Below are 72,089 nucleotides of genomic sequence, written 5' to 3' on the forward strand. Positions count from 1 at the left end.
GAAAATTTTTTATGATCTTTTTATATAGTATATTTTTAGTATTTTTAGTACTCTTTTTTAGTATGCTATAATGTTTTACTATTATTATTATTATTATTTATAGTTAATTTTTTTTAATTTATTTTACCTAATAGAATCAATAAATCATATTATAAAAAAATAATAACAAACATAATACACAAAAATCACAATTATAAAAGTGTATAATATCAAACAAATAGTTGAAAAAATAAAAAAATAAATAATAAAAAAATAAAGCTCATATAAATTGAAATAATAAGAATTTTATAAATAATATAATAACATATATGAAGGATAAAGTTGGTAAAAGATAAATAAATGGTTAATATCCATGGCTAAAAGCTCGTTAGGAAAACGCAGAAGCTAAAAATAGTTGCTTCTTGTAAACGTTGGTTTTGGTAGCAAAATCACTTATGCGTTCATGAAAAAAAAAATTTGCCAAACCAAAAATTGAAGCTTTCAAGAAGTCTAAACGTACTTCTTCCCTTCCAACGAGTTTTCCAAACACACCCTAAATCACATCAATTTCATTTTCCTACTTCTCAAACTGTATATGATCATCCTCTACAATTAGTCGTTTCAGATGTATTGGGACCAGCACCCATCATCTCTAATAATGGCTTTAGATACTACGTTTACTTTATAGATGTCTATTCTAGACATACAAGCATATATTTTTTGACCAATAAATCACATATTCTAACATGTTTTAAACAATACAAAGCCTCTATGGAATTGCAAATAGGTTATCCTTTAAAATGCTTACATACAGATAATGTTCGTGAATATGTCTCATGCCTTTTCTGAATTTCTATCCACTGATGGTATCTTTTATTGTTAGGCTGTCCTTGCACACCTTAGCAAAATGGGTTGGTTGAGCACAAAAATAGGCATCTAGTAGAAATAGGACTAGCATTACTTGCAATAGCCTTTATGCCTCCTGTCCTTTATAATCAATCACCCCATGAGATTCTATTTCATCAATTCCCTCACTACTCTTTTCTTAGAATCTTTGGTTGCCTATGCTACCCTTATCTTCGACCTTATAATGAACACAAATTACAATTAAGGTCTGAACCATGCATTTTTATTGGATATTCTATGAATAAAAAAGGATACAAATGCTTGTGTAAAGATGGTAAAGTCATTATATCTCGAAATATAGTTTTTGATGAAAATACTTTTCCTTATATGAATTTATTTCCTCTTTCTAATTATGTAACTCAAAGAATACTCACAATAATGCTTCAGATTTTCTTTCTTAGATCTCAACCATCCCTCCATCCATCATAGAACCTAACACTACTATCTCCTCCTCAACTCTATCTGAACTTACTCCCAAATCTTCTTCTACAACTACTGAAAGTTTAGAAGAAATTACTCTTCCATCCAATTCTGTTGATCTAAATAATTCCCCACACATTCCTACACTTACACCCTCACCAATTTCCTCTCACAACACACATCCAATGCTTACTCGCACCAAAACTGGATCTATCAAACTCAAAACCTTCCAATCAAAAGTTATAACTCCCATTAAAAATTTAATTTTGCCTAAAACCATCTCTGCTGCTTTGCAATCTAATTAGTGGAAAAATGCAATGCTTGTAAAGTATCGTGCTCTAGTTCATCATAAGACTTGGTCTCTAGTTGAAGCTCCACATAATGAGAAAATTTTTGGTTGCAAATCACTACATGCTAGATTTATTGTCAGATTTAGCAGCGGAATAAATCTGACGGTATAAACCTCGCCTGTAACTGTTTATCGATAGATTTTTTCGTCCATCGCTAATTACCGGCAGATATAAATTTTTAATTAGCGAAATTTTAGAACTTGTTTACCGACGGATTTAACCGACAGTTAATCCAACGGTAAAATTAAATTTTATTTTTTTAAAAAAAATATTCGAAAATTTAATATATAATTTTAAATATTTAAATTTAATAATTTCTGAACTAACAAGTTTTATAATTTTTTTTATAATAATTTATTTATAATTTTTAGTTAAAAGTTAACAAACAAATTCAAATATCAAAGTTTATTATTAAAACTAAAAAATTAAAAAAATTTAATTAATTAGAAAATTAAATTTAAAATGCTTCTAAAACAGGGAGAGGAGTACAAGAAAAGAAAAAAAATCTCTTAAAAACTGTATCACTAAGATGTTTTTTTAAGTTAAAAGAACTATAATAACTAATCACTAAAGATTATCATAGTGAATAGATATAAATTTAAGGGTTAAATACGATTTTGGTCCCTAACGTAGAGGCTGAAAATTTATTTTGTCCCCAGCCTTTTTTTCGCTACAAAATGATCCCAAAGGTTTCAGTTTATTTAAAAATCATCCTTCCAATGAAAATACCCTTCCTCCATCTTCCCCAAAATGTAAAAACAGAAGCAGAATGCAGAAGCCAGCATGCAGAAGTAGTGAAACAACAATGAAACAACAACTAGAAAAACAACAACAACAATAACAATGGATAATGAAATCAAAGCAACAACAAAAGCAAAATCAGAAACAGAAGCAAAAATAGAAAAGTTAAAGAAAAAAAGTGAAAAGTGTTGTGGTGGTGGTGAGGGAGGAGGGGCTGTGGCGGTGAACTGCAAATCGCAAGAGGAAGAGAGATGCGGTGGTGGTGGCGGATCGCATGGAAAGGGCTGCGGCAGTGGTGGCGACACCGCGAATTGCAACGAGAACGGCGAAGAAGCAGCGGCGACGACAGCGGCGTGGATATTCCACACTCTCCATCACAGGCGGCGGCGCGGTGGCGCTACCTTCCCCTCCCCAACCCCCAACTCGATCTCTTTCTCCCCCCATCCCTTGATTCTCTTTCTCTCCCCTCGTCGTTTCCTTTTTTTTTTTTTTTTCATTTTTATTTTATTTTATAATTTTTTAGTTAGGGATAATTTGGTAATAAAAATAAAAAATTTGATAAAAATGGCGATTTTAAAACAAATTGAAACTTTCTGGATCATTTTATAGCGAAAAAAGGCCGAATACAAAATAAATTTTCGACCTCTACGTTAAGGACTAAAATCGTACTTAACCCTAAATTTAACTATGCATGACAAAAGTTTGATTAAAGTTTCAAAAGCACTCACACCATATAAAGAAGCCATAACCTTAAAAGTGTCTTTAAAAGCAAGAGCAACTAAAGTGATATACCCACCAGTAGAACCTCCGATCATACAAAGACACTCCCTATCAACCTTTTCACTTACCACCTGAGGAGATTATACAATTATTCTTTTATAGATTCATCAGTACACGTATAAGGAAAAGGTATTATAAATAAATAAATAATAATTACTAAATATTTAGCACAACTACAAAATTCATTGACATCATATATTCTCCGTTGTCCCAAAAGACATTTTCTGTACTTTCTGTTATAACCTTTCCAGAAATATTAATCAGTTTACTTTCCTCCTTTCAACAACTGAAACTGACTATAACAGACTATAATGAACACGAATTCCAATAAAAAATTATTTACAATGAATATTTCATTGGGTGGCAAGAAAATAAATAAATAAATTATCACCGTAAAATGAGAAGCATAGCAATACTCCCACCACAATTAACATCAGTAAATGCCCAACCTCTACTAGTCTAGTACTGAATGCTCACAATTAAAAGTCTACAGTAGTTGCTCCTGAAATATTCAAATATAACAATACAAATATAAAGGAGCCAATTGTCCTCCATAAGTATTGAGAGTAAAAGTACTCACGTGACAGTTTTTTAAATATTAATCATGTTGAATTAATTAAAAAACAAGGTAATCCATCTTTTCTCAATTATCACTGTTCTAATTAAGAAGTATAAAAGGTAAAGTAATCAATTCTTTCAATGACCCGTACTTACTATCAATTTATCTTTGACAATCATTCTATTGCACAAAAGTACTACAAAAAAGAAAAAATCTAAATATGATAATATAGAGCCACATAGTAGTTCAACATACAGAATTTTTATAATCAAAACAAAGGAAATATTAAACATAATAAAGGTAAAAATATATTAAAAATTAAAACTGATTTTTGAAGTTATATCAAGATCAAATATAAATTTTTCCAGCTCTTAATATTATTAATAGTAGCATATGGATACTACAAAATCTTAATTTGGTAAAAATTAATATTGTACTCATCATCTTCAATATAAATAAAAAAGTACAAAAATTTTTGGAACTCTATTTGTTGAAACAACAAAACTCAAAACAGAAAGACATTAAATTGGCTATGGAAAAATACTATGTCAACTATGAAACTTTCTTGTCAGAAATATTTTTGAAGCTGTTAATGTAATAAACACGGTGGCAGAGAAGTGTAGGATTAGAGTTTAGCAAATGCCAACAATGTTAAAAATAATTAAAAGAAGAAAAGGAAGTAGATATATTTGGACAAAAGAGGAAGACTAGCATTGCAGCTAACTGAGGCAAGCGGTGGCGCAGTGAACAATGGAGGCAGCAAATCGCAGGGAAGAAACAAGCTCTAGGTGGACGCTCCTCGACGGCGACGATGGCTGGAGTCGTGGGAAGCTACAGATGATGGCGAAACGGCAGTGAATGATAGCGATGGGGCTGACGGCAAGAGAGAAAGAGAAAGGAGAGAGAAGTGAGGTTAATGATTGTTAGAAATAAGAGACTAAACTGGAGAAAGGATTTGTGTATTACTGAGTGTATTCAAGTTGTTTATTCAAGTTGTCTGATACAATATAAAAGGGTATTTATACGTACTAAGAAAATCGTAATGATAAAAACGTAATCTCCTATAATAAATATTCAGATATACTAAATAATGCTCATTGAAGGAAGTGCAGAGGGAACTGTCGAAAAGAAATACAGACGAAACTGCCACAAGGAAACACAGACGAACGCAGACGGAATTACTACGAGAAAACGCAGACGAACGAAACTGTCACGAGAGAAAGCAGATGGAACTGCCACGATAGAACGCAGACAGAACTGATGGAACTCTCGAAAGAGAGCGAAAACTATATGATTTCTTCATGAGAATAGGTAAGCAGCGGATGACAACGGTGTTTGATCATTCAACTCAAAATAGGCTAGTCGGTGAGGTGAAAAAGCATCGAAGGAGTGACAAAAGAAGAAGAAGAATGACATAAAAAAAATACAAAATCTACGGTGATTTCACCACAAGGAAAACAACCTATCCTCTTCAAGGAGGATACCATGGCTCTGATACCATGTTAGAAACAAGAGACCAAACTAAAGAAAGTGTTTTGTGTATATTTCGGTCTAATCAAACGTATAATATACAAGGAGTATTTATAGGTGCTAAAAGAATTAAAGTAATAAAAGCATAGAATCCTACAATTAATATATAGATATGCTATATAAATATAAACTATACTAATTGATCCTAATTATATTCTAACAATGATGTTGTAGCAATGGAGGGGAAGAGTTCACAAATTCAAATTTAGGGTCAATTTTATCGGCGGATTTACTGTTGAAAAAATTTGTCATAATGCACATCCTGTGACCAAAACGGCGCGTTTCATTTAATTACCTTTCTGTTGGATTTTTTTGTTCCTAAATTCGACGGTAATGATCTCGCCAATTTTTTTTTCCTCTAATTATTATCGACAAATTTACCATCAGAAAACACAAACCCGCCACTAACCTTCGACGCGAAATCCGATGATAAATTCAATGATATTCAATGTTTTTATTGTAGTGAATGAATTTTTGTACTCAAGAAAAACTCAAAGGTGAGATTGTTAGGCATAAAACCAGACTTATAGCAAAATGCTACACTCAATCTGCTGGTATTAATTATAATCAGGTGTTTTTTTTTGTCATCAAATCAGTAACCATACAGATAGTGTTAACTTTAGTTCTCTATAAAGGCTGAAAGATTTGGCAATATAATTTTTATAATGCTTTTTTTAATGGTCTGCTTACTGAAACCATTTATATGGCCTAACCACCAGGTTTTACTCTAATCCTCATCTTATATGCAAATTAAATAAAGCTATTTACGGGTTGAAGTAGGTACCTAGAGCATGGTATTTTACTCTTACTGTTAGAAAATATGGCTTTCAATCTGCCAAATTTGATCCTTTCCCATTCACCAAGGTCACAGCAATATCAAATCATCAATCACATATATTTTAATATATGTGGATAATATGCTTATAACAGGTAGTGGTGAGGAAAAAATTCTAAACATTGTTAAGCAATTAAATTCAACTTTTTTGTTTAAAATTTAAACTACTTTTTAAGGATAAAAGCTGTATACAACAGTGACAATATTATTTCCCTAAATCAATGTAAATATATTACTGAACTACTTGCAAAGGCAAAAATGCAACATTTTAAATCTGTGACTACATCTATGATTACTTTTGTAAAACTAACATCCACATGTGGTCCATCATATGAAGATTCAACACTTTATAGGTCATTGATTAGAGGATTACATTGTTACAGTGACACGACCTAATATCACATCATATGAAACAACGCTCCTCCAACTCCGAATGATTGTTGCTACCTATTTTATTGCAAAAAATTTTATAATACATGTCCCATCACTCTCTTTAAAAATTTAATTTTTAAGTATTTTTATCAAATGAAATCATCTTTAGTGGTACTATATTAATTTTGTTTTTTAATAAATAATTTTGTTAGTAATCTAAATATTTATGGAAAAAAATAGTAATTTTTTTTATTGTCTTTCTAAGATTCATATCAAATAAAGTTATATCTGAACAATTACATTTTCTATTTTTTTTGGATAATTATTACGTTCAATTATTCGTCTCTATAGTGTTATTAAATTTATACTTAGGTCCTTATATTTTTTTTAAATAGATTCTTACACTGCTTTTAATTTTATAACTAGATTTTTGTCAGCGTAAAAAATATTAAAATTTACATAAATAATTTATTATTTCTTCTCATTGTCTTTCTAATTGGTCGTAAAATGTTTTCTATATTTTTTTTATATTTCTCTTCAAATTTTTGTGTTTACTTTTTATGTTTTTTAGTGTATTTACATTTAAAATATTTATGTATTTACTATAACAAAATTTATGTATTTTTTGGAAAAAAAAAAAAACTTGTGTACACCAACAAGGAGAGAAATATAGAGGAGAGGGAGAGGTGCCCCTATTAAAGTGTTTTTTTTTTATATTTACACCATTTTCATAGGCTAACTGTAATTAGCTTCCTCTTATTAATTGGTATTTCATAAAAATGTTTAAATTAAGTATTTTTTTTTTTGTCAAATGGATTGGACAACTCCCCAATTTTAAGTATCACTTATGAAGCATATTAAAAAGTATATAGTTAAACCAGTTGAGCTAGGCCTTAGCAGCAAATTAAGCATTTATTCATAGCAACTATGTCTAACTTGCGTACATTGACTGCTAAATAAGTTTAGAATTTTTTTTTTATCTCGCTAATTATGGCTTATAAACAAGCATATCTTTTACTGAAAGGTGCAATAATATGAATCCCCATAGTCATAGCTAAGAAGGGAGCAAAGTGATGACACACATCCAAGCACAATGCTATCTGAAATCACTAAATACAACACAGGATTACTCAAAATGCACATGACAATACCACGAAGAAATGCATAATAAACTTGCATCTCGGATTATTAGAAAAGTAACAAGCTGCAAAGGAACACGCAGGCACTGATTTTAGATAGAGATACTGTTTGGAATGCCTCTGAAAGTAAGGCCTTCATCACTGGTAGGAAGGAGCAGAGTGCATGGCATATGAACTGGTCCAATTCTGTTTCTAAGGCTTGGCTCTTTGTTCCTCTGCTCGATTTTCGCCTCCATATCCGCCAACTTGTTTCCAAACTTCTTGAAGGCTTGTATCGCCCTCGAATCCGATGTCCAGTTCGGATTGTCTCTCTGCCCAAGATACACCTCATCAGAAGCATGCCTTGACAATATCTCAAATTCTCAATCACAGAAAGGTCCACCAGGGCCTCCAATTTCCCTGTAATTGTTCTCAAGTAAGCTTTCTGAGGGTTTGTAACCAACTCTTGATACTCCTCGCTTTCGAGTTTCGGTAAGAATCTTCTGCTAATTGTTGGCCGGTTCAGGATGAAGCCGCCATAAGGATATTGTCCAAAATTAACAGCTGCATGAAGGGCCGAACCGATCCATATAATAATGCTGCATGACTGAACCAAGTCTTCAAGAGTTTGCAGTTTTGGCCACCATGGCTTGTCTTTCAGGTCTTCATGACCCCTCTCTACAGCTTCCTTCCACCATTTTTGGAGTTCAGTGTCTTTTGTGACTTCATTATCTGAAGCGTAGTACAAGGAGACATAGTCTTGGACCCATGTCTTGATAGCATCCCATATCTCCAGTCCATCCACTGCATAAGGGTAGTCCTCGATCACGAGGTGAACGCCATGGGTGGCCGATGGATCCTCAACTGCCAATCCCCTGAATCAAGATAAAAAATTGTGTTATGCTAAACAGTTTAGTCAAATACGTCAAACAATCTAGTAGTTCTTAGTTATTATCTTCACATGAAGATATTATCTTTCACTAGCTGTGTAATAACATAATTCCAAAGTATATAAAGATTATGATTACCAGCAGGCAAAGCTTGATCAGGGAAAACCCAATTCTTGTAAACTTTAGAAGACATCTCCACAGAAAATGCTCCAGGAAAGAATGATTGCTCAATCATACCACCTGCATTAATCAAGGACTATCTTGCAAGTCCATTGATATTCATGGTGTCGCGGTAGTGAGGTTCTAGAAGCTTGTGAATTGGATGGAGCACACTAAGATGCCTGTATGTTGCAATGATAAATGGCTCCATTGCAGCATGAGTATTCAACCTTTAATTCGTAACATGAAAAGAAAAAGAAATTAGGAATGATTACTCAAATAAGAATATAAATTAGTGAAATTTGAAAAAAGAAAAAGAGAGTTATACCAGTGGCTCATGAGTTGATGATAACATGAGTCATTGACGACGACATAAGCCTTGGCAAGAAGCCAAATAGTACCTTCAGCACCTTCTTTAGCAGGCAAGACAACTCTGCTAACAGCACCAAATGTGTCCCCGCCAGGGTGTGGCACACTTAATTCAATGGCCAATGGTGTCAATGTTCCATCATTTTTCAAGAACAGGATTGTCCTTGTTGCATAAGCCTTTGAAGTCTTAAGCCCGTTTATCTTCCTCAAGTATGGCATGAATGCATCATGGTAATCTAATATGAATAATTTGTTCCCTTCAAGCGCCTGTTACATTACATTACATGTATCAATATTTTGTTTTCTTAATTGAGTAAGAAAAAGAAGCTATTTATATATGGATTTGTTATGAAATATATGTCATTAATTAATTAATGAAAAAGTATAAGTAATCAACAAGATTTTTGAATAATGTGTGAATAATGTGAATTAATAGGGTTAAAAGAGTAAATTAGATGAATAAATTATTTTTATAATTAAGTTTAATTAATTTTTTTAATGTTTTTTTAACTAAAATTTATGATTATTCATCTTTAAATTATTAAATTATTCGATTAACTTGATTAAATTTTAATTATCAAAATAATTTATTTATGTAGCAGTACTATCTGCAGTGCATAAAACCAAAAAAACAGCAGCAGCATGTGATATTCAAAATTCAATATAAAATCCAAGTTAAATCCAATGACTTTGAAAATTAATGTAGTTAAACTTTACTCATCCAGGTTTCTTTCTCAATTGGTTCTGAGTCAATACCATTTTTAATGAAAAAGTTACATTACCTGAAAGTTAAGTAAAAATGAGACAAAATCTGTTTTAAAAACCAACAAGCTTAGTAATATATATTATTTTTTATTAATTTTACCACGAAAGCAATTTTTTAAACAGAAGCCGTTAATAAAATAGAAAATTATAAAAAAAATTTATTCAATTTTAATGTTAAAATTATTTTATATGTATTTTTAATCATGTAAATTATGTCATCAAAAATAATTTTTTATATTAATTATATTAATAATCATCTAAAAAATACAGATGTGATGATATTTTATAATGTTAATATATATCAAAATTAAATTTAAAATTCAATTATGAATAAAAATATTTTAAAAAAATTAAAAAGATAAAATGTCCTCAAAAAATTAAAAGCGTGAAAAAATCAAATATTATATATGTATTTTCAAGAAATTTAGATAATAATAATAATAATAAAAAATAAACATTGCTAACCTTTTTTTGTCTTTGTTCTTCCAGTTCTACCCCCTGCGAGGGTAAGGATATTCGGAAGATCCTCCAAGAATGGGGCGAGCAAGGCCAAATCATTGTAGACATCATAATCATAGATTCTATCTGCTTCTTTGCGTTCTCCTGTTCCATCTCCTCTTAAATTTTCCAGTTCTTCGTTTCTGTATTTTACTAGTGCACTTGGAGTTGCACTTGGCAGATAAACCTGAAATGTAGTATATTCAATTTTATTATTTTTTTCATACGGTGAGAATTCAAATGTTAAATGATTTAATAGATTTGACTAAATTGTCATTAAATAACTTTAAGCTATCAGCCTCATATTAAATTTATTACACCTGAATTTTCAGGTATAGATTTAATAACTTCAATCAAACAGCGTGACCTAAAAAAATCGTTTAAAATAGATAATTATTTTTTGCCATTGATATGCCACGAATACTACGGGCCATATAAAGATTTTTTATTTAAATAAAAAATTATTATTTATGTTTTTTTTTAATATGACATTTATTTTTTATTTTTTATTATTACTGTATTTTGTTTCTAAGTTAACTAGATTAATTTACTTATATTTTGTTGGCGACCAAATTTTTTTTTTTTACGGTAACCTCAAACCTGATAGATCAAAGACTAATCCGTCGTGAATCTGAGTTTTATTTAACGGTTTGTTGCTAACCAAAATGGATTGCTGGCCAAATTTTTAAAACATGTACAATTCACATAAAGAATCAATGATTACACAAGTCGGATTTTTTTTTTTGTTAAATGAAAAAGCCCGATATAAAACATTCATTTGTGGTGAAGTATTAGAATTGAATAAGTCTATTAACTCCTGACGGAAAAAAAAAGAAAGAAAGAAAGAATAAGTCTATTAACTCAACTCAATCCTATTAGCTAATAGTTAGTTCCAAAGGTAAGAGTTTATTAAAAGCTAATTCTAGAGAGCCAGAGAGATAACAATTGTCTCAATAATAATAAACACCGCAAAATTATATCCTTAATGGATGTAAGATTTTTAATATTTTGTTATTTTGTTAAATCTATAAAGTAATGTAAAGAAAAACTGATTTGTTGTTTACAAATTTTTAAAAATTCTTAGAAATTTACATTGTATAACCAATATTGTAGCCAATATTTAATATAAGAAAAAAATTCAAAACTCAATTAGAAAAAACATTCAAAATTAAAACTCAAAAAAAAAATAATGGACTTTATACTATATTTTTTTGACAATCTTCTATTATAATATTAACTGAAATTGATGTTATAATGTTAGTTCTTTAGCATTATTAAAAAAAAAAAATAAAGATAGACAACAGTTTTAACCCTTGTAGAAAGGCTACTTACTTCATTAGCAAAGAAGATCGATGCGGTCCTTTTTGTAATTTTTGAAGTTGTAGACCCATGAGTTGCAAACAAAGTAAATGCTTCCATGGTTTGGGATGTCTTCATGAGTCACACTAACGAGGAAGAACTCAGTTTGCATGTAGTTTTTGAGATAAAATGCTGCTGGAATTCCAAACTCAGCATCATATTCAAAATAAATATCGTATGCTTCTTGCCTTGCTCCCAATGTGGGCAAGGTTCGAAGATTATTCTCTACATAAGTTTCCTTTCCAATTTTTCCATTTCCGTTTTCTGAAAAAAAAAAACGGAGAAAATAATAAATAAATTTTTATTTTTGTAAATGGAAATAAAACATATAAAGTCCTCTGGAAATAGTTTAAGTATTTGTTTGGGTCACATTAAATTGTTAATGAAAAAAAATATTTTTTATCGTGTTTGATAAATTTTTAATAGTAAAAATAAAAACACTACAAACAACAACAATAACAAGCATTGTCCCACTAGGTGGAGTCGACTACATGAATTAAATAACATCATTGAACTCTGTCATGCATCATGTCTACAGAGAGACTATTTACATGTAGAAAAAAAAAGAAAAAACACTAAAAATAAAAATACTAAAAAATAAAAAATATTGAGAATCTATAATTTACACATTTTTTTAAAAAAAATTCTTAAAAAATATTTTTTATATAATAAATAAATATTTTTATATTATTATATTCGAACATAATTAATAAATAAAAAAAATTTTATATGAAATATTTAAACATAAAATTACTTTTACCAAATCTTTTTAATAAAAAAAATAACTCAAAAAAAATATTAAAAATTCAATCAAAAAACTCCTAAATCTAGGATTGAATAACTTATGTGGCTTCTGTTTATTGACATCAGAGACTTATTTATAGTGTTCTCAAAAAATTATAATAAACTAAGAATTTGCAATGATATTGAACTTTGTTTGTTTGCGCTCCTAACGTGAAAAACAAAAAAACAAAAAATAATGTTTTCAAAAGAATTATTTATTTTTTTAGATTATTTATTTCATCAAAGAAATGATGAGAAAGACATTAACACACCATCAGTCTTGGTAGCACTGATCAACTTAAGAGAAATTTGGTGGCTCGTGGCTGAAGACGGAAGTGACATTATCGACTGTGTTACCAATAATGTCAGTGGCAGCGCCAAAGAAGCCGCCGACGGCTTCAGAAACGCCGGCGTCGGGGATGGACGATATGGTGTTGAAGTCCAAGACCACAGTCCCCTTGATCTTTTGACCCTTGTTGAAGAGAAATGACATCTTTCCAAATTGTTCTTTCTTCAATTTAGACAAAACTCTTATATTGGAAGAAGCTGGTTGCTTGTGACGATGCAAAGGAATGTTTTGTGCTATTTATAGACCAAGTGACAAGTATAAATCAACGACCGAAAGTGTTCTTGTAGCATCCTATAGAGTTCCAATGGTTTATTTTTTGAAAAAAATCCATATGCTAAACGTGATATCTTAAACTTTAAACGAAAGAGTTTAATTTAATAAGAGTTATGTTAAGTGTACACTAAATTCAACTATCAATGTTACGTAACCAAAATATTATAGATAATAAATAAAGGTATATGACTAATAGTATTTGCGTTGATAAGAGAGTGTGAATCACTCTCCTAATTTAATTGACGCAATTAATTTCTTTCTATTATTAATTATCTTTCCTTATTTAATTATACAAAAAGTTAATTCCAAATTTAATGTGAATCAGATTGCAAAAATTTCTCCTTCATTATTATTACATGTATTTATAATTGTATAATTTTTTTCTTCCAAATAAAAATTTCAAATTTTTATATTTTTAATTAAAAAAAAACTCAAATCACCTCGATACATTTTATAAAAAATAAAATATTTTAAATTTGATCAATTTTTATTTATTAAAAATAAAAAATATCTAAAATTGTTGGTTCATGATCTGGAAAATAAAATAATAAATAATAATAAATTAACACCAATTTATTGATTATGGATATTATATATATATAATTATAAATATTATACGTATAAAAATATGGATGTTAAATTAGAGAATTTAACAACTTCTGATATACAACTCATATTTTACATATAGGCTATTATAAAATAAAAAAAATTAAAATTAAAAAATAAATTTTAAAAAATAAGTATTAACTCGTCGTATTAAAATCAATAAATAAGTATACATATGAATAGTAAAAAAATATTAAAATTATGACCCTTTGGTGTACATGTAAGATAATTTGAAATATATAACAAGACACAGTTTAAAATTTGGTAATATTAATTGTAAAAATTTGTTAATTATAAATATTATATGTATGAAATTATGAATGTTATGAGTATGAAATTATGGATGTTATTAATATAAAATTTTGGATGTTATGTGTATCTTATTTAATTATGGATGTTATGTGTATGAACTTGTGGATGTTATGAATAAATTTGTCAATTGAATAAATTAATTTACGTATTTGATATTTTTTTTTAAATCTAATTATAGTAAAATTTAGAAATATATGTGAATTAAAATAAATCATTTTCACTTTGAAAAACATGAAATAAATTTTTAAATTATCAAAGACAGTGATTTAAAAAATTATACGTTGATTTAAATGTATAATGTCTTCAAAAATAAAATATTAAAATATTTTGAATCATGATTTATTAGTATATATGTAAAATAATTTGAACTACATAATAAAATATAGTTTAAAATTGAATAATATTAATTGTAAAAATATATTAATCATTGAGTGGGTCCGTCTGTTGTACAAATTTTTCAGCACCTTCTGCCATAGGTACTGTATTAAAGTCGAAATCAATTGTCATACAAATTACAATGATAAAAACAATTTCTTGTAAAATTTCTTGGCTTATACACTATTGTGCTTGCAATGGTGTTATTCTTGTGATTTTTGAATGAATATGATTGAATTAACATAAAGTATATATTAGGATAGGTTTCATGTTTCATATCTCCAATAATTGATGATAAATACCATAACGGACAAAGAATTAATTGCAATTATTTAATGTAATTGATATTATAATTACCGTTCTTAAATATAATTATTATTAATCTTTATTGTATTTTTATATATACAAATTAAATTATAAAAAGAAATATTAAGTATTGATTACAATAGTGCCTAATAAAAAGAGATATGATTTTCTAATTAATGTCATTAATTAGCAGATTTGATAAGAACGGTGATAAGTAGAATGAACGGTGATAAGTAGAATGATAAGAGAGTGAAGTAAAAAATAAAACTGTTATTAAGTGATATAAATGAAGTAAAATATGGAAAGTTTTAGCTGATTATGGCTGAAAAATTTTGGTTACCAAATTTTTTAATGCTAGGGGGACAATGACTTTATTGAATAATATGAACAACTACCAATCAAATAAAAACATATTACACCTTCAAATTAACCCTCTAAATTTTAATATTAAAATAACTATCCGTACACTAGTAAAATGAACATCCGATATATCTATTGTTTACATTGTTTAATATTTTCATTGTTTACCTATACTTTTCCGTATAAAATACATGTTAGAATATAAATAGACATTGAAAATAAATTAAATCACACATGTATTTATACACAATACAAATATATTGATGATTAATTTTAATAGCAGATTTTGGTATATAAATAGTATTTTTATTTTTATAAAAATGAAGTTTTATCATCATATGTATCGCCTGTTAAATTTCGAGTTAAACACCAAAGTGGTCCCTGAGATTCACGAAATGCACCGATTTAGTCCCCAACTTCCCGATTGCACTAATTTAGTCCTCCAGATTGAAAAAAATGCATCAGCGAGGTCCCCCGCATATTTTCCGGTCAGATTCCTTACCGCCGGGACTGACGTGGCGAATGAGTGCCACGCTGGAGTGTCCAACGGTTGGATGATGTGGCAAATGAAACTTGATGCACCAATTTTGTCCCTGATTCCTTTTTTAAACCCTAAATCAGAAATGGCGCAGCACGTCTTCGTCTTCTTCTCTTCTTCGTCTTCTTCTTCTTCGTCTTCTTATTCTTCTTCTTCTTCTTCTTCTTCTTCTTCTTCTTCTTCTTCTTCCCTGTTCATTCTCGTACCCATTGCTTTGCTGGTTGGAGGATGGTTGGACGTGCAGATGAAGGAGAGGGAAGTTCTCTGCGATCAAGCACAAGGAGGCCAAGTCAGAGTAGAGGCACGCGAGTACCAGAGCGGTGTGGGTGTGGGAAACGTCCTGTGCTCCGATGGTCTGGAACGGAAACCCACCCAAATAAGCCCTTCTTTGGATGCCCGAATTACAACGTGAGTGTTTCATGAAGATTTGTTGCTGACTAATTTGATGGTAACAGTTAAATTTCATGTTCACAGAGTAGTGGAAGAAAATGGTGTGGCTTCTTTCGATGGGCAGACATTGGAGAAGATGATAAAGGAAATTTGGAAGACACTGCTGCATACAACAATGAAGAAGTGAGCGTCAGTCTTGCTTTGAGGATTGGCAATTTGGAAGCTGAGTTAAGGACCCAGAAATATATGATACAAATGTTAGGATTGCTGTTTTTTTCTATCTTAGTTGTTGTTTTAGTTGTGATGTTAAAAATGTAAGAACTTGTTTTACCTGTGATGAGAAAAGTGTAAGAACTGTGTTTGAAAGCATCTGTTAATGAATGTATGGGAACTGTTTAACTTATTGGAGTGTTATTTGTTGATAGATTTTACAAAAATAGAAACCAGACTGAATGAACATAAGATGTAAATTGATAATAGTAGTTGTAGATTATAAACAAGACATTGTCAATGTTACATAGTTGCAGTTGTCCACATAAGGATAAACAGACTGAAACAGCTACCAAAAAGCACAATCTCTGTTAAATTATCTACTACCAGAAAATCAAAATAAACCATACAGTCTACATAAGAGCCATTCCCTTAGAGAAAAAACAAAAAATCCAAAATATCAACCAATGCCTAAATTCCATATATATTGTTAAAGCAGCTGCTACAACATCCCAATCAAGGGTTTTTCTTCCTTGGTGCCTTGAACTGTGGTGTTGGAACCATCTTCATGAACCTTGCCAACCTTGAAGATGTGGCTGCACTTGCTCCTAGCATGGGATCGACAGAAGTACTTACTGGTTGTGGTGTGGTCTTCCGTTTAGTTGGTAACTTAGGTGGCCTTGTTGCTGGTGGTGGTGGTGCCTGCTTGAAGTGTAATAAGTTATATGAGTTACTGTGAAAATGGGAGTTAAACATAGGATTATAAACAACAAATCATTTGGGACCTTTTATACCTCATCTTGTGTTCCACCATAGCTTGGTTGGGATAATTCAACCTCTTCAGCTTGCGGTCCAGACACTGGTGGTGGAATGTCAGCTGCCGGTGTTGCCGGATTGGTACTGTTGCTTGCTTCAGGTGCTGGTGTGGTCCCAGTAGCAGTAGCTTTGGCCTTTGAAGCTGCCACAGCTGCTGCTGCAGCCGCAAGAGCAGCAGCAAGCTCATCAGCTCTCTTCTTTTTGCATCCCCTCTTGGTGTGGCCCTTTACACCACAATATGTGCATGTGAATGGCTTGAGCTGTCTCTTTAGGGTAACAGTCTGCTTAGCTTTCTTGTTTACACTAGGACCCTCATCAGCGTCCTTTCTTCTTTTGGTTGTGAGCTTTCCTGGTTTTCGTTTGATGTTAGGAGCCTGGGGCTTACTATATGCTGATTTTTCCCACATGGATTGACCCGGAAGAGGATTGATATAATGTTCGTAGGTCTTCGCGTATGATTCCATTGTGACCAAGGGGTGGCAGAAATCCTCTGGTCTCTTGTTCACCTGTGCAAGAGCAGCACAAGCATGGACACAGGGAATGCCTACAGCACACCAAACAGAACGCAAGACAAGTCCAGATCATGTTAGTTAACAGTTCAGGTAAAAATTACACTAAAATGAATCTAATGATAATGCAAATCAAGATAAATAGAAAAAACAGAATTAGATGTACATATAACAAAAATTACCTGTTAACATCCAGAATTGGCAGGTGCAAAGTCTTTTGCCTAGATCGACAACCATGTTTGTTGGTTGTCCATGGACCTCAAACTTCTCATAGGCTTCATCCCCAGTCCATATAGGTACCCAGTTCTTTGACTCTTTCCTTACCTTTTCTAACCGGCTCTGAATAACTGGAGGAAGTTTTCCGATGTGGTTGTTCAACTTTATCTTGTTCTTTGCAATGGACCTCATAACGAACATCCTTACCTCCTCAAGCAGTGTGATGATTGGCTTGCTCCTAGCCTCCTTGATCCTTGCATTGAATACCTCACAGGCGTTGTTGCATATATTATCTAGCTTTGGCCTGTGGCTAAATTGAGACTTCGTCCATGAATGCCTAGGCCACTTGTTAAGGTATGTCCATGCTTCTTCACTGACTCTTTTGATCTTCTCCATGTTGCCAATAAAATCTTGAAAGGTGGTTGACCTTGCAGCATCCCAAAGGAGTCTCCGCAGCTCAAGATCCTTCCACTGTTTGTTAAAGTTACGCCACAGGTGCCATACACAGAAACGATGGTGGACCTGTGGCATGACCTCTTCCACAGCCGAAATCAACCCCTGCAATTGATGGAAAGATATAGCAGACACCAAACAATAACCAATACCCAATCAGCCTAAGTAATCAATAACCAACCACCCTAAGTAATCAATAACCAATCAGCTTAAATAATCAGTAACCAATCAGTAACCAATCACCCTAAATAATCAATAACCAATCAGCCTAACTAAGCAAACCACCTAACAAATCAAACTACTTAATTAAACAAATACCCTGAATATTCAAACATACTACAAGTGATTTCAGCAACTTGCAATTATCCATACCAAAAAAAAAACATAGAATCAAATAGTTTATACAATGAACTAATATACATTTTGCTTCCAATATAAACTGGCTAACCTTCTGCATATCAGAAATGAAACACCACCCGTTAGCCTTATAGTCTCCTAAGTCTTCATGGAGTAACTCCAAAAACCATTTCCAGTTCTCCTTATTTTCAATGTTGACTATAGCCCAAGCAACCACGTAAATGTGGTGATTTGCATCTTGTGCGACAGCTGATAATATCTGTCCACCAATCTGAGTCTTCAGAAATGCACCATCGAGGCCGATTAAAGGTCGACAACCAGCTTTAAACCCGTTCTTGCAACCACTCAGGCAGATATACATTTTATCAAACATTACTTGGCCGTCGGGCAGTGGAGTAACCCCAATCTTTACGGTGGATCCCGGATTGGTCTTTAGCAGCGTTTCAGCATAATCCCTTAACAAGGCATACTGTGCCTTTTCATCCCCGTAGACAATATTTCTTGCATCAGCCAAGGCTCGGGCTAATGAATTCCTATGCAGTATGAGATCACACTTAGACCTGAAGTATGTTGCAGCCTCACATTGCTTGAAGTTGGGGTACTTTCTAACCTTCTTTACCAACTTACTTGCCAGCCAAGCTCTGTTTGCAGCCCTATTAGAATTCTCTCTCGGACATGTATGATCGTCATAAAAGGTCTTGATTTGCCAGCAAGAGTCCTCATGATCCCTTGAGGCATAAACAACCCAGCAACACTCTTCCACCTGGCACACTGCCCTACACCTCACATTGTCATTCTTTACAAACTTAATCCTTCTACCCTCCTGAATAGTAAACTCTCGCACAGCATCCCTGAAGTCTTGTTTAGTATTAAACTTCATTCCCACTTGCAGTTGCAACTCACCAAATCTCTGTCCCTCCTGGAAGATTGGAAATTCATCCGATTCTCCATCAGATTCCAATTCATCTTCAGAATTAGGAGGAGTCTTCATCTCCTCCGAGTGCCAAGAGTTGGCACCATCAGACTCTGCACCCGGGTCAAGAGCATCATACATAAATCCCCCTCCTGGACTTCCTAAAAAACCAAGGTCCACCTCTACATCAGATAACTCTGCCACAATTGCATCATCATCTTGCATAATACTGTCTTTATACATCTTTTCCTTTCCTTTGGCCATGGCTGAGGCCTTCTGAACCTTCTTGACCTCTTTCCTAATTGGTGGTTTAACCAATTCATCATCACTACTAGAGCTGGCCTCCTGCACAGGGACATAAGAGTCATCCTCTGAACTCCCTTCATCACTGCTGGATCTGTTTCCAGTTAAATCCACATGAAAAGTTTGCTTCCCTTTGTTAGCACTCCACTGTCCCCTTGCCTGAGATCTTGTGATTCTTTTAGGTGGGTTAAATTTGGGCTTGGTTTTGGAAGTAATATTGGGCTTAGGCTTTGGTTGAGTTTTCTTGGGCTTCGGGTTCTGCTTGGGTTTTGGATTCTGCTTGACAGTTGGGGTTGTATTGGGCTTTGTAGTGGGTTTTGGGTTGGATATATGATGGAGTTTGGGGTTTTCATGATCAGCCATGGACTTGGTATCATCATGCATAGGTTTTGTGATGGGAGTGTTAGCAGGGACTGAGATTGCAGTTGGACTGTTTGGAATGGGGATTGGGGTAGGAGGATCTGGGTCAGGATCAGCTTTGTCATGTGGCATTTCATTTAAGGTATCCTCAGGGGTGTTCTTCTTGTTTAACTCACCACCAGGCTCCTCTTGTTGAATATAATCCAGACACAGCACATCTTCTTTCCCCTCCAACAGTTCAGGTGTCGAAACTCCATGTTCGAAATAAACATCGACTACGCCATCATTCCTCTGTGCATGGAAGCACATCTCCCTTAATTCATCATCAGTGGTCAGAGCTCTCAATCCAACCTCCAAGCTCCTCTCCGGAACCAGCCACCAACACTCAACTACCTTGTCATATCCCAACTCCTTGAAATAGTTCCTGATGAAGAAGACATCAAGTGTATCCTCATCTAAATCACCTAAGCAAGCTCTATTATCAGGTGAGTAAACCAACTTTCCATCACCATTCTTCTTAAACGTTCCACCATGATGGAACATTATATCCAGCAACTTCTCCATCTGTATCGGAAAAAAAAATATACAACATTTTTAATAAAAGATAGAATCTGCAATCAACAACAGAGAGAAATTCCAAAATCCCTAACTAACAATTAATTCAGTCATTATGCCATTATAGAAATGCCCATATTTTCTTGTTGAAAACAGAGCATTCCGATTACCCCTACCCGCACCACCCAATGCAAAAACCCTATCCACTATCATAGCATCCATGGTTTCCCATCAATCTACACCAAATTCCCAAGTAAAATCCATAATGAACGATACATTACCACTACGTAGAACAGAAAAATACTATGTAATATTCTGCATGCCTACCTTTGTCACAGGGGATTCCACGCAAAATCTTTGCTCCTTCCTTCACCGATCTTCAGCCAACGATGAAGAGGTTCCACTGAACTCTAGATTGTTTCACTTCGAAAAGGCACGCCAGGAGTATAGGATGCCAGGGTTTGATGCTTTCAGTTCGCAGGAGGTGAAGAAGACGAAGTGATCTTTGAATATTGGGGGAGGGGGTTTGAAAGTTTTGTAGATGCTGAGTGGAAACGGTGTCGTCTGTTAATGGGTTTAGCGCCAAAACCCAAAACGACGTCGTTTTCTTTCATCCAGCGTGGCACTCATTCGCCACGTCAGTCCCGGCGGTAAGGAATCTGACCGGAAAATATGCGGGGGACCTCGCTGATGCATTTTTTCCAATCTGGAGGACTAAATTAGTGCAATCGGGAAGTCGGGGACTAAATCGGTGCATTTCGTGAATCTCAGCTGTGGATTATATATTAATATCCTCTTATTATCATTCTAAAAGAATGTCCATGTGTTTTTAAAAAAATGTCGATGTGTTTTAATACTCTTTTATTACTGCTAGACGAAGCCTGAAATAATACCCATGATGAAATGAATTTCACCGTCATCTAATCATATATATATATATATATATATATATATGGGTCGGGTCATTTTAATATGACTATGTTACGAAAATTATGATTTTTAAAAAAATACGGTTAAATTAAAAAAAATATTTTTTATTAAACAACATTTTTTAACAAGTGTTGCTTAAAAAAATATTATCAAAATATAAAAATTATATATATATGTGGTGATGGCTCTGGCGGCTGGAATAATTTGGTGGCTAAGGGTAGAGGACAAATCTGAATTGGACATGTGACAACGATTGACTTGAATGTGAAAGTGTGACCTTATTAATGACTTTAACTCAGCTAATGATCCATGGTAACATTTTTTTATCTTTAAACAATAGTTATTAACAAGTTAAATACAGGATTAATCCTTGAGCCAAATCTGTTAATTCCCAACTTTCAAAGTCAGCAAGATTGGACAAATTGGAAGCACGATTGGATAGAGAAGAAATGCAATATTGGAAAAGTAGTAGTGTGAACTATAGAGAATGAACTAGTGTTCCATGTGTTCTTGTTAACCTTGTCAGCCCAGAATGCGTTTCTTCCCTAGCTATATCAAACTCACTAGGCATATGTGAACCTTTAATTTTACTTGTCTTTCAATTTATGTTTACTCTTTGCTGTTGTTTAGGGTTCAGTGAAGGTGTGTTGCTCATTCAAATTAAAGGGGACAATCAATGTAGGGTCTTATTCTATATAAGTCATGAAGAATTGCGTTTCTTTTGCTCCATGTTCAATGTGCCTCTTGTTTTTGTTCCTCTCGAAGTTGCTGACTCCCTATGCACCCACTGCGTTTCAATTTTCACCCAAAAACCTCGTTATTATAACATATATATTCTTAACACAAATTTATATTATTATGTTAAATGTTAAACTAGGATATTTAATCCCTACGTTTGCACCTTGATGTTAACATAATATTTAGAGTAATTACCCAAACCAGTCCAGAAATTTTAGAATTGGACATTTTAATCCTAAAAAAAAATTAATACACAGATTAATTTTCAAGGTTTTACTCTGACAGATAAATCAGTTCCTAATTTATTTTCTGGCAGAGTAATTATCCAGATCAGTCCCCAAAAATTTTAAAAACAAACATTTTAGTCCCAAAAAAAAAATCAATCCCTAACGTTTTCCTCTGTTAGACATAATAGTCTTCCGTTCAAAAATAAAATAAAATAAAATAATTATTATTATTAATTACACAATAATATTGTACTATATTTTTTGTATTTTCTAGATAAAAATAATGATAAATTTATTCATTAGATTCTTATATATATATATATATATATATATATTTATATATATATAGTCACTCAATAATAATAATAATAATAATAATAATAATAATAATAATAATAATAATAATAATAATAATAATAAATAAAATTATTAGAGATTATTTTACAAGAAATTTAAGATTAAAACCATTTGATATTTTTATATTTAATATAATCAAAAGATATACTACTTTAAAAAATATGTATTTAATATAAATCTAAATTAAAATATTTTCTTTTAATACATATTTTTTAATACAAACATATATTTTTTTTTACATAGGACATCTTTTGATTATATTAAATACAAAAATATCAAATAATTTTAACCTTAAATTTTTTGTAAAATAATCTTTTTATTATTATTATTATTATTATTATTATTATTATTATTATTATTATTATTATTGAGTGAATATATATATATATATATATAAGAATTTAATGAATAAATTTATTATTATTTTTGTCCAAAAAATACAAAAAATATAGTACAATATTATTGTGTAATTAATAATAATAATTATTTTATTTATTTTATTTTTGGACGGAGGACTATTATGTCTAACAAAGAGAAACGTTGGGGATTGATTTGTACACTAGTTTTTCTTGGGGACTAAAATGTCCGTTTTTAAAATATTTGGGGACTGATCTGGGTAATTATTCTGCTAAAAAATGAACTGGGGACTGATTTGTTTGTCAGAGTAAAACCTTGGGGGATTAATCTGTATATTAATTTTTCTTGGGGACTAAAATGTCCGATTCTAAAATCTTTGGGGATTGATTTGGGTAATTACTCTAATATTTATACAATAAATCAGAAATGTTAACGATTTATATTCTTTAGCGAAAATGGCAGCTAGGTTAAACATAACATAACAAATAACAACAACAACAAAGCCTTATGCCACTAGGTGGAGTCGGCTACATGAATCAAACGACGCTATTGTGCTCTGTCATGTATTATGTCTACAGAGAGACCGTTTACATGTAGATCTCATTTGACCACCTCATGGATGATTTTCTTAGGTCTTCCTCTGCCTTTCGTCCCTTATCCATCTTCCATCTCATCCACTCTCCTAACTGTGTGTTCTATCAGTGTTCTTCTCACATGTCCAAACCACCTAAGACGCGATTCAACCATCTTTTTCACAATGGGTGCTACTCCAACTCTCTCCCTTATATCTTCGTTCCTTATTTCATCCAATTGCGTATGACCACTCATACATCTCAACATCTTCTCTGCCACACTCAACTTATGTTCGTGCTCCCCTTTGGCCGTCCAACACTTCGTACCATAAAGCATAGCCGGTCTTATAGCGGTGCGATAGAATTTGCCTTTAAGTTTTAAAGGCACTTTTTTGTCGCATATAAAACCAGATGCACTCCGCAATTTTGACCAACCTGCTTGGATTCTATGATTTACATCATGTTCAATCTCTCTATTATCCTGTATGATGCACCCAAGATACTTAAAACTTTTATCTTTTCGTAGGAAGTTTTCTCCAATCTTCACCTCTATATTAGGGTTTTCCCTTCTCAGACTGAACTTACATTCTATATATTTCGTTTTGCTATGACTTATGCGCAGACCATACACTTCTAAAACTTCTCTCCATAAGTCTAACTTCTTATTTAGGTCTTCCCTTGACTCTCCCAAAAGGACGATATCATCGGCAAAAAGCATGCACCATGACACAGGCTCTTAGATGTGCTCTGTGAGTACTTCCAAGACTAATGTGAAAATGTATGGACTTAAGGATGATCCCTGGTGTAATCCTATATCAATAGAAAATTTTTTTGTCACACCACCTTGAGTCTTCACACTAGTTATGACCCCATCATACATGTCTTTAATTACACGAATGTATACGATCCTTACGCTAGAAATATAATGCAACAAAAATAAGTTATCATCGAATACTCCATAAAAGGTTAGTGGTACAAATATTAAAAAATATTAAGAAATAATTAATCAGAAATAATTTATTTTTTTTGGTTTATAATTAAGACAATATTAAGAAAATATTATAATTTAATTTTAATGCACCGTTAGTATAAAATAGTTTTATATGTGCATTCAATCACGTAATACCACATTATAAAAAAAAATTGCTATTTTTATTGACCGTGTGAATGGTCATCTAAAAAGACAAATATGATTGTGTTATATAAAATATTTTATACTGTTAGTACATTAAAATTAAACTTTTTTAAATATTCCATAAAAGATCGATGTAAAATTTCATACTTAGTAGAAATAAATGTTTCAGAGTTTAATTTTTATTAATTACTCTAAAAATTAATAGTCAACTATTTAATATAATTTAGGAACACTAATTTACAATTTAAAAATATATACTATTTAATTTCAACCAATAAATATAGCTTTAAATATAAATACAAAATTTATGTATTTCATTTTATTTTTGGTAATCTTAATAGGGTATCGAATCAAATTTGTATGAAATTCTCAGTTTGGAGAGCAAATTATACAAAATAAAATAAAATTATTTAGTGTTTTTGTCGAAAATTATTTAGTGTTTCTGTCGAATTGAACTGTGTCAAAACACTTGTGACAAATTGTACAAAATAAAATAAATGTAGTTTAAAATGAATAAGATAAAATGCTTGAAGAGAGAGAAATAAAATAAAGGATATGAAAAACAAATAAAAAGTTGATAAATAAATGAGAACTTTAAGTAAAACAGAAAATAAAAAAAATGCTTGGACAGCAAGGAAATGCAAGAAAATAAATTAACGAAAATGTTTGGTAACAAAAAATATCAGCAAAAAACAGTCCTAATTTATCTTATTTAGCATTTATTAATTGTTGCGACAATTAATGAATACTAAATAAGGCAAGTTCTGACTGTTTTTTTTTGTCTCCCTAACATTATAGACCATGAGGATAGGTTTGCATAATGTTTTCCTTGATTAAGTTTCTTCCTTTTTTCAAGTCACGATCTTGTCCTGATTATGAAGAATCTTGACATCTGTACAAGATGTCTCTGGTACGGGTTGAGAGATGGATCGGGAACCTACGGGTCGAGGCGGATGCCGGATCACTTGACTGGGGCGATGGGGGGAGGTACCTGCAAAGACACTCCGACGCTCAAGTCAGAATGGATCTGAGAGGTATAAGGTCTGTGGAATGAATGAATACCTGGAGGGACCTGGGTCCTCTATTTATAGGTGATGGAGAATATCTTATCTTATCTTATTTGGCTAAGATAAGGGAGACGTTTGAATTCGAAAGTCGGTTAGGAATCTGAGAGTGCCATTTTCGGGCCTTCTAGAAGTGGGGAACGGGTCGGACCCGGGGAACCGGTGTTGGGTTCGGTCTTGGATCCGGGATGGTGGGCCGGATCCGTAACAGTTGCCCCCGCAGCGGGGGAGCGAACAAGGTCGGTCTGTCGCTGAAAGGCGCGATGCTTGACCGTGGGCTTCAGTTTGTCTCGGGAGTTCGTTTGTTTTTTGGAGGGAGATCGGTGTCTCGGCTCCGGTTTCGCTGAAGGCTCGTCTGACCGTTTTTTGGTTTGACGTGACTCCTCCGATTCTGCCGTGTCTGTTGCGTTCTTCGAGGCTTTATTAGCTTCTTTTTTCGAGGGAGGGTCATTAAATGTGAAGGGACGCTTTCCCTCTTCTGCCCCTACTAGCTTTAACTGCGCCTAGGGGCAATTGTGTCTTTTCGCCCCTCTCTTTGAAACCGTTTTGGATTTTTATTTCAGTTTCCTCGCTCGTTTCCCTTTCTTTTTCCTTTTTCCATTCTCTTCTGAAGAATTTCTATCTGAACAGAAAGTCTCCTCCTTTCTCTGTGGTCTTTCGTTTTTTGGTTTTTGCTTGCTGCTTCTGCTTTTCGAGCTTTCTCAAGTGTTCTTTCTGCATTTCCAGGTTAGCACGTTTCGCTTATTCTTTCCTGTTATTTTGTGAATGCCGCTCTGTCTTTTGCCATGCATTGTTCTGCCTGTTTTTAGTTTTGCGTTGAACTAGTTTCTTTGGGGGGGGTAGTTTTTTGAGTTTTTGGAGGGGTTGAGCACCGCCGTGTTCATTCGGTGATGGCGGTGTACCGCCGTGTTGGTTTGGTAATGGTGTGTAGGTTTCTGTCTTGCTTCTGTCTAGGGTTAGCAGGCTGATGGTGGTGCTCCTCCCTGTTTTAGGTATGCAACGGCGGAGAAATGAGGGTGTGGGAGCTCCAGTAGCCCCTTCCAGGGGCGTTCCCAATCGTTATGGTTGGGTGACTAGTGATGTATGGGGCGTTCCGTCGCGGATAACGGAGGGCGACCTTCAGCGGCTCCGTGATCAGGGGGCCATCTGCGGTGGTGGTGATGAGGAGGGGCGGTATGAGCTCGTCCTCCCAGACGCCGACGAGCGCGTTTGTTACTTGAATCTGCATTCCCCCACCGTTCCAGATTGGATGTGGGTTTATGAGTCGATGTTCACTCGGCTCGGCGTGCGACTCCCCTTCTCACCGTTTGTTCAGGATCTGTTGAGTCAGTGTTCCGTGGCGCCGTCTCAACTTCACCAGAACAGCTGGGCTGCTGTGCGGTCGTTTGAGTTGGTGTGCCGGTATCTCGACCTTCCGGCTTCCGTTCCTGTTTTTCTTTTTCTTTTCTTATGCACTCTCCCGACTAAGGAGGGGAAGTATAAGAAGGGGTATATGTCTTTCCGTGCTCAGCCTCATCGCCGTATTTTTGGCTTATTTGAGGATTCTTTTCATGGTTTTAAGTGGGAGTATTTTAAGGTGCGTCCTGTCCAGGGGCACCATCCATTCTGGCTGTCGCCGGAGGGCGTACGTCGGTTTTCGACATACTGGAATTTCCAAGCTGGCCCGTCGGTTCTAACTAAATTCACCTACGATGGTTTGTCCCAGGAGGATAAGGACGTTGCCAACGTTTTGTGGCATTTGTTTGGTGAGCGTCCGTTGAATCCTCGGGACGTTATGGGGGATCCCGAGGCTTGTCGGGCGTATATTGGTGTGTGCCTTGTCTTCTTTTCCCGATTTTATATGTTCTATTTTTCTCTTTTTTGTAACTATGTTTTGTTATTTTTTATTTCTTTCAGTTGAGATGGCTGGTGGGCTGACTTCTCTGGCTAGGTTGAAGGCGGCGATGGGCCGGGAGGAGGGATCCTCGTCTCCTTCTACCCCTGTCTCCAATCCTGCCGTGGAATCTCAACCGGTTTCTCAGGAGGTGATTTCCTCGGCTGCACGGGCCGAGGTTCAAGTTTCCCCTGGCCCTGCGAACTCTCCTGAGGTTGTGGTGGTGTCGGCTGCTGAGGCTTCTCGGAAGAGAAGGAGGCCTGAGGACCCGAGCAGCGAGACTTTTGAGGAGGGTTTGGTGCCTAGTGTGATGGATCGTCGTTTTGATGCCCCGGGTTTCATTGATCAGCATTTGATGCCTGGTACGGAGCCTTATTTTGATGGCTGTGATGTCTCATTCCAGGCCAAGTCAGTGTATCGTGCTCTCCTTCGCTCTGCTGTTGTTGTTCGGAAGGCTGAGCCCGTGATGGCTCAGGTCGGTTTACTGGACAAGAAACTTCGCCAATCTCAGGCTGAGGTGGCTAAGTTGAAGGAGGAGCTCGAGGCTGCCGAGATTGCGAGGGAGAAGGCGGTGAAGTCTTCTGAGGAAGCCGGGGCGGAGATTCTCCGGCTTTCCGAGGTTGAGACTTCACTCCTTTCTCAGCTAGGTGAGGAGCGGCGCAAGGCTTCCGATGCGTGTTCCCGGGCTGCCGTACTTCTTGGTGAGACGAAGGCTCTGAATGCCGAGGTTGCTGCATTGAAGAGGGAAAAAACGGAACTGCTGGCCGATGCTAAGGATGCGATTGCTGCTACCGAGGAGACGATAAAGGCGCAGGCCCTAGTGCTTGCTCCGGGAGTGGATGTGTCCGTGATGGGAGCATTCAAGACCGTTCGCGATGGCCGGATAGTTGACCTCGAGTAGCTTTATCTTTGTAATTTTTGTTCTTCCGCTCTTTTAGACTTACTTTGTTTTTTGGATACTTTTGGTTTGGCCGTGGGCCGTGTAACCGTGACTCCGTAGCTTTTGGATTTTGTTTTAATGACTTTTCTAGCCGTTCGGGCTCTTTTCGTATGTTCCGTTTTAAAGCTATTCCGTTTGGTTAATCTTGTTCCCATATTTGGGATGAGTGGACCGTCGTGTGGTCGGGTTTATATGGATATCCGTGGGTTGGTCCCGGAGGGTGATCGGTCCTCCAGTTGTGGCCGTGTTTTTGTTCCGTATTTGGGACATTGTGTGAAAAATAAAGAATTTAGGGATAGCTTTGTAATGGGATTTTATTGATGGGTGGGCCTCGTTAAAACCCTCCGTTGTTGGCGGGAAAGAGTACCCGAATTTGATACATAGGCGTAGTTTTGAAATGTAAATTTGCAACGACTGAATAAGTAAAGCGAAAGCGTAAAAGAAAATCGGGGGGGGGGGGTGGGGAAATGGAGACCTGGGTTGGTTTTAGGAGTAGTATCGCCGTAAGTTGGCGGCGTTCCACGTTCTCGGGACTTCGTGACCGTTAAGCCGTTCGAGCTTGTACGCTCCTTTCCGTAGGACGAGGTCGTCTGTCGTGAATTCTCGCCGAATGACTCCGTTGTTGTATCTTAGGCTGATTCTTTGTTTTAGGGCTAGTTCCCTGAGATGGGCTACGCTTCTTATTTCATCAGTGAGGTCTCGTTCTGCTTCTTCGTCGTTGCCCCCGATTGTTCTTCGCGGACTTGGGTTGCCGATTTCAACTGGGATGACAGCTTCCGTGCCGTAGGTTAGTCGAAAGGGGGTTTCCCCGGTAGCTGTCTGGGGGGTCGTGCGGTACGACCATAAGACCGATCCGAGTTCGTCCGCCCATAGCCCTTTGGCTTCGTCGAGTCGTTTCTTGAGGCCTTTGACTATTATTTTGTTTGCTGATTCCACTTGCCCGTTTGTTTGGGAGTGTTCTACCGAGCTAAAGCGGTGGGATATGCGTAGTCCGCTTAGGAATTCCTTGAATTTTGTGTCGGCGAACTGGGTTCCGTTGTCCGAGATGACGATCTCGGGGATCCCGAACCGGGTAATGATTTGTCGCCAGAGGAATTTTCGACATTGGGTCGCGGTGATAGAGGCTAGTGGCTCGGCCTCGATCCATTTGGTGAAATAGTCTATGGCGACGATGAGATATCGGAGTTGGCCTGGTGCCATGGGAAAAGGTCCGACAAGGTCGATCCCCCAGGTGCCGAATGGCCGTTCTGCCGATATAATGCTGAGCTGGTGCGGGGCGGCTTGGTGGATGTTGGCGTGCCTTTGGCATTTGTCGCAGTTTTTCACTAGTTGTACGGAGTCCCGGATGATCGTGGGCCAGAAGTAGCCGGCGCGGATGACTTTTTGGGCAAGGGTTTTGCCTCCGATGTGGTGTCCGCAACAGCCTTCATGGATTTCGCGGAGTATGTATTCCGTGTTCCCGGGCTCGACGCATTTGAGCAGGGGTTGCGAGAGTCCACGTTTGTATAGTTGTCCCGCGACGACCGTATAGCCGGCGGCCCTCCTTTTTATTCGTTTTTCCTCTTTGGGGTCTTCGGGCAGTGTTCTGTTGAGGAGGTACTGTAGGATGGGGTAGGTCCAAGACTTGTGGTGGGAGTGCGTCAGGTGGGTGTCGGCTGTTAGGGATACGGACGGTGTTTTGACGACCTCCTGAATTAGCGATTTGTTGCCGTGTCCTGGTTTGGTGCTGGCAAGTTTAGAGAGGAGGTCGGCTCTGGTGTTTCTTTCCCTGGGGACGTGCTGTATGGTTACCTGGTCAAATTCTTCTTTTAGTTTGTTGACTTTGGCGAGGTATTGTTGTAGTAGGGGATCTCGCGTTTGGTAGTCTCCGTTGATTTGGGAACTGACTACTTGCGAATCCGTGTTGATTTCCAGGACCTTTGCCCCGACTTCGCTGGCTAGGGTTAGTCCTGCCAGGAGGGCCTCATATTCTGCTTGGTTGTTTGAGACCGGGAAATCGTATCGGACTGATTGTTCGATTACGACGCCGTTTTGGCTTTCCAGAATGACTCCGGCGCCTCCGGAAGTGACGTTCGAGGAGCCGTCGACGTGTAGTTTCCATGACTCGGGAGGGGTGTTTCCCGGTGTCATCTCGGCGATGAAGTCGGCCATGGCCTGTGCTTTGATTGCGTACCGGGGTTCGAACTTGATGTCGAATTGGGATATTTCGACGGACCATGCTAGCATTCTTCCCGCTAGGTCGGGCTTCTGTAGTACCTGTTTAACTGCTTGGTCGGTTCGAACCGTTACGAGGTGGGCTTGGAAATATTGCCGCAGGCGTCGGGATGCCGTGAGGAGGGTGAAGGCTAGTTTTTCTAGGCGCGAGTAGCGGGTCTCTGCGTCTTGTAGGACTTTGCTTGTGAAATATATGGGTTTTTGCTCCTTTTTCTTGTTTTCTCGGATGAGTGCCGCCGCGAGTGCTTCTTCCGTTATGGAGAGGTATAAGTACAGGGTTTCCCCTGTTTGGGGTTTGGCAAGAATTGGTGGTTCCGCCAGGGTTTTCTTGAAGTGTTGGAATGCCGCTTCGCACTCCTCTTTCCACATGAAGGGGGCTCCTTTCTTCATTAATTTGAAGAAGGGGATTGCTTTTTGGGCTGATGCTCCGAGAAAACGAGATAGGGCTGTTAGTCGGCCGGTGAGCTTCTGAACGTCGCGTAGGTTTTTTGGGCTCGTCTCTCGAGGATGGCACGACATTTCTCCGGGTTGGCTTCAACTCCGCGTTGTGTAATCATGAAGCCGAGGAACTTCCCTGCCTCCATTCCGAAGGCGCACTTTGTTGGGTTGAGTCGCATTTGGTGCCTTCTTAGGGTGTCCATTATGACCTTGAGGTCGCTGATGAGTTGTTCGTCGGAGTCAGTTTTGGCGAGCATGTCGTCTATGTAGACTTCTAGTTTTGTTCCGGATAGGTTCTGGAATATTTTGTTGACGAGCCGTTGGTACGTTGCTCCGGCGTTTTTCAGACCGAAGGGCATGACTGTGTAGCAGTACGTGCCGTCGGGGGTGATGAACGCCGTTTTTTCCTCGTCGGGTCGGTGCATGGGTATCTGATTGTAGCCAGAGTATGCGTCCATAAAGCTGAGGTATCGATGTCCGGATGCGGAGTCCACTAGTCCGTCGATGTTCGGCAGGGGAAAGGCGTCTTTTGGGCAGGCTTTGTTGAGGTCCGTATAGTCGACACACATTCGCCATTTTCCGTTGGATTTCTTTACAAGTACAACGTTTGCTAACCAGGTCGTGTAGGGGAGTTCTCGGATGAAGTTTGCTTCGAGCAGGGCTTGTACTTGTCTCTTGACTTCGGCCGCTCGGTCTGCTGACATTTTTCTTCTTCTTTGTGCTACGGGTTTGGCTTTGGGGTTTACGGCTAGCCGGTGGGACATGAAGTTGGGGTCTATCCCCGGCATGTCGGCTGGCGTGAAAGCGAACAGGTCTCTGTTTTGTTTTAAAAATTGGGAAAGGTCTTCTTTTAGGTCATAGGGGAGGTTCCTGTTGATGAAGGTGTACTCGTCCTTGGTTTGTCCTATTTGCAGTTTCTCCATGTCGCCTTCTGGTTCTGGTCTAGGCTGGCCGTCTTGTCGGGCGTCTAGGTCGGCTAGGAATATCCCGGCAGCGTCGCGGGATTTTTTCCGTAAAGCCAGGCTGGTGTTGTCGCATTCTGCCGCGACTTCCCGATCTCCATGGATGGTCCCGATGGAGTCGTCCTCCGCTACGAACTTCATAAGGAGGTACTTGGTAAAGATGATGGCCGAAAAGTCATTGATCGTCTTTCTTCTGAGGATGACGTTGTAGGTAGTGGAGTCTTTTAGGACCACAAATTCGGCTAGGATTGTCCTCCTCTTGTCACCGGTTCCTATGGTGAGGGGGAGTGTGATGGAGCCTTCCGGTTTGAGGAAGTTGTCCCCGAGTCCCGTGACACCGTTGCGGTGCGTCTGGAGATTTTCGTCGCAGAGCCCAAGCTTGTCGAAGGCCCCTCGAAAGAGGATGTTGGAATCTGCGCCGGTGTCTACTAGTATTCTTCGGACTAGTCCGGTTCCGATTCTCGCCGAGATCACGAAGGGTGCGTCTTCGGCTGCGGTGCCATGCTGGCAATCTTCGGGTAGGAAGGTTATTGCTTTGTCGATCATGGGAGTTGGGGCTTGATTTCTGACGGCCATTACCTTGAGGTCTTTTTTTATCGTGGATTTTGACTTGCATGGTGCATCTTTACCCGTGATGACATTTACTATGATGGTCGGGTCTTCCTCTGGACTTTTTCTAGGGGGTTGCTTTTGGGTTCTCGGGTTACGTCCTTCTTTCTCCAGTGACCTGTCTCTCTCCACGTGTCTTGGTTCTCTGATGATTTTAGCGAATTCTGGGAGTTTGCCGTCTCGTATGGCTTGTTCGAGGGCGTCTTTAAGGTCGAAACAATCTTGTGTTTTGTGACCGTAACCTCGGTGGTATTCGCAGTAGAGGGTTTTGTTGCCTCCTGTCCTTTCCTTGAGTTGTCGGGCTTTCGGAATGATGCCTCGATCTGCTATTTGGTGGTATATCTCGGTAATTGGTGCAGTTAGGGGCGTGTAATTAGAGAATTTGCCTATTCTCGGTGGCCGGCTGGTCGGCCGAAGGTGGTCTCGTTGATTCTCTTTGGGTGTTGGGTTATGGTGAGAAGCCAAATTGCCGCGTTGGGTGTTGCCGTGCTGCCGTTTGTTGGCCGCGACGACCTGGCTGACTTCTTCGTCGTTGATGTAGTCTTTGGCGACGTTCTGGATCTCATGCATGGTCCATACCGGTCTGGTGGTGAGGTGTTTGCGAAAATCTTCGTTCATTAGCCCATTGGTCAGGCAAAGGCTTGCGACGGAATCCGTGAGTCCGTCGACCGTTAGGCATTCATCGTTGAAGCGGTCGAGGTATTTTCTTGTGGATTCGTCTTGTTTTTGTGTGGCCCCAAGCAAGCTGATGGGGTGTTTGGCTTTAGTGATCCTAGTAGTGAACTGGGCCATAAATTTTCGTGTAATGTCGTGGAAACTGGCTATGGATCCGTTTGGAAGGGCGTTGAATCATTTGATCGCTGGCCCGGCGAGGGTTACCGAGAAGGCTCTGCATCGGACCGCGTCGGCCGCTCCTTCTAGGTTCATTCTGGCTTCAAAAGCCGTTAGGTGTTCTTGGGGATCCTTAGTTCCATCGTATTTCATATCGGTAGGCTTGTCGAAGCCTTTGGGGAGTTTTGCTCTTAGGATTCTTTCTGTGAAGGGTGTAGCGCCCATTATTATATGGTCGTTTCTCGTGCGTTTGGTGTCTCGGTGTCGCCGCTCTTCCTCTGAGTCGCGCTGGTGGCTTGGGTCTCGGGAAGTGCTACGATTGTGCCTTTTGCTGTATCGCCGTTCTGGCGATTTCTCCCGTCTATGGTCGCGCGAGGTGCTGCGACCGTTTCTCGTATCATGTCGCCGAGTCGGCGACCTGCCGCGACGAGATCTTGACCGGGAAGTCGCCTGGCTTCCGTGTTCGTTATGGAGTTTGTTTTTGGTGGTCAATTTGCCTTCGAGCTCTTGGACCCGGAGGCAGAGATCTTGGATGATTTGAGCTGCTTTATCTCCCGTGTTCTCGGGGTATCGTGGTTCCGTGAACATACGATCGTTTGTGTGATGGATAGCGCTCATTATCCTAGCTTGGTTTGTGACCTCTTGATGTTCGGGAGTCGGATTTCTTGGTCGAGAGTTCTCCCGACTTGAGGAGGCTTCTTCCAGTACGTCCCCCATTTCGATTTAGTCGGCGCAGGTCCCCACAGATGGCGCCAATGTACAAGATGTCTCTGGTACGGGTTGAGAGATGGATCGGGAACCTGCGGGTCGAGGCGGATGCCGGATCACTTGACTGGGGCGATGGGGGGAGGTACCTGCAAAGACACTCCGACGCTCAAGTCAGAATGGATCTGAGAGGTATAAGGTCTGTGGAATGAATGAATACCTGGAGGGACCTGGGTCCTCTATTTATAGGTGATGGAGAATATCTTATCTTATCTTATTTGGCTAAGATAAGGGAGACGTTTGAATTCGAAAGTCGGTTAGGAATCTGAGAGTGCCGTTTTCGGGCCTTCTAGAAGTGGGGAACGGGTCGGACCCGGGGAACCGGTGTTGGGTTCGGTCTTGGATCCGAGATGGTGGGCGGGATCCGTAACAACATCCAAATTTATCATCTCACGTCTTCTCTTACCTTAGCTTCCAAGTTTCACATTCTCTCTTAATTTTCACCATATTTTTTAGGTGTTGAAAATCTTTCGACTTCGACTCTCTTGCACGATTTATTACTAGTTCCAACAAATTCTCACGCTCTGTATCGTGCTGTTAATTTGGAATTGTTATCTAACTTTGACTCCAATCATTCTCCATATTCAACTCACCGCATAACCAGAGTTCTGTTTCTTAATGTCGAGTCTTTACTCCGTCGAGATTTTGGCCATGCATGGTCAACCAATTTCATCCTGGATCTTTTCGACTTAATACATATGAATCGGTAAAAACTCTAGTCGATTTTCCAACAGGTTAAAATTCGTACTAGCAGCCAGTATTTATGAAAAGAAGGCATTGCATGTCGTTTACTATGTTTTTGAACTCCACAACAAAATGACTTTGTTGAGAGAAAGCACAAGTACATTGTCGAGACAAAACTTACCTTACTTGCAACTACTTTCCTCCCCTTATATTATTGGGATGAGGTCTTCCCAATTGCAGTCTGTCTTATAAATTATGTCCTCCACTAATAATGATTAAAATTTACCTTGTGAGCTCTTATTAAATCAAGCTCTTGATGATACCTTGTTTAAAGTTTTTGAATGTTTATGTTTCCTAACCTCAAATATTATAATCAGCATATGCTTGAGTTAAGGTCTAAACATTATTGTATTTTTCTAAGTTATTGTAATGATAAAAAATGTTATAAGTGTTTATGTGCAAAGGGAAAGTTGATTATCTCTTGAGATGTCATTTTTCATGAAGATAAATTTCCTTCAATTTCTTTATTTCAAAAGTCTATGACTCCAGAATCTACTACTAGTGCTACTGTGCTTGAGAAATTAACTTCAATTTCAGTTTTACCTCTTCTCATTTTGATCTTCAAAGCCAAATTCCATCTCGATTCCTTCCATTTTTAATTCCCTTGTACACACATTCTAGAGAATCTCTACTTCTGCACAAAATAAAGGTCCTATTACTACAAATTCTAATTCTGTTACTGCACAACAAATAGAAAATCAACTAATTCTCAGCTTGATACACTTATACCTATCTCATCTATAGAAATTACCTTACTCTTTGAATCTCACATCTTAATTCAACTCCATCCATCACTCACAATCAACACCCTATAAAGACTAGGTCGGAAACTAACGCCTTAAAGCCCATGGCACTCCAAGCTCTAGCTTCTGATGTAACCATGGATATCTCTCAGCGAATTCTCAAGTCTATCCAGATTTCTCTCAAATATCCACATTAGAGAAGGAGGCAATGTTGGATTAATATAGAGCTTTACCTTATCATAAGACATGAAATTTATTTGAACTTTCTCTCCAGATGAGAAAGTGGTGAGTTGCAAATGGATTTTTGCACTCAAAAAGAATGATCAAGGACAAGTTGTTAGGTATAAAGCCAAACATGTATTGTCATAATATGCTAGTTGTTCTTCTAGCTTATAATCCTATACTCCATGAGAGAATGAAACATTTTGAGCAAGATTTGTATTTAGTTAGAGATAGAGTGATGCAGAGTTTAGTAGCTGTAACTCATTTTCGAACTCAGAGCAAGTTTGTTGCAAACATTCTATCAAAGTTTTTATGCGCAATGCTATTTGCGAAATTTAAGGACAAGCTCAAATTGCCTACAAAGCCATCTTGAATTTGTGGGGAGATATTAGGCTATATATGATAGAATTAGTTAGAAGATAATAAGTCTAAATAATACCTCTATAAATAATAAGCACCAGAGTATGTAACAAGACAAATAATATCACTTCAATACGTAATAGCTATGAAGTACGGATACTTTGTTGAGTTGTCGTGTTTCTGTGTTGGACACATTTTGGATACGATATTCATCGACACTCGTCTGACACGTGTGTCTGTTGTGTCCAACCGTGTCTTAATAAAAAATAAAAAATTCTTCTCCAAACATATCTGGACACACATAAATACTATCACGTGTTAGTATATCCAACTTTATCTTTAATATGTATTCTTAAAATAAGTTTAGAAATAATAAATATTATATTTATTAAAATAAAAAATATTTTAAATACTTTTATATAGTTAAAAGAAGACATTAAAAATAATTAAAATTTTATTTTTTATTTTAATACCAATATAATATCACAAATTTATTGTAATTTATCTAAAAAATATTTTATATTTTATATATATGTCGTATTCCCGTATTTTATAAGATTTTAAAATTCATGTATCCGCGTATCCTGTATTATGTCGTATCTCATATCCGTGTCAGTGTTCATCCATCAAAGAGTAATAGAAACATTTTTTACTCTCATTCTCTTTTCTCTTTTCCCTTCTTACCGTGTTAACTATCAAATAAAGGGTTTAATTTTAATTTAACTCACTATAAAAAATTTCATACAATTATCTAATTAAATTTTATGTATTTAAATAATTTTTTAAATAATAAATTTAATAATTAAATTCTTATATTAATATGATAATATATTATTAAATGTCTGTATAAAATTAACAGTACATAAAAGTTAAATTCTTAAAATAAAGGATGCATTTTGTTTTTGGATATCTTCAAAAGATGCATGTAACAATAATGGTGTAGTTAAATGGGCTCAACATGCATAGATAGGACAGGGCGTACGAAGATACATTGTTTTCGCCATTCTGGACAAAAACAAGCATCCACATATAATTTCATCGATATTTCCTATCCAAGAGGATTAAAAAAAGAAGCAATTAAAAATTTACAATGTGTTGCTTGCGTTACCAATGAGAATTGAGAAGGAATACCGTTACATATATAATGATTTAGATGTCTTTTTTTATTAATTTAAATTTTTTTAAAAAATAATATCATGATATAATTTTAGAACACCTAAAAATTTAAAGTTCAATTTTTGTTGTTCCAAAAAATTTTTTTAACATAATGCAAATTGTTACAGCATGGCCCAAGCCCTTCACGGGTCGACCCGACCCGAGCGCTACCCGACCCGGATGGTCAAGGATAAGGCGCCCCGCAACCGACCCGGACACGCGTCCCAGACAGCTCACATACAGCTGTGGGGAAAACGCCTCGGGGAAGATGGGCCTGTCCTTGTAGAGCCCACCTCTGACACAGTATATAAGGGGAAGATTTTACCCTTCCCCCAAGGTACGTCACACATCACTCTCCCCCCTTTTTCGCCTGCACATTGCTGACTAGAGCGTCGGAGCGTCTTTGCAGGTGACACCCCCTCTCTACAAGAAGAGCTCGGGACCTCGCCTGCTCCAACCCGAAGACGTACGACCAGACGACCTTCCCCCTTTATTGATCAGGACTCCCACCCGATCGGTTCGGTACCCGACCTACCGAACATTGGCGCCGTCTGTGGGGATCGTCCATGGATTTCGTACTGGTCCAAAGTGGAACAGGCCGCGAGGCCGAGCCCGGAGGGGTTGCTGCCGCGACTACTTCCCAACAGCGCACGAGATCCCCCCAGGACACCCAACACAATCTCGCGAAGGACGCCCCTTCGGGGGAACTGGCGACAACCACGCCAGAATAATGCAAGAGCTACGCCACAGAATGCAAGACTTGGAACGTCGGCTGGCGGAAAGAGAACACGATCAGCACACCCCAGAACAAAGCCACTCCCGCTCCCACTCAAGGAGCCACTCCAGACGCACGCTCAGCCCCCAAGCTGAGTCCGAGAGCGCTGGGGAAAGGGGACGCGCGAGAAGACGCTGTGACCCCGTCACTTATGCCAGGCATGAGAGGCGGCGTACTACAGATCGCGGAACCGAAGACGCCCGTGGGGAGAACGACGAGAACACGAGGACCCGTGATAATGGGGGCGACCCCATTTCATCGTTCCATACTCGAAGTCTGGCTGCCAAAACATTTTGACAAGCCCACGGACATAAGATACGACGGAACGCAAGACCCTCTGGAGCACCTCACGGCCTTCGAAGCCAGGATGAACCTAGAGGGAGTGGGGGACGAGGTAAGATGCTGCGCTTTCCCGGTCACCCTGGCAGGACCTGCAATACGGTGGTTCAATATCCTCCTGCAGGGCTCGATGACCGGCTTTGCGGACATCAGCCATGCCTTCTTAGCCCAATTCACGACCAGAATTGCAAAGGCGAAGCACCCAATCAACCTGCTGGGGGTGACCCAATGACCCGACGAGTCGACCAGGAAATACCTAGACAGATTCAACGACGAGTGCCTGGAAATCGACGGACTAACGGACTCGGTCGCGAGCTTGTGCCTGACGAATGGACTCCTGAACGAGGACTTCAGAAAGCACCTTACCACGAAACCAGTGTGGAGTATGCAGGAAATCCAATGTGTAGCCAAGGAGTACATTAACGACGAAGAAGTGAGCCGAGTCGTGGCTGCCAACAAACGGCAGCCCGCTCATAATCAAGACCGGCACTGCGGAAGCGGAGAAGGACAAAAGGAACACGCCAGAGACGGCGGCCCGAGCAAGGCTCCCAGACCATTTTCTCGTGTTGGGAGGTTCACCAACTACACCCCCCTCACCGCGCCGATCATGGAAGTTTATCAACAAATTGCCGAAAAGGGGATCTTGTCGAAGCCCCGACCACTGAAGGAACGAACAGGGGGAAACCGAAGCCTCTACTGTGACTATCACAAGGGCTATGGGCATAAAACCCAAGACTGCTTCGATCTAAAGGATGCGCTGGAGCAAGCCATCAGGGATGGAAAGCTAGCCGCATTTTCCCACCTCGTAAGGGAGCCGAGGCGACGAAATCGCGACCACGACGGTGAGGATAGGACTCGGGCACCGAAGCGACGCCAAGAACCGGAGGACGACGACCAGGGCCTCACCATAGTGAACGTGGTAACAGCTAGGAATGCAGCACCTAGGTCAAAGTCGGCACACAAGAAAGACGCCAAAGTCCTGGCGGTCTCCTCATCCTCCACACGAAGCACTAGGAAACTCCCACCCATTTCGTTCGGCCGGAAGATCAGTGGTTCGACGAGATCGGAGAGAGTCCTCCCATGGTCATAACGGCCAGGGTAGGAACCGGTCTCGTCAAATGAATCCTTGTAGATATGGGGGCAGACTCGAACATCATGTTCCGCAATGTGTTCGATGCTTTGGGCCTGAGGGACGCCGACCTACAGACGCACTAGCACGGTGTCGTAGGGCTTGGTGACCATTTCATCAAGCCAGATAGCATAATTACCCTGCCGATCTCGCTGGGACAAGGACAGGGGAAGAGAACGGTAATGGCCGAATTTGTGATCCTACGGGACTCCACAGCCTACAACATCATCCTGGGGAGAAAGACAATCAATGACCTAGGAGGAGTCATCAGCACAAGGATGTTAGTAATGAAGTTCATAACTGAAGAAGGGTCAGTGGGATCTGTGAGAGGAGACCTGGAGACGGCAGTCGCCTGCGACCACGCCAACCTCTCCTTGAGAAAAAAGTCTAAAGAGGCATCGGGAATATTTCTCGCCAACCTGGACGCCAGAGTCGATGACAAACCCAGACCCGAGCCAGAGGAGGACCTGGAAAAATTTAAGGTTGGGGACACGGAGGAGAAGTTCACATTCATAAACAGAAATCTCCCCCATGGATTGAAGGGACCTTTGATGGAGATGATCAGAGCCAATGCCGACCTGTTCGCTTGGCACCGGCCGACATGCCGGGAATAGATCTCCAACTCATGTCGCACTGTCTGGCCGTCAAGCCGGAAGTCCAACCAGTGGCCCAAAGGAGGAGGAAGATGTCGCAGGAAAGAGCGGAGGAGGTGGCCAGGCAGACGGCCAGCCTCCTCGAAGCAGGGTTCATCCGAGAGCTGGACTACTCGACTTGGCTATCGAACGTGGTCTTGGTGTAAAAGCACAATGGCAGGTGGAGAATGTGTGTGGACTACTCCGATCTCAACAAGGCATGCCCCAAGGACTGCTATCCCCTCTCCAACATCGACGCACTCGTCGACACGGCGGCGGGGTACCGGTATCTGAGCTTCATGGACGCTTACTCTGGGTACAATCAAATACTGATGCACCAGCCCGACGAAGACAAAACGGCGTTCATAATGCCTGGAGGGATCTATTGCTACAAAGTGATGCCGTTTGGCTTGAAAAATGCTGGCGCCACGTACCAGAGGCTGATGAACAAGATATTCAGCGAGCTCATAGGCAAGACAGTAGAAGTCTACGTGGATGACATCCTTGCAAAAACCACACGACCCGACGATCTCCTAAGTGACATGGGGGGCGTGTTCGCGTCCCTCCGACAAAACGGCATGAGGCTCAACCCGCTCAAATGCGCCTTTGCCATGGAAGCCGGGAAGTTCCTAGGGTTCATGATAACCCAAAGAGGGGTAGAAGCCAACCCTGAGAAATGCCAAGCGATTCTCCAGATGAAGAGCCCGAGTTGTATCAAAGACGGATAGCGATTGGCAGGAAGGCTAATGGTTATCCCGTTTTCTCGGCGCATCGGCAGCAAAAGCCCTGCCCTTTTTCAATCTGATGAAAAAGGGGATAGCGTTCGAATGGACTCCTGCATGTGAGAAAGCATTCGACCACTTCAAAGAGATCCTAGCATCACCTCCGGTGCTCGGGAAGCCAATGGCCGGAGAACCACTCTACCTCTACCTGGCCATACAGAGGAAGCGCTTGCAGCAGTGCTGATACGAGAGGAAGGGAAAGCTCAGCAACCAATCTACTTTGTAAGCAGGGCGTTACAAGGAGCAAAGCTGAGGTATAGCAAATTGGAGAAACTGGCGCTGGCACTCCTAACCTCCTCCCGAAGACTGAGGCAGTACTTCCAGAGCCACCGTGTTGTCATGAGAACGGACCAAGCAATTCGTCAAGTACTCCAAAAACCTGATTTGGTAGGAAGGATGATGACATGGGCCATCGAGCTCTCCCAACATGATTTGCAGTACGAGCCCCGGCATGCAATCAAGGCGCAGGCAATGGCAGATTTCCTAGTGGAGGTAACAGGCAATCCCCCCGAGGAAACGGGCACACGGTGGAGGCTCCATGTAGACGGAGCCTCCAACCAGACGTCCGGGGGCGCTGGGGTCATCTTAGAGAGCCCAGCCGGGGTCGTGTACGAGTAATCGACCAAGTTCGAATTCCCCGTATCGAACAACCAAGCGGAGTATGAAGCCCTCTTGGGAGGACTGACCTTAGCCAGGGAAGTCGGGGGCGACAAGGCTGGAAGTGTGCAGCGACTCACAGGTCGTCACCTCGCAAGTGAACGGAAGCTATCAAGCAAGAGACCCGTTGCTGCAAAGGTATTTGGAAAAGGTTAGAGAATTGACCAGGCAATTTCAGGAAGTCACGGTCCAACACGTTCCAAGGGAAAGGAACACACGGGCGGACCTCCTATCTAAACTAGCAAGCACAAAGCCGGGAGCGGGCAACCGGTTTCTCATCCAGGGCATGGTAAAGGAGCCAACGGTCGCCCTCCATTTGGCGGAAGCGAGCCCCTCCTGGTTAGACCCCATCATAAACTTCCTGGAACATGGCACACTACCTGATGATGAGAAAGCAACCAAAACGTTGAGAAGGGAGGCGGCCAAATATGCAATCATACAAGGACAACTGTTCAGAAAGGGACTCAGCCAACCCCTATTGAAGTGCTTGCACCCCGACCAGACGGACTACGTACTTAGAGAAGTCCACGAAGGATGCTGCGGCTACCACATCGGGGGCAAACCCTAGCAAGGAAGCTCATCCGAGCTGGGTATTACTGGCCATCAATGATGAAAGACTCCAAGGAATTTGTCAGAAAATGCGTAAAGTGTCAAGAAAATGCCAACTTCCACAAAGCGCCGGCTTCCGAGCTGAGCCTACTGACGTCTACCCGACCTTTCGCTCAATGGGGAGTCGACCTCTTGGGGCCCTTCCCGGTCGGTCCAGCACAAGTTAAGTATCTCATAGTTGCCATCGACTACTACACCAAATGGATAGAGGCTGAACCGCTAGCCAGCATATCCTCATCCAATTGCAGGAAGTTCATGTGGAGTCAGATGATAACCCGTTTCGGCATACCAGAGGTCATCATTTCGGATAATGGGACGCAATTCACTGACAAGAAGTTCATGGAATTCCTCGCTGGTCTAGGGATAAAGCAAAAGTTTTCCTCAGTTGAACATCCCCAGACGAATGGACAAGTGAAATCCGCAAACAAAGTCATCCTACTAGGCCTCAAGAAGCGCTTAGACAACAAGAAAGGCGCATGGGCTGACGAGCTTGCTTCGGTCCTCTGGTCCTACCGGACAACCGAACAAAGCTCCACAGGGGAAATCCTTTTTCGCCTAACATACGGGGTCGACGCGGTGATACCTGTGGAGATTGGCGAACCGAGCCCACGGCTACTTCTTGCAGGAGTAGAAGAAGCAGTGGAAAAGGACCTGGTGGACGAGACCAGAGAGATGGCCCACTTGTCAGAAACAGCACTGAAACAAAGAATAGCTCTACGCTACAACACTAAAGTCCTCAGGAGGGAATTTGAGGAAAGAGACCTCGTCCTGCGACGCAACGATGTCGGTTTACCAACCCGAGGAGAAGGAAAGCTGGCGGCAAACTGGGAAGGCCCCTACAGAATCAAAAAAGTGCTCGGCAAAGGTGCCTACAAGCTGGAGAGACTCGACGAAAAAGAAATCCCGAGAACATGAAATGCAGGTAACCTAAGGAGATTCTATTCGTAGCTTGGGCACACCGGCCAAGCGGCCTGACGAGCGAATAGATGCCTACTCCATTCACGTGTTAATTGCTAGCGATTTATCTTTATCAAATACCTGCCATGTTCACAAATTTGTCTGGCTAACGACTAATTTTTACTTGTCTAAATTCTTTTATCTACTATTCTCCAACACGTATTCCACACAATCGCGTTCTTCAACGGCAACCCGGGACTGATCACCCCGGGAGCCAGTCGGATCATAGCCATGACTAACGGCCGCGATAACATGACCAAGACGGTTCCAACCGTTACCAACATAAACGGCAAAACGGACACAAACAATAAGTCCACACCAGAAAAACGGTAACAAAACATAGGTGCTACTAAACAAACAGAATAAAGGCGATAATAAAAGGCCGACCAGGCGACCACTAAAAAGTAGCAAAGGTCTCAACAGCTATAACAAGTATCTCACAAAGCCACACAAAAACACAAAGTTACAAGAACTCATTTTCGAGGCATATCAACAATCTTGTTGTCCTGAATTATTTTGAAGACTCCAATAGCCGACGTATTGAATTCTGGGACCATTATCTTCACCTGGGCCTTGAGAGACTCTTCGGTCATAAAGATTGCGTTCTTTCCCTGCTCCCTGACCATCTTATATTTCCTTTTCAACTCTACAGCCTCGGCTCGCGCAGCCTTAGCCGACGAGACGGCCGCGTCGCGCTCCTTCTCCACAGCGACCACACGACCTTGCGCGGCGTTAAGCTGGCTCTCTAGAGTCATCTCCCGCTCGGTTAGACGGGAGACGGTGGTGTCGGAGGCATTCATTTTTTCCTCAAAAGACACAGCCTTCTCCTCGGCATCCTTGCGCCCCCTCTCCGCCGTGGCCAGTTGTTCCTGAAGCTTTTCGACATGGACCTTGAACTCGTTGTTGGCTTTGGCAATGGTATCAAGTTTCCTTCGCAACGCCTGCATACCCGACAACTCGAACTCGGCCTTCCGGGCTATCACAGCTCCGCGAAGAAGTGTTCGATACATCCACCTCGCCTGCCCCGCCAAGTCGGTGCCAAGGAAGTGCTCCTCCATGCCAGGGATCGGCTGGGAGTCAATGAAAGTCCCGGCATCAAAATTTCTTTCCATCATGGTGAGGGTTCCTTCCGGGCTGGCGGAGGCCCTCAGCCTCTTAGGAGTATGAACAGTTTCCACATCATCATCTTCTTGGCGGGTAGAGGACGAATGACCAACAATGGCCGCCTCTTCGGGAATAGGGGAAGCCTACGCCCCAGCCGGATTCTTTTCGGACCTTGCGGTGTCCTGGGGAGAGGGCACAGCCTGATCCTCCTTCTCCCCGGAAGGGCCCTCCAGCTTCCCGGCATCCTTCTCGTCAGCCTTCTCCTCATCGCTATCCTCCAAGAAGGTCTTGACTAAATTTTCGAGCCCGGTCACCGAAGCAGACATCTCCACTACAACAGAGAAACAAATACGTTAGTCGTGAAGTCGGGGAGAACAAATTAAACAACAAACAATGCAAAAGCACAAGACAGAACAGCTCACAAATATAATTCCTGGCAGACTCCCGTTCACCCATAAGGAGGTGGGGGTTCACGGGGTTCTTTCCAAAAAGAGCAAACAGCACATCGGCAATCCTCTTATTTACAGGGGACATTCCCTTGTAGGTCACCTTAATGAAAGAATTAGACCCCGCCCCGAAGCTCCAATAAGTCGGGATGAGGCGTTCCCCCTCTAACAATAACCAAAAGGGATGGCGACCTTTAATGGGACGAACTTTGAAGAATTTGTCCTTGAACCCATGATAAGAGTCCTCGAACAGGCCAAATATCCTCCGGCCTTGGGCAGACCAGAAGGACAGGAACCCTTTCCTCGCCTTCCCTTGTTTGGAGGGGTTGGTAAGGTTGAAGAAGAAGAGGAAGACATCCACTGACACCGGCAGCTCGAGATATTCACAAACCATCTCGAAACAGCGGATAGAAGCCCAGCTGTTCGGATGGAGTTGCGACAGCGACACGGATATCCGATTAAGAAGCGACATCTGAAAATTGGATAATGGTAGGCGAATGCCAACCTGGGTGAACATGGCTTTGTAAAACCAAATCCAGTCGGCGACCCGGGGAGAACGGAAATTAATCTCATACAATCGCTCGTTGGGGGCAGGAACGAAGGTCTCGTAATTGGCCTCCTCATCTGTCCCCCCGCACAGATACCCGGCTTGCCGGAACTCCGTCAACTTCTCCAGATCCATCTGGTTCGGCGAGTCCTTCACATCTGAGGTCACCCAGGCGTAGGGGTCATAGTTTGCGGCAGAAACAGAAGCCCGAGAGACAACGCGAGGCATACCTACAGTGGGGGTACCACTCCATTAGTCTATGAGGTCGGGAGTCCGGAAAAAAACCCAGAAACTATGTTCATCCTATTCAACAGTTAAGATCAAGCATGGCCAAAGCTACACCTATCACGCAAGCCACCTAAAAACGTACCCTGGAATGGTACCCCTCCCCTAACACATCTACTTAGCACTAAAAGGTCATCTAGCAACAAAAACCAAACAAGACAGCAAGAACACAAAGCAAATACAAACAACAAGTGTACAACAACGAAGCAGAAAAGATAGAGGTCCAAGGATTACCTGAATTTGTTGCGAAAACTGAGAAGGATGAAGGGAAGATGTATGAGGATACTGCAACAACGCTCTGAAATTTTTGAAAGAAGAAGAGGGAGATAGCAGGGAGATGGAAGAAACAGGAGTGTAAAGGGGAAAAAAGTTGAGGCAAACTGTTTAAAACTGCCACTCAGGAAGCGCAAAAGACTTGGGGGCAAAATAGTATTTGCACACGGGGTTTTGCAACCCATTATGAGCATTTAATGCTCAGCGCGAAGAACGAAGCGACGAACGGTTGCCTCAACAACCAAGTGACACGCGCGCAGGGGGCATGTTCCTTCCACGGGCGGCCGACCTGACGACGATGAAATAACACACCACTAATAGCTCCCACGACTATTACTGGCGCGTGGGGGCACTGTTACAGCCTGACCCAAACCCTTCACGGGTCGACCCGACCCGAGCGCTACCCGACCCGGACAGTCAAGGGTAAGGCACCCCGCAACCGACCCGGACACGCGTTCCAGACAGCTCACATACAGCTGTGGGGAAAACGCCCCGGGGAAGATGGGCATGTCCATGTAGGGCCCACCTCTGACACAGTATATAAGGGGAAGGTTTTACCCTTCCCCCAAGGTACGTCACACATCACTCTCCCCCCTTTTTCGCCTGCACATTGCTGACTAGAGCGTCGGAGTGTCTTTGCAGGTGACACCCCCCTCTCTACAAGAAGAGCTCGGGACCTCGCCTGCTCTAACCCGAAGACGTACGACCAGACGATCTTCCCCCTTTATTGATCAAGACTCCCACCCGATCGGTCCGGTACCCGACCTACCGAACACAAATAAAAAAGAAAGAAAAAACTTATACAAAAATTATTTAAACTCAATTTTTTTTTGTATAATAAGACATATTAAAAATATAATTATATTTTTTTATTAAAAAAAATTAAAAATAATATCATAACCAACAAATAAGTGATTTGACTAGAGTTTGACTCCAATTATATAGTACGTGAGTTCAAGACTTTATTCTTGGCGAGAACAAATCACTCTCTAAATTTTATTAGCTAGTTAATTTCTAAATTTTTTTTAGGGCAAATCTGTTCTATATCATATTTTTCTTATTTATAAAGAGACTTATCTAAAAATAAAAAAATAGAAATTGTTATATGTTTTATTAAATTATGTTATGGACTAATTTGTTTAACTTTTTTTTATCAACATTTGATGTGAGAATTGATTTATCTATCAATAAATAAAATATTAGAAATTAATTTCATGATTAAAATTTGTTAAAAATTAAATTGTCCAACTAAAAATTCATCAGGATTTAGATATTACTCTATATGTAAGTTTTCGAATTGCACATAAACAAATATTTTAAAAAATGAGGGGTGAGCACGGGTAGCGGGTACCCGATTATCCGTTCAAATTCAAACCGAACCAATTAAATTGGTTCTGAAATTAACGGGTAATTGGATCCAACTCGAACCAAACTAATGGTTTTTTTTAGTGATTGGTTCAGGTATCAATTTTGGGGGTGCGGAACCCAAACCAACCCGCGAATCCGATCGTATATTAATTAAATAAAAAAATAAAAATATATATATGGCTTTTTCATTAGACAATGATTATTCATTATTAATATGTTTGGATTTTAATGATTTTAGTTTTTAATATATTTGGTATTTAACATGTTTGGATTATTTCTATTGATGTTACATGTTTATTGTACTTGTTGAATTTTTAAGATAAAAATTTTGTTTTTTTTTATGAATTTCAAAGTCATCTTGTACCCAATTACCCGAACCGAACCAATCCGTTCTTAATCGGTTTGGTTTGGTTCGGATACATATACAAAAAAACACATATCCGAACCAAATCGAATCAATTACATTTTGATCGGTTCGGTTCTAATTTTATCATAAACCCGAACCAAATTGATCCGTGCTCACCCCTATTAAAAATGTTATTATTTGAATTTAAATACCTCTAAAAATATTCATGATCGGTTAGGTAGTATTATTTTATTTAATGAAATACAAACATAAATAAACAAATAAGTACAAGAAAATAAGACTAATTTCGTAAAATTATGTAAATATTAAAATAATACTAAGATATTCTAATTAGTTTTAAGGTATACATTTAAGTAAAATCAACATTTATTTAAGTAAATTACATAAATAAATAAAAGATGAATCAGTTTTATTCAATTATAATTTTTATAAACTAATTATATTTCGGTCTTGTATTTATTTTTATATAAATTGTTACATGATGTAAACATTTTTAAAATTTATACCTAAACCGTTATAGAGTATAGAGATTTATGTTAAAATTGACTACTATTATAAACTACTACAAACTGTAGAGATTATGTAAAAATTGATTACCATCATAAACCTCTACAAGATTACAAGATGTAGAGGTTTATATACAAAATAACTATCTTCATAAATCGATACAAGGTGTAGCAGTTTACATGTTTTTTTTTGTTTTTTCTCTCTCTATTATCTTATATTATCTTATATTATACACAAAAAAATTTAAATTTTGACGTCAAAATTTTTAATTGTGTCACAAATTTTTGTTAAGAGTGTGAAATAAAAAAAAATTATGAGAATGTGAAACATAATGATGATGATAAAAAAGAGGGTGTAATGGAGTTTTGAATTTGCAGAAATTATTAAAACGAAATAGCACCGAATTTTTTTAACTGTGATACGGAAGGTTTTTTAATTTTGACACTGAAATTTCTTAACTATAACACATGTTTTTGTTAAGATGGTGAACAAAAAAAATTACAAGAATATGAAATAAGAAAAAAAAAAGATGATGATGAAGAAGTGAAAGAGGAAAGAGAGTTTTGAATTGTGTAGGATTTATTAGAAAAATAGCACTGAAACTTTTTAACTATGACACAAGAAATTCTTTAATTTTGATACTGAAAATTTTTAATTGTAACATAAAATACTTTTTAATCAATTTTTCTTATCATTGAACTAATTGAGTTGCATTAAACTCATATATAAGAGGTCTAACCATTCCTGTGTCTTTGTTAACAAATTGTTGCATTTTTTGTTCTAAAATATATTTGAATGTATTTTGTTGGTTGAGTTAGTGAGTTTTTTTTTTTTTGAAAGAAGAGCTCAACACAGCAAGTGGAGCATAGAAATATCAAAGAGAAAAGCCACAATTCTAAAGGAGTATGATATAAGAAAGATTAATTGATGCCCTGTCATTTTCGACATTGCCATCAACAACAGAAGGAATCCACACCTATCCACTCCTTATAGTTCATGGAGGACTGGTAGATGATATCGTCAATTCCTTTTCTTTTTGGATGGATGATTCTTTAAAAATTGTGTCATTTATTAAAAATTTTAGTGTTATTTCTAATAAATTTTTTGTGTCATTAACTTAAAATTCTTGTGTCTCTTCTGTTATTGTGAAATTAATTGTGTGATACTGAACTAAAAAAAAAAGAAGATGAGAATGACGATGATAATAACGAAGGAGGAGAAAAAGAATAATGAGATGAAATCAAAGAGGAATGTTGGGAATAAGTAGTATGACCACAATTCAATCAATCACGTATCAAATAATTTGTTATTGTTATTATATTAAAATGTTAATATAATAACGTCCTTGATTAAATTTAGAGATTTATCATTGTGATAGTGATCACAATATTGAGAGATAAATCTTTTATAATTTAATCTAAATTGTTCTTGGTCATAGGATTATTAAAAAAGGACATTAATAATCCGGAAAGATCAATATATATATAATGGTCTTCATTGGATGAAGATTAATAGATCTCATTTATTAAATTATATATATAGATGGTGCATATAGAGATATGACCATTGAACTGACTCATTCTGAGAACTTCTAATGGTTATAATTACCGTATATTTGTCAATAGAATATTCTCAAGATGAACATAGTAATAGAGTTTCCTTTGACCTGCGACTGTCATAGTAATTAACAATGTATTTATTATACTTTGATTCCGGACACCTAATACCCTAGGGTGCTAGTTGAATGGATATTGGGTATGATTTAAATACTTGTAGAATTAATGATTAGTCAATAAGGAATCCGTCAACTCTCGGTAAAGAGTTTGAGCTCTATGATTATAATGACTGAGATGAATAAAACCTTGGCCAAGGGGATTGAATGAATGAAGAAATGAGTTTCTTAGGTCATTCACAGTTCATTATAATAATGGTAACAAGTTAGAGTTTGACAATTAAACCATACTCTAAAAGTTAACCAAGAGCTGGAAAGATGGAAGGAATTATACTTTGTTCTTCTAAGGTTCTTAGTAAAAATATATTACTTCATACTATCGGGTCGTTGAGGAGTGTTGCTAGACGCCAACCTTGATTAGTAAATTTAGTATGACTAATTTACTACCCGCTTAGTATTGAACCTATGGGGTCACACACTAACGAGTGTTCTAATCTTTGCTGTAGAATTATTTAATTATTAATTTGATTTGATCAAATAAATAATTATATTAATTCAAATGGAATATTATTACATTTTTTGCTAGCACCAAGAATATAATAATAGTATGATAATTGAGAATATTATATGAGATTTGAGAATAATTAGTTATTCTATTTCTAAACTTGAATTCTAAATTTGGATGAGATCCTAACTGATTCTGTTTCAAATTGAGTTATAATATGATTCATAAATTTGAAAGATTCAAGTTTAAAATAACAAGATATGATTTAAATTTGAATTGAGATTCAAATTTAAAATCAGAAACAAATCTCATACTATATATATGTATGCCAAGAATAGAGGAAAACATGAGAAAGACAGATGAGAATAAAACACAAGGGTTTTATTCCTTTACTTCTACACATATAAACATATGTGAGCCTAATTCTTGGAGAAGAATTTTATGGCGTGCAAAGAGTTGCAAGAGGTTTCTCAATTTAGATCAGATGTCCATTGGTCAAAGAGTTGACAGCAAAGATTGGTCTCGGTGTGGATACGCATAGCGCCTTCGTACCATCGAAGGAGAAAAAGATTTTTTACTAGCGTACTCAGGTATTTAGATCTGATCTACATTATATATTGTATATTATTGGAATAAAATTTAAGTACAAAATAGATCTTTAGGATTACCTTTATTTCCTTCCGCTGCGCGTGTTATGAACACATGGTAATCCTTCAGTGGTATCAGAGCTTTGGCTTTTTGTGTTTAAATTTTATTCCTATTTTCTTAAATTTGTGAATTAATAGGATTAATTCAAATTTTTTTAAGCATGCGATGCAGTTATTTCCATTGAGATGGTTTTCTAATAAATTAATAGTTAATTTATTTTAATTATTTAATTGTGATTAAATTATCATTCTTTTAATATAAAAGTTATATTTATAATCAAATATTTTGTTTGATTTTATTTATATATTAAATTTTATTGTGATTTTGATTACAATAAAAGGAATAAGATGCAAAATATTTTTTATTTGTTTCTTAGATATATAAGTGTATATATAAAGATCAAATTTGATTTGATAATTTTTTAAGGCTAAACGTTAGTACATGAAAAATCAAATTTTGATTTGATTAATGTGTTTTGAACACTATAATTTTAGAAATTAGTTTTTCTAATGTTCTTGATTATAAAGAGCAGCCTGACAACTAGGAATTTTATTTTCAAGATAATAATTAGTATATACATTTTGATGTATTAGTGATTTAATTTTATATTTTTACCTAGACAACGTGGGAGTATAAAATTTAATCCATGAATACTGGTAGAAATTCTCTAACAATTGAGATAAATCCAAAAAGTTAGGAGTTTGCCAAAAATAAATTTATCTCTTGTTTACAAGGAGCAACCTGACAACCAGGACACTTGTACTCAAAGATAGAATTTATTTATGCATATGACGATGTATAAGGAGAATTAATTTTATACTTGAACCTAGACAACATAGGGGTATAAAATATAATTCAGTTAAATAATTGTCTGACAACCAGATAATTATTTGGGATTATAATTGTATGGGATACAATTTAATCATATTTATTTGGAATAGGTATGAGTAACAACTTGACAACCAAGGTACTCATTCATGATTCTAAATAATTTTAACAGAAATATAGATTTCTTAATTTACTTTCATATTTTAAATTTTTAAATATATCCATCTTTCGTATGGCATGCTTGAAAGTAATATACTGATATTTGAGAATTGTTCTCATGTATGAAAGGATTATCATGAAAATGATAATTCTATTAAAATAATATTGTCCAATAAAATTGGTGATGGAATAGTCAGTACTTGTGAAGTATTTGAAATATTGCTTTACTGCAATATGGGTTGTTTTGACAACCATGAGTTCTAATTTCAAAAATATATACCACTATTTATTATTAAACATCTTGAGAAGATGTATGATGCCCAAAGTAAGATAGTATGACTATCAAAGATTTTATTTAAACTAGTGGGAGTATTGGGCAATATATTTCGAATTAAACAACTTTAGAAGTTGGAATGCCATTAGGCAAATGGTTTTAGCGAGAATTGTTCTTGCAAGCATTTTTAGAGATTTATTTTGTTACAAACAATTTATAATTGGCCCTAATATGATTAAGGTTTGTGGTCTTTTTGGAAAAGCTCAATATGAGTATTGATGATGCATATCAAAATTACTCTTAAGGGTTGGTTTGACCAATAATAAAAATATTGAGTATTTTTATTATAAGAGTTTTAAAGTAAAATCTCTAATATCTAATTGATATTCTATTAAATAGAGAATGAGATTCTCTCCGTACATAAATACTAGTACTCTATGTACTCCGTCATGTTTAAGAAACATGAAATTTGATTTAGTTGAATATCACTATTTGTTAAATATTTAGACTACATTTTAGAAATGTGGCTAAATTAACAAATTTCTTATTAAATCAAATTTTTACCCATATGAGATATGGAAAAGGCATAAACTAAAACTCAAGAATATTAGTGTTTGGAGATGTCTTATGTAGTAAGAGATTGTACACCAATAGAATTGATATTAGATTCAATAAATGAAATTTATTGGTTACCCTAAAGAAATAATGAGATTATTTTTATCACTCTTCTTATGACAAAATGTCTGTGATAAGAGGTTAAATTTCTTTTTAGAAAAGGGATTTCATCTTAAAGAAAGAGTGGGAGTACAATTACTTTTATTAGAATTGTATACCACTCAATAGAGGATATATTTTCTCTTGAAAGTATAAAATGTTTGATCGTCAAACTAACTTTTTGAAAAAGTAGCCTATTTGTATAATGATACAATTCTATAAAGATAGATCTAATGGTTATATAGATTTTTTATAATCATGTTCAATAAGAATTGTCCTTAAAATAAAATTATGCACTATTGTAGTGGGAGATTTCATGTTTTGAGAAAACGTGATATTTATTATACACTAGGTGTATTTTACAAAAGGTCAAGCAAACATGCTCAAGAGCAAGGTGTTTAAGGTCAAAAGAGTTTTGATAAACACAAATGTACATTGAAAAATTATACACATGATTGATTGGCTCTAGTGCAAGTGGGAGATTATTGTGATAATAGTATGCCCAAGATCCAATCTATCATGATTGGCTCTCGTGCAAGTGGGAGATTGTTGGGAATAAGTAATATGACCACAATTCAATCAATCACGTATCAAATAATTTGTTATTGTTATTATATTAAAATGTTAATATAATAACGTCCTTGATTAAATTTAGAGATTTATCATTGTGATAGTGATCACAATATTGAGAGATAAATCTTTTATAATTTAATCTAAATTGTTCTTGGTCATAGGATTATTAAAAAAGGACATTAATAATCCGAAAAGATCAATATATATATAATGGTCTTCATTGGATGAAGATTAATAGATCTCATTTATTAAATTATATATATAGATGGTGCATATAGAGATATGACCATTGAACTGACTCATTCTGAGAACTTCTAATGGTTATAATTACCGTATATTTGTCAATAGAATATTCTCAAGATGAACATAGTAATAGAGTTTCCTTTGACCTGCGACTGTCATAGTAATTAACAATGTATTTATTATACTTTGATTCCGGACACCTAATACCCTAGGGTGCTAGTTGAATGGATATTGGGTATGATTTAAATACTTGTAGAATTAATGATTAGTCAATAAGGAATCCGTCAACTCTCGGTAAAGAGTTTGAGCTCTATGATTATAATGACTGAGATGAATAAAACCTTGGCCAAGGGGATTGAATGAATGAAGAAATGAGTTTCTTAGGTCATTCACAGTTCATTATAATAATGGTAATAAGTTAGAGTTTGACAATTAAACCATACTCTAAGAGTTAACCAAGAGCTGGAAAGATGGAAGGAATTATACTTTGTTCTTCTAAGGTTCTTAGTAAAAATATATTACTTCATACTATCGGGTCGTTGAGGAGTGTTGCTAGACGCCAACCTTGATTAGTAAATTTAGTATGACTAATTTACTACCCGCTTAGTATTGAACCTATGGGGTCACACACTAACGAGTGTTCTAATCTTTGCTGTAGAATTATTTAATTATTAATTTGATTTGATCAAATAAATAATTATATTAATTCAAATGGAATATTATTACATTTTTTGCTAGCACCAAGAATATAATAATAGTATGATAATTGAGAATATTATATGAGATTTGAGAATAATTAGTTATTCTATTTCTAAACTTGAATTCTAAATTTGGATGAGATCCTAACTGATTCTGTTTCAAATTGAGTTATAATATGATTCATAAATTTGAAAGATTCAAGTTTAAAATAACAAGATATGATTTAAATTTGAATTGAGATTCAAATTTAAAATCAGAAACAAATCTCATACTATATATATGTATGCCAAGAATAGAGGAAAACATGAGAAAGACAGATGAGAATAAAACACAAGGGTTTTATTCCTTTACTTCTACACATATAAACATATGTGAGCCTAATTCTTGGAGAAGAATTTTATGGCGTGCAAAGAGTTGCAAGAGGTTTCTCAATTTAGATCAGATGTCCATTGGTCAAAGAGTTGACAGCAAAGATTGGTCTCGGTGTGGATACGCATAGCGCCTTCGTACCATCGAAGGAGAAAAAGATTTTTTACTAGCGTACTCAGGTATTTAGATCTGACCAAAAACTATATATTGTTTATTGGAATAAAGTTTAAGCACAAAAATAGATCTTTAAGGATTACTTTATTACTTCCGCTGCGTGTTATGAACACTTGTAATCCTACAAGGAAAATAAGAGGTGCTGGAAGAGGAGGAAATGATGATGATGATGATGATGATGATGATGATGATGATGATGATGATGAGGAGGAGGAGGAGGAGGAGGAGGAGGAGGAGGAGGAGGAATAAAAACATAAATGTGCATATATAAATTTGACTTGTTTAGACTTAGTTAAAAAATAAAAGTTTAGTTATTTAGCATTTTTATTATTCTTTTATTGCTTTATTAAATGATAAATTAGTGCATAATAATATTTTATAATCATTTTCATAATTTAAGTCTTTTATATTTTGTAATTAAAATAAGTTAAAATTTTGATAGACATTTTTTATTTTATAAAAATTTTATTGCATAATATTATTCTTACAAAATAGAAAACATTTTGTATGTATTATATATTTTTTTATTGAAAAACAAAAGACTACACTCGTTATTTTATAAGATTAATTATATGCAATAAAATTTTTATAATATTAAAAAATTTATATCAAAATATTAATTTTAATTATAAAATATAAATACTTAAATTATAAAAATAATTATAAAATATTATTCTATACTCCTCCATTATTTAATAGAACAATAAAATAATAATGATAGTTCCTCAACACCAATTAAATTTTTATTATACCGAAAATTTAACTAATTAAATTATTTTTTAGCACATTTATTTTAATAAAAAATCATTAAATAATAGATAGATAGATAGATAGTTAGATAGATAGATAGATAGTAGCGAGAAAAATTAAAAAAAAAATAAAAAAAATGTATAAACTGTTATATTTTATAGTAGTTTATGATTATAATTATTTTGTATATAAATTTTTATACTTTCTAGCAATGATATAGTCAACTTTTATATAATTATATACATCTTGTAATAGTTTATGATAGTAATAAATTTTTATATAAATATCTATATTTTATAATAGTTTATGTATAAATTGTAAAACCTCTATATCTTATAGCAATTTATATAAAATAAATATAGGATCGCAATATAATAATTTTAAAAAAGTTATAATTAAATAAAATTGATTTATCTTTTATTTATTTATGCAAATTATCCTTTATTTGAAGTTGAAAAGAGTAAATTTTTTTTTTCAAAAACCCATGGAATTGATTAAGGGTTGGAAATTTTTTTAAAATAAAATTAGAAAATAGAAAAAATTGTTACATAATCAAATATATGACATGTTTAATTTTGTTTTATTTTCTTTTTAATTTGGTGATTGCAATGCATGCAACCTAAATCCAGAACTTAATTAAAAAGAAGAATACATTACTTATCCTAGCCAATTGAAGTAGTTCTATAAATTGTTATTAAGATATTTTTTCTAATTCTAGTCATTTTTGTTTGGTGCTTTTCTTTATCAATGACACACCACCAAAATATTTTTAAAATAATTTAATTTTAAAAGAACTCCTGCTGCATATGGAGTGTGTGAGAATAGAAGAATAGTAGAGAAAAGAGAGAAAATGTTATATTTTTTTAATATGTCTTTTAGATATATTTATATCTATTTATATAAGATAGAGATAACAATTTTTTAAGCTAACTTATCTACTTATATCTTTTTTTAAACTTATGGTTGGTTGACAACAAATTCTGAATTTATTTTTAAAATTATCAAATTGTGTAGACAATGGCTTAATTAGAATGTCTGCCATGTGAGAGGATGAGGAGATATGAACTATGTATAACTTTTTACTATTAACTTTGTCCCTTATAAGATGTAAATTAATTTCAAAATGTTTTGATCTACTATAGAGATTAGAGAATTGAATTTTCTAAAAGTAAGACAGCACTCAAGTTATCATAAAAAATAGTCGATGAGATTGGTATGGTAATGCGCAGCTTTTGGAGAAACTTTTTTAGGGTCATTTTTTAGATATTGAAAAAGATTTGGTGTAATGCTTTAATATTAGAAGTGTTGATATTTTGCAAAATTTTGGCAGCGGTAGAATTCATAGAGGACGAATTATCAGGGGGTGGATTCCATTTTTTAACATTTATAAAGACAATACGCAGAGAAATAATTTGATTTTTAAATATTTATAAAGCAATACGCAGAATGCGTATTGTGTTACTTAAATATTAAAGTGACAATACACAGACTGCGTATTCGTTATTTCGTGGGTAAAAAATTATAACTGAAGTATTATAAAAGGAGGAACGATATCAGGTTGATTAGGTGAGAGTGCTTTATTTTCTTGAGAATGTAAGGGTATAAAAATGGAGAGAAGTATTAATTTAAAAATATATTATAATGGTCAAATCTTTTTTCAAACATCTGAGAGTGTGAGTTTTATATGTGAGAATCCACGTGATATTGTTATTCCTTTTGCAATAACATATGAGGAATATAAGAGTATACTTTGTCAATGTGTTGATAATCAAGTATTAAAGAGAGTCATAAATATTCTTTATAGACAGACTATTTTAGTGTTTGATGATTTCGTTCAGTTTCAAATAATGCATGTGGTTGACGAAGCAAGTATGCAAGGGATGTTTTCGATCTACTAGCAAACACGGGCACAAGTGTCCGTTATCGAGTTGTATGTTGAGTTTGAAGAATTTGTTGAGGTTGATTTACTGGAGGCTAACATCGACTGGACAGTTTATAACACTGAAAGTGAAGATGATATAATAGTTGAGTCTAACGTCAGATATGACAAATGCATTGGCGAGCCAATATCCATCTGGAGAGCCTTCTTTCATGCACGCTTTAGATCTAGACGCTATGAATGTACCAGAGTTTTCTGAGTATGTCAACTCAGGTAAGTAGTCTTTATTATTATTATTATTATTATTATTATTATTATTATTATTATTATTATTATTATTATTATTATTGAATTTGTTACGGACGTTGAATTTGTTGTTGGCATGGAAGTCAGTTCTAGGAAGACTGTTATTGCAGCAATTAAAGATTATACCATTCGCAGGGGAGTGGATTGTTAATGTTGCAAGTGTGAGGAGTGCATGAAGTTAGTCCCACATCAAAGAAAGCAAGAAAGAGTGAGGAGTTTATAAGATGAAAGACCCATTAAATTACTGCCTTAAGGTTTTGAGTTGGATGTGGGGTCTTCTCATCTTATGTTCTCTCACTTGATTCCTCCCCGAAGTCTCTCCGGTGGTCGAGAGCTCCCCACAGTTGCCCAACAAGTGGTATCAGAGCCGATGGTTAATCGGTCTGGTGGTTTTAACTTTTAAGGCGTATTCAAGGTGAAGCATCAAAAGTCTTCCCGGCAAAGGTGGTCCGGACGGCGCGTGTCCCGCGGTGTTTTGTGGCGGTGTGATGGATGAATACTCATGGTGGAGGAGCTAGAAAGAAGGGGAGTTAGTGCCTGATGTAGAGGCTCACACTTGAGGGGGAGATTGTTAATGTTGCAAGTGTGAGGACTGAGGAGTGCATGAAATTAGTCCCACATCAAAGAAAGCAAGGAAGAGTGAGAAGTTTATAAGATGAGAGACCAATTAACTTATTGCCTTAAGGTTTTGAGTAGAGGCAAGAACTTCTAGTGGACTGTCATTCCAGATTTGTCACAAAATAAATTTATGCCGAACAACAATAATATATGAATATTTATGTACATTTGTCTGTGAAGGATGATATCCAACTGCATGCGCTGCTTTAGGGTGTGGAGCCATGCAAGTTTGACACCACTTCCTTTGTGATCAGCTGCAGTAGGTACTGTCGCAAATTGTTTTATGAATTCATTTTCAAGGCTACTACTACTGCTATCTGTAAATCCTGATATAGGTAAACTATCTGTGGAGAGTCCAAAAAATATTGCAACATCTTCTAAGGTAATCATGCATTTACCGTGTGAAAGGTGGAATGTATGAGTTTTCGGGCGCCATCGCTCAATCAAGGCATTGATAAGTGCATTGTGTACAGTAAGATTTCCAAGTATATGAGATATGTGATAAAATCCATTATCCCATAACTCGATTTCAATTTGGGGATCATACGTATCTTGGTAGAGATATCTTGATTCCAAATTTCTTGAATTCTGAAACAAATTGAAAACAACAACAACAACAACAACAACAACAATAAAAATAATTACTTAGGGTGAACGATCAAAGTATTCAACAATGAAATCTTCAAGACACGTAATGTCACGAACCATTTTCTGCGTTTATTTTTTTTTTTTTGAAAAAAAAACATAATATAATCTTTATTAAATCTAAATTTAAATATTGATATTTAAATTAAATTCGAATTTAGATATATATAAAAAATATATAATATATTTAATATGTTTAAAATATATTTAAATTCAAAAACTTTTGAAATCAAACTTAAATATATATTTAAATTCATATTTAAATATATATTAAATTAACAATTAAAAATATTTTCAATTTGAAATATATATTTAAATTAAAAATATATTTAAATTCAAACTTAGATATATAGTTAAATTCGATAAATGTTTAATTTATATCTAAATTCAAATTATAAATATATATTTAAATATATTTAGATTCAAATTTAAATATATACCTAAAACCAAAATATAATTAAAGACAGATTTAAATATGTATTTAAATCTGAAAAATATTTAATTTTAAATTATAAATATATTTATATATATATATATATATATATATATATTTAATTTTTATTCAAATTCAAGTTTAAATGTTTAATTAAAACTAAAATATATTTAAATTTAAATTTAAAGTCAATTTAAATATAAATTTAAATTTAAAATATATTTAAATTTATATTTAAAATCAAAGTAAATTTAAATTCAGATTTAAATATATATTTAAATTCAAAATATATTTAAATTTAAATTATAAATATATATTTAAAACTATTTAAATTTAAATTTATAAATAAACCTAAAATATATCTAACGTCAAATTTACATATATATCTAAATTCGAAATATATTTAAATTCAAATTTAAATATATAATTAAAACTGAAATATATTTATATATCTATTTAAATTTGAATTTTTTAAAATATAAATTAAATTTACAATTATATTTATTTTTAGATTTAAATTACTTAAATTAAAAAATATATTTAAATTTAAAATATATTTAATACTAATTAACATCATCCTCGTTCATCTAAATATATAATAAAAGTATCATTGCTAATTATATATTTGTTCTTACTACTAATAAACACTATTTAATTTAAATTGTAAGACCCAGAATTTTTGAAAAGTCTTATTATGATCAAGTCTCAAATCATATAGTTATTTATAGCCTTAATTTCAGAGATTATTTTCTTAAAGATAATTAAAGCAAGTTTTGATTTATTGAATTTGAAATAAATTGAGATTATTATCCAATTTTATAATTATTGGATTATTTTCTATATTTTGATTATAAAGTTGATAGTGGTGAAATAATAAGGATTTTTGTATGGTTTGGATTAAATAATTAATATTTTAAATATTAGTACTGCTACTTTGAAAAATAAATAATTTAATTATATTATTCCTAATTATTTGATTTGGACATTTTATTGAAAATAAGTGGTGCAATTGATGAGCAAATAGTATTTTTATAGATATTATTCTTGGGTTTGAATTGGGTTTCAATTACTATATTATTCCCAATTTTAGGTGAAATTACCATAATGCCCCTAACCCTAATTTTGCCACACCTATCCCCAAAAATATTTCTCCTTCACGCTGCGCAGTTACCAGCCCTCCTTCATCCTCTTTCTGCGCAGCACACACCCTTGGTAATGGAAGGAAAGCTTGTCACCGCCGCTACCCACATCCCCTCTCATACCCCCACTCTCAGTTTTCATTAGTCAGCCCACACACCGAACAAACACACACACGGTGGAGAAGAGATCGGGCAGAGAGAGGGAGGGCGTCGCGCCTGTCACGAGTTCGCCGCCACCACCGTGCCGTTGCGCCATCGCCAGAAAGAGAAGAATCGACATGGGGTTGGCTCGCGAGTGAGGGTGGTCGCAAGCTTGGAGCCGCCGCGCCATCGTCACCACTGCGTCCACGCTGGTTGTCGCCGTTGTGATGCACTCGAGGGGAGAGAAGTCGCCCTAGAAGGCTGGCCACCAGGGGCGCTGTTGCTGCGAACCAGCCGCCGCCGTGCATCCTCGTTGCCGCCACTGACCGGCCAAGTCGCCTCGCCATGGTCACCGTCGTGGGTTTTGCTGCTGGTGAGGAAGGGACGCTGCCTTGTGACATCGCGGCGTGCCTGGGCGTTGTTGCTGCGAGCGCGCCATCACCGGAGCTGGGTGGTTGCTGTCATGGGAACCGTGAAAGGAGGGAGAGGTCGTGCCGTTGTTCTGGCCGTCGGAGTTTCTATGGCCGTCAGAAGCTGCCGCTGCCCAACCAGCTGCAACCGGGGTTGTCTCTTGTCGTGTATGGCTGCCGAAGAAGTTGTTGAGGCCGCCGGAACCACCACCGGAGCTACTGGTTACTTCTGCCGTCGCCGGAAAAGTATGCCGGTAAGGGTTTTAATTTGCGATTTCTGTCCTTTTTAGATTTCGGAAAGAGTATTGACACTGCGTGGTTGTAGAACTGCTATTATCAGAAATTCGGGCCGCTGTCGTTATTCAGAATTTATTAACGGAGCCGTTGCCGAGTCGATTTGGAGTTGCGGCTGTTTCGTTTCGTTAATCTAGTAAGTATCTCTATTTCGAAAGCCTTACGTTAGTAACTTGTTGTGCTTGGTTAATGAATATGAGTTTTGGTAACGTGGGGTCGAGTCCTAATTGTTATGTGTTGCGATTAGAGTTGGTGAGATTGTTGAGAACGCAAGTGGAGCCGAGTTGCTGGCTGCAGTTGGTTTGGGTTGAGGCGGAGAGGACTCTGCGAGACTTTTGGGCTATGGAATTGCGTTTTGAGGTAGGGGCGCTTTCCAAAAACTATGTTTTGTGTATTGGAATTATTACATATGGATACTGGTGTGAGATATTGTGTATTCGGTGATTGTATCTGCCTTATGTATTATTTGATTGACTCGAATGACTATGGATGTTGGTTTGGCTGAATTGTTGTGTGGCTTGTGAAATGTAATGTTTGGAAGTTGATTCTTTAAAGATTTGAAATATGAGTTTAATCCGTTGAGGATTGGTTTGAAGTGAGTCAATTATTTTGATGATGTGAAAGATAGAATACTCTTGAAATTCAGCCTGGGTTGCTTTAATTGATTTGGTTTTGATAAATGATTTATTGCTGACCCGATTCTTTAAAGCTTTAGAAATGAGTTAAATCGGTTGATATTGAGTTGATTTTTGAAATGGTTTCCTTGAGATATGCCACTGAGGCGACTGTTTGATTTAGCTTGCTTTTGAATTGATTTCTGGTTTTGGGATGTTGAAAAGGAATGAGAAACGGTTTAGTTGGGACCCGAACCGGGTGGCAGAAGTCCAAGTTTTAGGGGAGGTGCTGCCGAAATTTCTACAAAATCCTAGTCTTGTTTAAAAAGTTATTTAAAAAGGATTGGATTTGAGAAGTTGTATTATTTGATTTATTAAGAGAATATTTATATTTTCACGCTTAATTTATTTAGTGAACTTTATGTCTTGAGTTTGACTTATTTAGAAGTGAACTATTTTTACCGTTTGAATCACTGAAGGAAAGAATGATGCTCTAATATTGATTTCAATATAAAAAAAGAGCTTTTAGTGATTTCAAAGGAATCTAGACTTTTGATTGAGTAATTAAGTTTGAGGCATTTTGGAAGGGTTAGAAAAATGGATTCCAAAAAGAAACCTGAAAGTGGTTTGATTCAAATGAACCGGTTCCTTTTCAAATGAGTTGATTTTTGGACTGGGTTGGAACTTGTGATTTTGTATGGTCGGTTTCATAATAAATTCAGTTTTATTTACTTGAACCGAGAATCCATGATTTTAAGAGTTTCAATGAATTTTTAGGAATTGATATAGGTTGACCTTCCCTAAAGACTTGGGACTCTGCCGAAAAACTTTTGTTATAAAATCTCATTGTTGTATGGGTGATTTTGAATACTTTGAAATAAATCCTTAACTTGCCATGGTTTTGGAAGTTTTGGAAAGAGAATGCCGAGAGTGGCTTTGTTTTAAAAAGGGAACTCACTTTCAGTAAAATTGGCTTATGAGCCTGAGATGATTTGAGAAACGAGATTTCTAAAGCCAAGGCTGAAAAGAGTTGAAACTTGATTTCAAAGTGATTTATGGCTTAAATGCCGATTTTATGAATTGATGATGTTGAATGTGGAAGTGCTGTTTTGTTGTGAGCCGGAATGACTGTGTATGATTATACATATTGGTTGGTTCTGGATTGAACCGTGAGCCGGAATGGCTGTGTATGATATGAATATTGGCTGGTTATGGAATGAACCGTGAGCCGGATCACTGAGATGGATGTTGATCCATGGATGAGATTGAATGCATGTTTATACTGAATCATTGATAAATGTGAATGTTGCACTTCCACTATCGGAGATGAGGGTTTCCCTGGGAGGAAGCAGTGGCTAGCCACCACGTGCTCCAGGCTGAGACTCGAAGCTCTTTTGACCCTATGTCATAAGTGTGGCCGGGCACTGTGAAAGTCCCGGATGAGCTCGCCCCTGTAAATATTCACCAGTGAAGGTGATGGATATGGATCATGATTATGATCAAGTTTATGATGAGTATAACTCGAGTTGGGGATGCGCGACAGAGGGACAGTCCAATGCTTTGCTACCAGGACTTGTCGGGTTGGCTCTATAACCGACAGATGATATCATCAGCCACTAGGGACAGGCATGCATCATATGCATCTATGTGACATTGTTTGGGTGTGCATATTGTACTCGGTTTGCCTATGTGATTAATTGCTAATTGTTCTACTTGCAATGACTGTTTGTTTGTGCTTGCATCTTCCTATTTATGTTTGCTACTGGAACTCTGTTGGATTGTGGTGATTGGTTGATGGTTGGATTGTTTGGGCCTAGGGCCTTGGTTGAAATGAGGTGGACCGATGGTTGGTTTTGGTTGTGTTCTGGTTTGGAAAAATATGAAAGACTATTTTGGTTCAGCACAGATAAACCGTTTTGAAAGGCTCTTGAGTTTTTGAGAATTGAACTGTTCCTCTTTCAGAAAAGGATTTCAGATTTCTTTTTATTTATAAACCGTTGTTTTTGAAAAGAGGCGTAAGACGGTTATTAATCGCTGGTACAGTTTATCTTCATGTATCCTATTACAGTAATTCCCAAAAACCCTCTACTGAGAACCCTTTCGAGGATGATGTTCTCACCCCCCTACATTTTTCCCCTTTCAGGATATGGGCGCAGAAGTTACGAAGAGCTTATTTATTTGTTGTTGAGATGTTCTGTATTGCTTTAGGTTATTATTTGTACCCTCGCCTTTATCTTGAGATATTCTGTAAGAGGGATAGGAATTGTATTGGGTAATGCTTGTAATGTTATATATATATATATATATATATATATATATATATATATATATATGGATGTACTCTTTATGAGTTTTTGTAAGTTGTATGGTATCTATGGATATATGTAATCGAACGAAAGTATTTTTTTTGGGAGCGGTGTTGCGGTTTAAAATTTCAAACAGGCTCATATTCTAGTATTAAGTAGTATAAGTGTCGTCGTAATGTCCGAGCTATTAGAGTTGCACAGCCAGAAGCGTGAGCTTTGGTAGTTAGGGTGTTACATTATGGTATCAAAGCAGTCCTTCCTGTAGAGCCTGAGGAATGGATCGACTATGCTTCAATTGCATACTTTGAGCATTTGTCATGTATTAGGTCTTGTCGAATGACGAGAATTAGAGCTTTATGCACATGACGATCTATTGATTAACGCTGTTAGTCTTGCATTGCATAATTCCTGATATTAAGTTTGGCCGGCTTAATACTAGTGAATTATGTAAATGAAAGTACTAATGGGTTATCATAGATGATACGCGAGTTTTGAGTAAAGCGAATCGCGGGTTTTGGAAAAATTGGGAACTATTTCTCGAGGCTATTCAGTTGTGTGTCTTGAATTTTGTTCGAGTCGACCTGTTCTTTTATATCCTAACTTGAAGCTCTTGTTTGCTACTCCTCTTGAAAAGTAATTTGATGTCCCCACTCTATTTCTCTATTCATATGCATTATTGTTTGATCTCAATTGCATATGCCTGTTTGGAATCCTTGTTACATCTGTCTTTCTCTGTTTGAGTTCTTTTTGATTCATGTATCCTTTGATATGACTTTGAACTTGTCCTAATGCGCTGTGCATTTTAACTTTGGATTCCGAATCCATTATTAGAGAAATTGTTGATTCAGTTTTCCTCTTATTTGACAGTGAATTACAGCCAATTTTGAGATTTTTATAAAAATTTCTGTTGACTAGATATACACTTATCTATATGTGGAACTTTGAAGATTTCTTATACAGTTTAACAGCTATTTATTTCTAATACCTCTCCTGTACTTTTACTGGTTTGCGGAACTGCTTTTACTTTAAATACAATTTGACTTTCTAGTATTTTTACTATAGTTCCAATGCACATCTTCATTTGATTATGCATTTGGGTATTTTTCAAATTTTGAAAAGAAAGGATTTTTTCACTTTTATCCCGGTTGAGTTTCGTTTGATAAGTTTTACTTAACTTATTTTGAATTGAGTTTGATTTAGCATGCCATGTTGTTTATGCCATTGCTGTTTCTTTTGAAAATGTTGGATTCATAACTTTCTTCTTATGAACGGACTAAGTTTTTTCTTAAGCTTTTCACCTGTATGAATGTCATACGTGATTCTGTTTTTAACTAATATTTTACATCTTGTGAAATTACCATTGATCTTGGTTTGTCCTCTCTTGTGAATCTCATCCGTATGTGAGTCAGTTTGATTCGTTTCAAATTAGTGCATTGTTTATTCTCTCATTTTCTCTACAAGAGTTTTTAGTTAAAGATTTACCTTTGAGAAATTACTAATGATTGAGTTGTCTTTTCCTATGACTTTTATATTCTTTTGGATCAATTGAAAGCTTGTTTGATGACTCATGCCTAGTGAATCTTGTTTGGACTACTTTGGTTTAAGATCCTTTCTTGCAAGGCTTGACTCCTTTTTAGTACATCTTAAACTTCTTGAATGTTCTTCTGAGATGGTGATTTTAAGAACACTTTTGGGAGTCTTGTTCTGAACTTTTTAAAGAAGTTTTGAATTCTCTTTGAAGAAATATTAAACGGAATTTACTTTCTATTGCTTGATTGAGATTGAAAACCATTGTTCAATTTTGATGAAGTTAATTTAAAAATCGGCATGCGCTATTTTAAATGAGGCCTTGGAGAGCTTCCTTGTTTAGTGGAAATCGGTTCGTTTGTAACGCATCACTTATTTCCTTTACCAAATTGTAAGCAAATTTTTACTTCTGAGTTTCTTTTCTAAAAAGAGTTTAACTTCCTCTTTCGTACTTGCTATAAATGTTATACACGCTTGTTTGAATATGAAATTTTGAGAATTTTGAACAAGCATTTGATTACTTCCGAGTTTTTATGAACTGCTTTTGGTTAAGTTGTGCATCTAAATATCTTTCTAAAATATTTGAGAAAATATTTTAGCTCTTAGCCAAAGTTGTGTGCATTTTGTTTTTGGAACTCTACAAAATCTACTTCAACATGAACTTGTATTGAAGTAAAGCCACGTTTATGCTTTTGTTACTCCCTTGAAGGATGTTTGTTGTTTAACTTCTCTTTCAGACTGCGAAGTGATATTTTTACAAGTTTTTAATTCTTTTAAGAACAATGTATTCGGAAGTATTTTAATTATGCTCTTGAGTTCTGTGAGCTTTGTCTTGGGTCTGAGATATTCTTTTCTGTAAACCTCATACTTCTTCGACTCAGCTTGAGTTTGTTTCAAACTGATACGCTGGTTTTCTTCTTATTGATCCAATTGAATTTCATTGATCTAAGGGTTATTTTTGGACTTGTTAATCGATTTATTTCTAGCAAACTTCTTTGCTTGAGCACCCTTGTTTATCTGGAATTGGATACATTCTCTCAAAATCTATGAGTACTATCTTTGACATTTGACTCACCTTTCTAGAATCTTGTATCCTTCTGAGTAGACTCGAGAATTATTTTGATATCATGTGCGACTTGTAGATGTAGTAACGCAATGCGTTAGTCCTTTAAGACGTGATATGTGTATACGGAAGTTGAAGCGGTAGGTGTACAACGTTAAGAGTTGTGGGTATTCTGTTCCTTGCGGACGGGTTTGCGGTTGTTTGGCTTATGATTGGCTATGAGGTTGTAAAATGATTGGTAGAGTTGGGAAATTGAAGTTCTGAAGTGGGAACGAGAATTGTCAGCGAACGTTATGCCGTTGTTTAAATACCAACATGCCTTGCAGCCTTTTACCACACTAATTACCACTTTGCTTTGTGAACGCCTATCTTGATTTGCACCCTATTTTGGCACCTCAAGTTTTTGTAAAGCCTTGAGCTCATGTGACCTTGTGCATTGAGTCTATCTTGTAATGTTTGCCTTGCAATCACACTCCTACGTTTGTATCCTTATGCATACGACAATCCCAGTATTTGAAAACCGTATATATGATTATGTTTTGAGATATTTTTGCTTCTTCCTTAAACGTTTTCAAGGGTGAAGTGTATGAAATTTCTTTCCTTTTGTATCAATTTTCGAGGGCGAAAATTTTTATAAGGTGGGTAGGATGTAAGACCCAGAACTTTTGAAAAGTCTTATTATGATCAAGTCTCAAATCATATAGTTATTTATAGCCTTAATTTCAGAGATTATTTTCTTAAGGATAATTAAAGCAAGTTTTGATTTATTGAATTTGAAATAAATTGAGATTATTATCCAATTTTATAATTATTGGATTATTTTCTATATTTTGATTATAAAGTTGATAGTGGTGAAATAATAAGGATTTTGGTATGGTTTGGATTAAATAATTAATATTTTAAATATAAGTACTGCTACTTTGGAAAATAAATGATTTAATTATATTATTCATAATTATTTGATTTGGACATTTTATTGAAAATAAGTGGTGCAATTGATGAGCAAATAGTATTTTTATAGATATTATTATTGGGTTTGAATTGGGTTTCAATTACTATATTATTCCCAATTTTAGGTGAAATTACCATAATGCCCCTAACCCTAATTTTGCCACACCTATCCCCAAAAATATTTCTCCTTCATGCTGCGCAGTTACCAGCCCTCCTTCATCCTCCTTCTGCGCAGCACACACCCTTGGTAATGGAAAGAAAGCTTGTCACCGCCGCCACCCACATCCCCTCTCATACCCCCACTCTCAGTTTTCATTAGTCAGCCTACACACCGAACAAACACACACACGGTGGAGAAGAGATCGGGCAGAGAGAGGGAGGGCATCGCGCCTGTCACAAGTTCGCCGCCACCATTGCGTCGTTGCGCCGTCGCCAAAAAGAGCAGAATCGACATGGGGTTGGCTCGCGAGTGAGGGTGGTCGCGAGCATGGAGCCGCCGCGCCATCGTCACCACTGCGTCCACGCTGGTTGTCGCCGCTATGATGCACTCGAGGGGAGAGAAGTCGCACTAGAAGGCTGGCCGCCAGGGGCGCTGTTGCTGCGAACCAGCCGCCGCCGTGCATCCTCGTTGCCGCCACTGACTGGCCAAGTCGCCTTGCCATGGTCACCGTCGTGGGTTTTGCTGCTAGTGAGGAAGGGACGCTGCCTTGTGACATCGCGGCGTGCCTGGGCGCTGTTGCTGCGAGCGCACCATCACCGGAGCTGGGTGGTTGCTGTCATGGGAACCGTGAAAGGAGGGAGAGGCCGTGCCGTTGTTCTGGCCGCCGGAGCTTCTATGGCTGTCAGAAGCTGCCGCTGCCCAACCAGCTGCAACCGGGGTTGTCTCTTGTCGTGTATGGCTACCGAAGAAGTTGTTGAGGCCGCCGGAACCACCGCCGGAGCTACTGGTTACTTCTGCCGTCGCCGAAAAAGTATGCCGGTAAGGGTTTTAATTTACGGTTTCTGTCCTTTTTGGATTTCGGAAAGAGTATTGACACTGCGTGGTTGTACAACTGCTATTATCAGAAATTCGGGCCGCTGCCGTTATTCAGAATTTATTAACGGAGCCGTTGCCGAGTCGATTTGGAGTTGCGGCTGTTTCGTTTCGTTAATCTAGTAAGTATCTCTATTTCGAAAGCCTTACGTTAGTAACTTGTTGTGCTTGGTTAATGAATATGAGTTTTGGTAACGTGGGGTCGAGTCCTAATTGTTATGTGTTGCGATTAGAGTTGGTGAGATTGTTGAGAACGCAAGTGGAGCCGAGTTGCTGGCTGCAGTTGGTTTGGGTTGAGGCGGAGAGGACTCTGCGAGACTTTTGGGCTATGGAATTACGTTTTGAGGTAGGGGCGCTTTCCAAAAACTATGTTTTGTGTATTGGAATTATTACATATGGATACTGGTGTGAGATATTGTGTATTCGGTGATTGTATCTGCCTTATGTATTATTTGATTGACTCGAATGACTATGGATGTTGGTTTGGCTGAATTGTTGTGTGGCTTGTGAAATGTAATGTTTGGAAGTTGATTCTTTAAAGATTTGAAATATGAGTTTAATCCGTTGAGGATTGGTTTGAAGTGAGTCAATTATTTTGATGATGTGAAAGATAGAATACTCTTGAAATTCAGCCTGGGTTGCTTTAATTGATTTGGTTTTGATAAATGATTTATTGCTGACCCGATTCTTTAAAGCTTTAGAAATGAGTTAAATCGGTTGATATTGAGTTGATTTTTGAAATGGTTTCCTTGAGATATGCCACTGAGGCGACTGTTTGATTTAGCTTGCTTTTGAATTGATTTCTGGTTTTGGGCTGTTGAAAAGGAATGAGAAACGGTTTAGTTGGGACCCGAACCGGGTGGCAGAAGTCCAAGTTTTAGGGGAGGTGCTGCCGAAATTTCTACAAAATTCTAGTCTTGTTTAAAAAGTTATTTAAAAAGGATTGGATTTGAGAAGTTGTATTATTTTATTTATTAAGAGAATATTTATATTTTCACGCTTAATTTATTTAGTGAACTTTATGCCTTGAGTTTGACTTATTTAGAAGTGAACTATTTTTACCGTTTGAATCACTGAAGGAAAGAATGATGCTCTAATATTGATTTCAATATAAAAAAAGAGCTTTTAGTGATTTCAAAGGAATCTAGACTTTTGATTCAGTAATTAAGTTTGAGGCATTTTGGAAGAGTTAGAAAAATGGATTCCAAAAAGAAAGCCTGAAAGTGGTTTGATTCAAATGAACCGGTTCCTTTTTAAATGAGTTGATTTTTGGACCGGGTTAGAACTTGTGATTTTGTATAGTCGATTTCATAATAAATTCAGTTTTATTTACTTGAACCGAGAATCCATGATTTTAAGAGTTTCAATGAATTTTTAGGAATTGATATAGGTTGACCTTCCCTAAAGACTTGGGACTCTGCCGAAAAACTTTTGTTATAAAATCCCATTGTTGTATGGGTGATTTTGAATACTTTGAAATAAATCCTTAACTTGCCATGGTTTTGGAAGTTTTGGAAAGAGAATGCCGAGAGTGGCTTTGTTTTAAAAAGGGAACTTACTTTCAGTAAAATTGGCTTATGAGCCTGAGATGATTTGAGAAACGAGATTTCTAAAGCCAAGGCTGAAAAGAGTTGAAACTTGATTTCAAAGTGATTTATGGCTTAAATGCCGATTTTATGAATTGATGATGTTGAATGTGGAAGTGCTGTTTTGTTGTGAGCCGGAATGACTGTGTATGATTATACATATTGGTTGGTTCTGGATTGAACCGTGAGCCGGAATGGCTGTGTATGATATGAATATTGGTTGGTTCTGGAATGAATCATGAGCCGGATGGCTGAGATGGATGTTGATCCATGGATGAGATTGAATGCATGTTTATGCTGAATCATTGATAAATATGAATGTTGCACTTCCACTATCGGAGATGAGGGTTTCCCTGGGAGGAAGCAGTGGCTAGCCACCACGTGCTCCAGGTTGAGACTCAAATCTCTTTTGACCATATGTCGTAAGTATGGTCGGGCACTGTGAAAGTCCCGGATGAGCTCGCCCCCGTAAATATTGACCAGTGAAGGTGATGGATATGGATCATGATTATGATCAAGTTTATGATGAGTATAACTCGAGTTGGGGATGCACGATAGAGGGACAGTCCAATGGTTAGCTACCAGGACTTGTCGGGTTGGCTCTATAACCGACAGATGATATCATCAGCCACTAGGAACAGGCATGCATCATATGCATCTATGTGACATTGTTTGGGTGTGCATATTGTACTCGATTTACCTATGTGATTAATTGCTAATTGTTCTACTTGCAATGACTGTTTGTTTGTGCTTGCATCTTCCTATTTATGTTTGCTACTGGGACTCTGTTGGATTGTGGTGATTAGTTGATGGTTGGATTGTTTGGGCCTAGGGCCGTGGTTGAAATGAGGTGGACCGATGGTTGGTTTTGGTTGTGTTCTGGTTTGGAAAAATATGAAAGACTATTTT

At 37.0% G+C, this 72,089-nt stretch overlaps 5 protein-coding genes and 1 pseudogene across 6 annotated transcripts; 3 read left to right on the top strand and 3 right to left on the bottom strand.

Annotated features, from left to right (window-relative positions):
- Positions 1 to 7,427: 7,427 nt before the first annotated feature.
- LOC107615070 (linoleate 9S-lipoxygenase 1-like) lies at positions 7,428 to 12,956 on the bottom strand (annotated as a pseudogene). Its single transcript, XR_015899591.1, has 8 exons — positions 12,686 to 12,956; positions 11,604 to 11,894; positions 10,239 to 10,458; positions 9,609 to 9,616; positions 8,968 to 9,335; positions 8,619 to 8,869; positions 8,552 to 8,564; positions 7,428 to 8,465 (listed from the first exon to the last, which is right to left on the bottom strand). The product of XR_015899591.1 is annotated as a linoleate 9S-lipoxygenase 1-like (transcript).
- Positions 12,957 to 16,764: 3,808 nt separating this feature from the next.
- LOC148543921 (uncharacterized) lies at positions 16,765 to 20,623 on the bottom strand. The gene is made up of 3 exons (XM_088498368.1): positions 20,386 to 20,623; positions 16,927 to 17,065; positions 16,765 to 16,834 (listed from the first exon to the last, which is right to left on the bottom strand). Exons 1-3 carry the CDS (start codon positions 20,621 to 20,623, stop codon positions 16,765 to 16,767), a joined length of 447 nt encoding a protein of 148 aa, XP_088354494.1.
- A 7,272-nt stretch (positions 20,624 to 27,895) lies between these two features.
- LOC148543922 (uncharacterized) lies at positions 27,896 to 28,768 on the top strand. Its single transcript, XM_088498481.1, has one exon. The coding sequence runs from the start codon at positions 27,896 to 27,898 to the stop codon at positions 28,766 to 28,768; it is 873 nt and encodes a 290-aa protein (XP_088354607.1).
- A 2,702-nt stretch (positions 28,769 to 31,470) lies between these two features.
- LOC148543923 (uncharacterized) lies at positions 31,471 to 32,997 on the bottom strand. Its single transcript, XM_088498780.1, has 2 exons — positions 31,902 to 32,997; positions 31,471 to 31,820 (listed from the first exon to the last, which is right to left on the bottom strand). The coding sequence occupies exons 1-2, from the start codon at positions 32,995 to 32,997 to the stop codon at positions 31,471 to 31,473; spliced, it is 1,446 nt and encodes a 481-aa protein (XP_088354906.1).
- Positions 32,998 to 58,278: 25,281 nt separating this feature from the next.
- Positions 58,279 to 62,182, top strand: LOC110266777 (uncharacterized). The gene is made up of 3 exons (XM_088498781.1): positions 58,279 to 58,387; positions 61,405 to 62,060; positions 62,147 to 62,182. The coding sequence occupies exons 1-3, from the start codon at positions 58,279 to 58,281 to the stop codon at positions 62,180 to 62,182; spliced, it is 801 nt and encodes a 266-aa protein (XP_088354907.1).
- A 6,866-nt stretch (positions 62,183 to 69,048) lies between these two features.
- Positions 69,049 to 69,662, top strand: LOC110266672 (uncharacterized). The gene is made up of 2 exons (XM_088498450.1): positions 69,049 to 69,540; positions 69,627 to 69,662. Exons 1-2 carry the CDS (start codon positions 69,049 to 69,051, stop codon positions 69,660 to 69,662), a joined length of 528 nt encoding a protein of 175 aa, XP_088354576.1.
- Positions 69,663 to 72,089: the final 2,427 nt, after the last annotated feature.

The sequence above is a fragment of the Arachis ipaensis genome, chromosome B9 (genome assembly GCF_059453495.1).
Source record: "Arachis ipaensis isolate K30076 ecotype BB chromosome B9, ASM5945349v1, whole genome shotgun sequence".
Classification (NCBI taxonomy): Eukaryota; Viridiplantae; Streptophyta; class Magnoliopsida; order Fabales; family Fabaceae; genus Arachis; species Arachis ipaensis.

Bases quoted from the DNA above. Each gene is read 5' to 3' on its own strand.
- LOC148543921 (XM_088498368.1), bottom strand. From the start codon at position 20,623: ATGGAGAAGTTGCTGGATATAATGTTCCATCATGGTGGAACGTTTAAG. The intron at 17,066-20,385 runs ATGATGAATTAA...AGCTACTGCTAC, and splicing joins ATTGAGAGCTCTGACCACTG to TGGGACCACACCAGCACCTG. The intron at 16,835-16,926 runs GTATAAAAGGTC...CACTTCAAGCAG, and splicing joins ATGGTGGAACACAAGATGAG to GCACCACCACCACCAGCAAC.
- LOC148543922 (XM_088498481.1), top strand. From the start codon at position 27,896: ATGGCTGGTGGGCTGACTTCTCTGGCTAGGTTGAAGGCGGCGATGGGC.
- LOC148543923 (XM_088498780.1), bottom strand. From the start codon at position 32,997: ATGGCCGTCAGAAATCAAGCCCCAACTCCCATGATCGACAAAGCAATA. The intron at 31,821-31,901 runs GCTACAATCAGA...ACTGCTACACAG, and splicing joins CTTTATGGACGCATACTCTG to TCATGCCCTTCGGTCTGAAA.
- LOC110266777 (XM_088498781.1), top strand. From the start codon at position 58,279: ATGACAAATGCATTGGCGAGCCAATATCCATCTGGAGAGCCTTCTTTC. The intron at 58,388-61,404 runs GTAAGTAGTCTT...TTCATTAGTCAG, and splicing joins TTCTGAGTATGTCAACTCAG to CCCACACACCGAACAAACAC. The intron at 62,061-62,146 runs GTAAGGGTTTTA...TGCTATTATCAG, and splicing joins GTCGCCGGAAAAGTATGCCG to AAATTCGGGCCGCTGTCGTT.
- LOC110266672 (XM_088498450.1), top strand. From the start codon at position 69,049: ATGGAGCCGCCGCGCCATCGTCACCACTGCGTCCACGCTGGTTGTCGC. The intron at 69,541-69,626 runs GTAAGGGTTTTA...TGCTATTATCAG, and splicing joins GTCGCCGAAAAAGTATGCCG to AAATTCGGGCCGCTGCCGTT.